Here is a 72,089-nt window from a genome sequence, read left to right as displayed (position 1 = left end):
GCTTCCCCCAGTTATTTTTCCAAGCCAACCAGCCCTCCGGACAGCTCTCCTTGCTGTATCTGAGATGCAGTCTTTTGAGATTTCCTACCTAACTTGACTTCAGTATACTTCAGTGGGAATAAGCTAAAATTTACTAGACATTAGAAGAAGTTTTTGTTATTGTTGTTATTATTCTAAAGGTAATATAAAAAAGAGGCAGGGTCTCCACCTACAGCCATGTGGCTTAGACTGCATACCACACAATACCATGCAACTCCATGGGATGACATTGATATGGACTATGATGTCACTGGTGCCTCCAAAAGTTGTAAAATTCAGTGGCTCTATCCTGTGGCCTATTACAGTATAGAGAGTTTAACAATCAGATAAAACCTGTTCGTTCTTCTCAGGCATCTTCCTAGCATTCTTCCTAAAAACTTATGTAAATCTCTTTTTTATTTTCAAGGTATACAAAGAATCTCTGTACAATACGATTTCTATATTCTTTCATGATACATTATTAAAAGAACTAAAGAGGGAGAAAATCTTAAATATCTGATTTTCTTTACCAAAGAGAACATTTCAAAAAGAAAGAAAGGTGTTTAGTTTTGTTTTTCAGCTGGTATATTCACCAGAATTCAACAAGAATATTCTTTTTTTTTAATTTTTTTTAATGTTTATTTATTTTTGAGACAATGCAAGAGACAGAGTGCAAGTGGTGGAAAGACAGACAGAGGGAGACAGAGAATCTGAAGCAGGCTCCAGGCTCTGAGCTGTCAGCACAGAGCCTGACGCAGGGCTCAAACTCACAAATTGTGAGATCATGACCTGAGCCGAAATCGGACACTTAACCGACTGAGCTACTCAGGTGCCACAAGAATATTCTTTATTTTAATGTTGTAATTGTTTAAATTGTATTTTCTGAAAAGAACATTTTAAATCTGCGCATAGTCTTCACTATGTTATTAATTCATCAAGTTAAATAATTTTAGACTTAAATTGTTCTTTTTACATCTACTACTCTTAAAAAGACAAGAAAATGATTGAATTTTTATTGGATTTAGTTTGCCTTTTTCCCAATCATTAAATGTGGAACAATTGTTTACAAGTGCTGTTGTAAATCTAAAAATGTCAATCTTGGGGCGCCTGGGTGGCTCAGTCGGTTAAGTGTCTGACTTCGGCTCAGGTCATGATCTCACGATCCGTGAGTTCGAGCCCCGTGTCGGGCTCTGTGCTGACATCTCAGAGCCTGGAGCCTGCTTCAGATTCTGTGTCTCCCTCTCTCTCTGCCCCTCCCCCACTCATGCTCTGCCTCTCTCTGTCTCAGAAATAAATAAACATTAAAAAAAAATTTAATAAAAAAATAAAAATTAATTAATTAATTAAAATGTCAATCTTTATGATTGTCCTCTATTATATTTAAAAAGTGAAGGCCCTTGGGAATGATGTATGTCCTTCTCCTATTCCCCCAAGCAACACTGAGAAGAAAAAAGTCCCAAATATATTTTTAAAAATCTCACCAATACCCTCCCCCCCCAATCTGAAGGATGTGGTCTGGCGAGGAGAAAGCGTGACAACACAGAGGATATACAATGTCCTTCTAGATTTGAAACCCTTTTCCCCACAATAGATCATAACACACCAGAAGCCAAAAGTACTCCCTAAATTACAATTTGGTTTTCTCTCACTTAAAATTAAGCAGGAAAGACTCATGTAGTGACTTACCAAAAATAATTGAACCCACTGCAAATGCTTAGCAAAACTGAATCCTAAAAGGGGAAAATCAAGAACACACTAAAAGGTTAATCAACTTGGTAAAAGAAAATTAGAAAGCCTGTGTGAAGATCACCTGCTTTTTGCAATTAAATAGCACCAGAATTACCTGGAAGACTTCTTACATTTTTACCTTTACTTTCAGCTCCACAGACAGTGGAAGCAAGGCAGAGAGGCAACTGGAAAGAGAGAGATGGATGAGAGCTGCCGGAAATGAGAGCTTAGCAGAACAGAATGTGAAATCCAAGGACGTTTTCCAAGAGGTAGGGATAAAGATCTGATAACAATGACCTCTATGAGGTACACTGGGGAGTTCCCATAGCCCAGTACACTCCCCTGACTCAGGACCCTCTGCTGTGTTTCTCTTGCCCCAACATTCAGCCCCATTGGACTGGGTCCTGAGAAAACTTAAGCCTGTCTATCTTCTTCATGTGCCCATTTGCCCTTTAGGAAGGCTCTTGAATGTTTGACTCTCACCAAATTACGGAGCACAGCTAACTGCTGGCCCCTCAATCCTTGCCTCACCAGCCGAGGAAACACACCAGCCTGACTCCTGCCTTCAGTATTTTCTGAACAGGAGGTGAGCACAAGTCTCCTCATGTTGCAAACAGCTTTGATTTAATGGATGGTTCTTTTGTGTCCCCCTCCCCCCACTTGCCTTGAGGAAGTGGGAAGGAACTACCCTCTCCTATCCTTTTCCTTCCCATGAGTGAGAGGGAAAAAAATGCCACAGTACTCCCCACTCCTAAAAATTCTCTTTAAAGAGCTCAGCTGATACATTTCTAGCCCTTTTTTTAAGTTTACTTCTATTTATTTTGAGAGAGAGATAAGAGAGAGAGAGAAGGAAGAGAACTCACACTCATGAGAGTGGGGGAGGGGCAGAGAGAGAGAGAAGAGAATCCCACTGATAGTGCAGAGCCTGCCACAGGGCTTAATCTCACAGACCAAACTCATGAACCATGAGATCAGGACCTGAGCCAAAATCAAGAGTCAGATGCTTAACCGACTGAACCACCCAACTTCTCCTCTAGCCCTTTTTAATATAGACTAGAGTTGAGTGATGTTCACAGATCTATATGATCGCATATTAAGTGTGTGCTGCAAAGATATATCTAGTCCATCGATTCAGACCATGAAGTACTTATCATCCAATGGCCTCAACTTTGAGATTTAGCCAATGTTCTGAACTATTTACTTTACTATCCTATTTACTTTATGTTACATGGTACTTGAAATATTTTGTTTATAACATTTGTTTGTGGCCCCATATTTTGGCTTAGTCTAACATTTACTAAACCAGAATGCCTTGTTGTTCTTCAAAGATTGGAAAAAAATGATCTACCTACATTTTAGTCTCACAGAGGGGCCATGATTTGATTCTTTTGGTTCAATGATTCACAGAAATGTCAAACAAGAATTTTTTTATTAGTTAAAACAACCAATTTTTGCTAAACTTTAATTTTAATGTCATGAAATTAAATATTTCCCCATAATTTCAGATTTTCTTTTAAAATATCAAAAGAGGTGAGATATGGCTAGGCCTATTAAATGTATCTTCTAAATGCTGTGCTTTTCTTTCAAAACCAAAGTGTCCACCCTTCTGTCTGGAACACAGTATGAATGCTCATATCCACAGACTTGCAGATAGCTTTGGAGGCAAAAAGTAAGAAGCATATCATTGTAGGGAGAACTTGGATTCTAAGTTGTGTGACTTTTGGCAAGGCACTCAATTTCACTAGGCTACACTTTTTAAAATATACAGTTGATGCCCCTCAAAACCCATGTTTCCCTCTTCTTTCTAGATGCACAACTGAACTACATTTCCTAGCTTCCCTTACAATTAAATGTGGCCATGTGGCTGAGTTGTAATCAATAAAATGTGAACAGAAGTGATGTGTGCCTTGGAGGTTTTATCCCATGAAAAGGTCCCAGATACACACCTCTATGTTCTCTCTTCTGGCTGGCTAGAAAGGAGATGACCCTCAGGGAGACTATGGCAGCCCTGCTTATTGGACACAAACCTTTGTGCCTTCTCAGAATGTCTGATTATCTCATTCTTTCCAAAGATAACAGTCACTGGCTGGACCACTCTGCAGCTGCCTTATACTGGTGCCATGGATAAGTTCTTCAAGCTAGCTGGAGCTCTGGGTGAATCTTTGTGCCTGCAGGGCCCTGTGGCCCAGTCATGCCCCTTATTGCTGTCACCCTCTCCACTTCTGCATGAAACACCACACTGAATCTGCAGAGGCTGGCTTCCTAAACAGTCACTGCAGGCCAGACCACACAACCTAGAAGTACTAAGGAATTAGAGCATGAAACTTGACCACTGAGAAACGTGAAATAGGAAGACCAGCCTTGGGATGGAGAAATAGCTCCACATTAAGAGAAGCCCTTTCTGCTGAGTTTCTTTTCTTCTAGCATGTGTTGAAAAAAATGTCTAAGGGGGATTTTCCACTGCTCTCCCTCTCCCAAACCCAGCTGCCTTATTATGCCTTTTTTCTACTTATCCATTGTGTTTAATGTACTTCTTTACATTTTTTTATATATGTTTCTAGATGCCTGCCTTCTTATATGGTCTACTTCTATTCCAGAGTGGTGATATTCCAATCCATGTATATTTTAGAGAGGAGGCAAGTATTATATATTATTTTTCATGAGTTGGCTCTTCCCCTATGCTTGAAGGGTCTGTTTGGTTAGCAGTAAAGTGATGGAGAATATATTTATCTTAATACTCAGACTATTTGAAGTAGGAAGAGTGTGATGACAACTCTAGGTCAATAGCTTTAAAAACATGCACTCTAAATGAACAAAAACTTCCCCTGTTGTGAGAGGGGGATGAATTTAGTAAAAAGAACAAGGACATAGATAACTGTGCTACTCATCTGATTCTGCAAAAGGAGTGCCTGAACTCCCCAAAAGTACTCGAAGCAGATTTTATTCCTCACAGGTGTTATATGTATCCTTTGCTTTCTTCCTAGGCCCTCTTTACACCAAGCTTCTAATTTTGTTTTGTGCCCAAATTTAGCAACCATCTCCACTTACTAACCATATCATTAACTTGTTTATGTTTCAAGCTCTCACCATAAAATGTGAATAGTATTTACTTCTATAGGTTGTTGGGAGGATAAGATATGATAATGTGCTTAGAATGTTCTAATATACAACCTGTCACATGGTAAATACTCAATATAGTATGTTGGGTCCATCCCTTTCTATGATCTTCATCTCTGTAGACAGATGAAACCATTAGTCCATGCTGAGCATGATCAGGAAATATAGATCATATCTGACTGTAAGTAAGAAAGTTAAACTATTCTTGCCATTTGTGTGTGAGGGTCCAGAGGGAGGAGAGTTACCTATTATATGAGTAAATGGACTGCTTACAAACATCTGCTTTGATAAGTCCAGTGCTTCTCCTAGAAAATCAAATCCTGCATTAATGGGTTTGCCTTCTTTCTAGGTCACACGGGAAAGTATAGAATCTGGCCTGAAAGTTTCTCTATTCCTTTAAATCATTGCAAATTTCTGCATTTATCTTTCAAAGACAAAACAAAGCATTAAGAGAAGTCAGGCAAGTAGAAAAGAAACTGTACCACAGGATGCTTTCTGTTCATTGACGACTGAATGGAGATTGAAATAAAACAGGGAGGTAGACAACTTAGTTAAATGATATGAGTGTGATTAATGTTTTAAGCAATTTCTAACCAAGTCAGAGCATGTATTTTTACTATTTGTTAACAGACCCTAGAGCCCTTGGTCCAGTTAGTTTTGATAGGCTCCAACCGGAATCCTTAAAAATAAACAAAACTTCACTTCCTGAACTACAAACAAAGGAGTTAGGCAAATAATAAGGTAAAGGAGTTAATCATTGTTGCTGTGTATATTTTATATCAATTTCTATTTCTGACTAAGCTCATTTCTCATAGATATGTCACCTAGTGTCTCCATATATATGTATATAAATATATATAAATATATATAAATACATATAAATATATATATACATATATATAAATACATATAAATATATATATACATATATATAAATACATATAAATACATATAAATATATATATACATATATATAAATACATATAAATATATATAAATATATATATAAATATATGTATAAATATATATATATATATATATATATTTACCTCCATCTGTAAAATGGGATCATACCGCCATATTACTGTGGGATCCTGTCTCCCAACAGGCGGAAAAATCCTAAAGCAATTAGTATCTAACCTCTTCACGTGGCTAATGCCGTTCATTGGTCACCTACTCTGGTATCTAGTTATCCAAATAGTGGTAAATAAATAAAAAGACAAATAAGGTTTGGTTTTTTTTTAAATCTATATATTGTGTCCATTTTAGTTCAGGCAATATCAACAAACACTTATTGCTTACATTTCTTACCATGTGCAGACAAAAATATTAGGTGCCACATTTAGTTTATTCAGGTTAAACATGGTGCTGGTGGGACCGCATTTGTAAAATCAAGCTTCAAATGATCCATTTAATATAAATCTATTATCTGGGCACAGAGTATTTACCGAACCCTGGCACTACAAAATTAAAGTTATCCTTTTCTTGCAGAACAGGAAAACCAAGGAAGATATTATGGCTCCATTAGACAAAAGAATGAAGGCATGAACCTACAAAAGGTGAGCTAGTACCCCTTTAGGGAAAGACACAAATCATCTACTGACTACCATACCATCAAGTTTTCCCCCTGCACACATCTGATAGAGAAATTCTGATCACTAATTAGGTACCTATAAGTCTGAGCTTTTTAAAGCTTTATTCAGATTAAAATTTTTTGACTAACTGCCACATTCTGATAGTGGTACATGTAGCGGGACCTAGGAGTTTCATTTCTAACCCTATTCACTTGTCTTACTCTTATGATGACACCATTTAAACAGAGGCTTTATTATATCCTTCCTTACAGCTTACCCTCATGAACACCACATATAAATAGTTTTAATAAAGTAAGAGTATTTCCTGTTGCTGTAAATAATTTTCATATTGGATGAATCTTGGCTGCCCAAGAGTAATAAACGGGAAGGAGAGAAAGAGAAAGAAGTACCAGAATGGTTGATAGACCCTGGTTGCCGAAGTTTTAAAAATATGATTCTTTCTCTGAAGTCAGACACCCAATACTATATTTTTTATCACTAATGTCTTTAAAATGTTTTTTTTAATGTTTATTTATTTTTGAGTGAGAGAGTGCACGTGCACAGAGAAGGGTCAGAGAGAGAGAGACAGAGACAGAGACAGAGACAGAGAGACAGAGACAGAGAATCCCAAGCAAGTCTCCTCCATGCTGTAAGCTCTTAGCACAGAGCCTTATGCTAGGCTCGAACTCGTGACCTGAGCCTAAATCAAGAGTTGGAGTCTTAACGGACTGGGCCACCCAGGAGGCTCAGTAAGTTGTTTTTGTTTTTTGTTTTTTTTTATGTGAATGTTATATTTTTGATTTAGTCAATGTGGTTTGAATTGTGGAGTTAAATACCTGTTTGACTTACTTTGACATTGAGGATGTCAGAGAGGAACCTTTAATAATTGCAAATTTTTATACATTCTGTTAGTAATGGTTGTGGTTTCATAAATGTTTCTAAGTGTTCAAATTTAAAAAGCCATTGGGACTTTGGAAATATAGAATAAAACTAATTTTAATGTATCAAATTACCTTCAAATTTTTCTACGGTTTTTACTCATTAGAAAGAACTCCTAAGTCTGTAAACTTCTGGGTTTTAAATTTTTAGGAATTTATTTCATTAATTTTCTGGAGGAAATGCACATGTTGTATGAAAGCAGAACCTCTAAAAGAAGCAGAGTTGCTGAACTCGTCCTATTTTCTCTAACCGGGTTTTAAATAGGAGTACATAATTAAAGATCATGTTCTATTTTTTTCTGTTCATTTGGAATATGAGAAACAGAACTGAAGATTTTCCTGTGGCTTCCAAGTCCTAAGCACATATTGACACCTGTCAAAATAAAAATGCAGGCAATCTTCATTATTTAGGGACTCTGTACTTGTTAATTTGAGTACTCACCAAAAGTTATTTGTAACCCCAAAATCAATACTTGCTGTGCTGTTGAGGTCACTCACAGACATGTACAGAGCAGAAAAAAAAAAAGAGTTATCTGATGGCCACATTCCTAGCTGAAGTTGAACAAGATGACCCTCTGCCTTCTTGTTTCAGGTTCTGTCCTATAAACAAGTGTTCTTTCTGTGGTCTGTTTTAGTGTCACGTGTTTCTCACATTGTTGTGCTTTCTGTTGGTCATTCCACTGTTTAAAATAGCCCCAAAGCAAAGTAATACAGTTCTGTCTAGTGTTCCTAAGCACAGGAAAGCTTGATGTGCTTCACACAAAAAGTCTATGTGTGAGAGAAACTTCTTTCAGGAGTTCGTTAGGGAGCTGGTGGCCATGAATTCAATGTTAATGTGTCAAGTCTATGTTAAATAAGGTGTCTCTAAATGGGAACACACCTAAAAGCAGGTTATGTATTGATCAGTCATAACATTGATCAACTCTGTTTTCCCTTAGTTCAGTATTCATTAATTCAGTGTTTGTGGCAACTTTAGAGAACACCTCTATCATAAATGAGAATCTTCTATAAGTACTTATGGTCAGAATTAGTGTAGGAATGATCAAATGATGGGTATGAGATGCCTTCAGTTGATCTTTAACCTCCCCCACTCAACCAAGAGTTCTTCTGCTCACTTTGCCTTCCATCCATTCCTCATTTTTTGTGATCACTTGTTAACTTGGGATCTTCTAATTAAAATCTGAAACCCTTCTTGGGATTCTATAAATACGGAAATATAGATTTAAATAAATATAAATTCTTGTTCACTTCTGGGGTTCATTCCACTGGTTCTGAAGATTTCATTCAGTCTATGGACTGCCTCAGCAGATTTCCATTAAAAATTATAAACACATAAAAATCTTGGGCACCTGGGTGGCTCAGTCCACTCAGCATCTGACTCTTGATTTCAGCTTAGGTCATGAACCCAGGGTCATGGCATGGAACCCCACATACGGCTCCATGCTGATACTGTGGTGCCTGCTTAGGATTCTCTCTTTCCTTCTCTCCTGTACCTTCCCTACTCTCTCGGGGTGGGGGGTGGGGGGAATATACACACACACACACACACATATGTGTATGTATATATATATATTCTCTCTCTCTCTCTCTCTCTTTCCTTCTGCCCCTCTCCCTCACTCATGTGCTCTCTCTCTTTCTAAAAATAAAAATTGAAAAAAATATCTCATATAAGCCATTGATGAGGTTAGTGATACCACCTGAAATTTGGGGGCTGCGAAATAGGACAGGATCATAGTTCAGGAAAACAAGCAACTTTACAGTAAGCAATATGCATTCCTTTCTTGAGATGTCCTTTAGCCACACCACCATTGAAGGACTTTCAGTGCTTAGTCCTCCTCCATCAGGCCTCAGTGTCACAACACCATACTCCATACCCATTTCCTTTCAGGAGCAAAAAAAATGAATTTTATTTTTTCCTAAAGAGAAGTTTACTACCCTATTATTTTGTCCTGGAGCAATATGATTAGTTATACCTTAAGAGTTTCATCATCTGTACCAATTGCCTATCAAAGTCTTTTTTCTGAATCAAAATTAAAAGGTTTCTCCCTAATAGGAAGTCTATTGCCAGCTTGTTGAATATGAGACTTTTCAATACCACAGAGCTAGTACACAGTGGAGCCAGGATTGTAGGCCACACACTTAGACTTCACAGTCTGTTATCTTAACCCCAAAATTATAATGTGTTCTCTTCACAAATACTATCCCTTCCTCCCCTTAGTATCCTACCTTACATATAAATACTCACTAATTCCATCTTCTTCGCCTTAATTCTAAAATCAGGAGGCCTGGCTACATACAAGTAAGACTGCATCATCTAGATTACACAAAACAATGGAAAGGAAAATTTAATGTATTTTCTGATAGACACAGAAAGGAGCGAGCAAAAGAATATAGAGAGGCATTGCTGTATGTAGTAGGCAGGATAGAAAAACTTGTCTTCATGGACAACTTGCACAGTGGGGTCCTGCTTTATGCACACCATCTACTCAAAACACGTAGCAAGTGGGTGGAATACTAAGAGAAACCAAATAAGATGCACTCAGATTCGTATAAAAGATAATATCCATACTGTCCAAAGAGTAGGTAGGGGCCGAAGTGTCAAGTGTGCCGCCACCTAGGTCAGTAGGGAGCCATTGACCAGCAGGATTTTGACTCCTGGGGAGGAGGGGATGCTGCAAGTGTTTCATGCAAGACAGGAACAGTAGCGTCACTGCTGAAAATCTGGGCCTTACGTGAGTTCTCTCACATGGACAAGGAAGCTAAGAGAAAAGGTGGCAGACCTGCTGATGGGGACTTTGGCTTCATCAGTAACAGTGAGCCTAAAGAGAAATATGATGTTGGTGCTAGGAGCACAGCTCCACTGACTACTGGGTTGTCCATACTCCTATGTATCAGTGGAGCAGATTATAATCCTGGTTTTTGACCGGGAGCCCAAAGAACTAAGTGGAGGTAACCATAAAACAGGTCAATAGTACAGGGAGATAGAGAAAACAAAAACAAACAAAAGCATTCAAAATAAGCCTGCAAATTCTAAAAAGAGAGAGAGAGAGAGAAACTGAAAAAAAAAAAAAAAAAAAAAACAAAAAAAAAAAAAAAAACCTATTGAGGAAAAGATTAACCTGGAGGTGGAATTTATTTTATAGAGCATAAAAATTAGCTTGAAATAATGTATGGAAGATTTCAAAAAGAAATGTAGGTACAATATCCATTGAGAAATAATATGACATCATGAAACCAATATAGGCAGAAAGGATATAAGAACAAGTTGATATTAAAATGATAATGTAGGTGTGTAAGTTCCTACCACAACTTACTCTCTTGCAGATAACAACTATAAACTCTGAACAAAATACAAAAAGCAACAACCTGAAGGCACCAAAGAGAGAACCAAAGCAAGGTTTGAGATCCCCATTTTTTACAGCTTTTAGCCTGAAAGCAAGTAAAAGTTGATGCTATACAATGTGGCTAAGATTCCAGTAGGAAAAACCACAATCTTTTTCACCTGAAGAACCAGAATACAGAGTTCAAATGAATCACAAACAATGGAAAGTTGGGAGAAGGATAATTCTGTGGGCAAAACAAAACAAAACAAAACCACAGACAAGGAAATCCCCAAATTTTGATATAGACTCTGTACAAATTTCTAATTCCCTAAACATGCATGCAATGCACAGACTCCACTAAAGATTAAAGAACCCAAATAAGATTTGAGCTGTTTGCCAATGCTCAGTTTGTATTTTGAATCCAACCAAAGTAATGTCTGCTAAAATACAAAAGACAACACTCTTTGGAGGAATATAACAGAGTTTCCACGACGTAACATTTCACAATATCTAGGATAAAATCCAAAATTACCAGGAAATATGATCCATTTTCAAGAGAAAAATATAATAAGCAGTGACCAATCCTTGGCGATCATAAATTGGAAGTAGCAGGCAAGGACTTTAAAGCACCTATTATAACTATGCTCAAGTACATAAAGGAAAATATGTACACAATAAATAAATTTCAGCAGAGAGCATCTGGGTGGCTCAATCGTTAAACATCTGACTTCAGCTCAGGTCGAGATCTCATGGTTCCCGAGTTTGAGACCCATATTGGGTGAGTTTGAGCCCTGCTTCTGGTAAATACGAGCCCCGCTTTGGGTGAGCCCTGCTTCTCTCTCTCTCTCTCTCTCCCTCTCTCTCTCTCTCTCTGCCCCTTGCTCACTTGTGTCCTCTCTCTATTTCTCAAAACAAAAATAAATAAAAATAAATAAATAAATTTCAGAAGAGAAATGTATTAAAAGATGATGGAAATTCTAGAACTGAAAAATATAATATCTAAAATTATTAAAAATATATTTGGATGGATTTAATAGCAGAAGGAAGATGGCAGAAGCAAGTTAATGAACTTTAAGTTAGGTCAACAGAAATAATTCAACCTGAAGAACAGAAAATACAAAATTGAAAAAAAAAAGAACTTCAGGGAACTTTTAGACAATATGAAAAGGCCTAACAGACATACACAGAAGGGGAGTCGCAGAAACACACAAGAAAAGGAAACAGAAAAAATATTTGAATAAAAATTATTGAAAATTTCCCAAGTTTGATAAAAATTTCACATTAAAGATTCAGAAATCTCAAAGATCCCCAAGCAGGGCTACTATGAAGAAAAGTATATATGAGTACATGATAGTCAAACCACAGAAAACCAAAGATGACAGGTAAATCTTGAAAGCAGCTAGAGAAAAATGATACGTATGCACAGGGCAACAACATTTAGAGCTACCGTTACCTTATTAAGGCTTCTGGCAGCCGGAAAGAGTGGAACAACATCTTTAAAATGCTGGGGAGAAAACATAACTCTCAACTCAGTATACCACATCCAGTGAAAATATCCCCATATATGAAGGCAAAATAAGGACATTTTTACATAAAAGAAACGAAAACAAAAAATACATATTGCCAGCAGGCCTGTACTACAGGAAGTACTAAAAGAAGTTCCTCAGACCGAAGAGAAATGATAGCAGATAGAAACTTAAATCTTCAGGTAAGAATGAAGAATACAAGAAATGGTAAATATCTGGGTAAATATACGTATTTCTTTTTAATTTCTTTAAAACACAGGATTATTTAAAGCCAAAATTATAGCATAGTCTTGTGGGTTTGAAAAGTATAATGAAATATATATGACAACTGTTGCATAAACAACAGGGGTAAATAGGCCTATAGTATTGAAAGCTTTCTTTATTTCATGTGAAGTGGTATAATATTAACTCTGAGGAAATTGAAAAATTAAGAATGTAATAATAGAGCACCTATTAAAAGAAGAAGTACGGATGTGTGGGTGGCTCAGTCTTTTAAGCATCTGACTTCAGCTCAGGTCATGATCTCACGGTTCCTGAGTCCAAGTCCCTCATCCAGTGAGCATGAGCCCTGCTTCGGGTAAAACATGACCCCGGAGTGAGCCCTGCTTCTCTCTCTCTCTCTCTCTCTCTCTCCTTCTCTCCCTCTCTCTCTGCCCCTCATGAGATTCTCTTTCTCTCTCTTTGTCCTTCACTCACATACTTAATCTCTCTCTCTCTCTCTCTCTCTCTCAAAAAAAAGAAGCAATGCAAAGTTATAAATGTAAAAAATAGATCAATTAAGATGGAATTCTAAAATATTCAAATGATCCCATATAAGGTGATAAAGGAGGGACAGAAACAAACAAAAAAGCAGAAGGAACCAACAAAAAAATAATAAAATGGTACACCTACATCTACCATAACAATATTTTCATTAATTATTAATATATTAAACCCTCCAATTAAAAGGCAGAGATTTTTAGAATGGATTAAAAAATAATATGCAATCTAAAGAGATGTATGTTATGCTAAAAAATGAAGATGAAAAGTAAGATGTAAACACGTAAAATGAAAGTAAATGAATGGAAAAAGATGTACCATGCAAACAGTACACCCAAGAAAGCTGAAGGGTTTATATTATCAGATAAAAGAGAAAACAAGAAAAAGACTCCTACAAGAGCTAAAGAGGAAAGTAAATTTCATGATGATAAAAGGTTTAATTCATCATAAAGACACAATAACAGTCCTTCAAAATATATAAAGCAAAAATTGACAGAATGGAAAAGAGAAATAGAATAGTGCACCATCTTAGTTGGAGATTTTAATACCTCTCTTAGTAATTGATGTACCAATTAGACAAAAAAACAAAGTATCAATTTAGAATTTTTTAAATAGTTGAAATGAATATTTAGCAGTGAAAGTAAAAAAAAAAAAAAAACAACTTTTCAGACATTCAAAGACGATGAGAGCTTACCATCCATGCACCTGCAATAAAAGAACTGTTAAAGAAATATAAACCACAGAAGTTGATAATATGTCAGCTATTTTAATAGTAATAATAAAATAAAAATGCCAAATCTGTAGAGTTAGAGTGGTAAAAATAAAAATCTAAATAATAATAATATTGCAGAAAGATCCCCAATGCACACTTAAAACATATTAATACCTTTTTATGTTTAGGAAAAGGATGGAAATACTGAATAATGGGAGCCCTGTTAAGGAAAAGTTATAATTAAAAATGTATCTTTATATTTTAAGAGTAACACTAAAATAATAAAAACAGAAGTTATAGCTTTTGAATAAGAGAAACAAAAGAAATTTCATCAATGTAAAGAAAGGAAAGAAGGTAAAAAAGAGAACAAAAAAGAGAACCACAAAACACAAACTTAAAATAGAAGAAATAAACCCAATACATGAATTGCCACAAATAAAAACTACAATAGTTCTAATTACAGCAATTATCAGTTGATTTTTTCTTTAATTCCAACTTAAACACTGCTTTCAAAAAACCTAACTAAAAGAAAAAGCCAAACTTAAAATTGAAAATAAAGGGAAAGAAGCAGAGATATTGTCAAAAATACTATTCTTGTAAAAAGCTTGAGTAACAACATTAACATCAGGCAAAATAAGGTCAAAAGTCATTAGCCAAGGTGAAGAAATCTATATAATAATAAACAATCCACCAAGAGGAAGTAATATTCATGAATTTGTATGCACCTAATAGTATAGGTATAAACATAAAGAGCAAAAACTTTTTTTTTTTTAATTTTTTTTTTTCATCGTTTTTTTTTATTTATTTTTGGGACAGAGAGACAGAGCATGAACGGGGGAGGGGCAGAGAGAGAGGGAGACACAGAATCGGAAACAGGCTCCAGGCTCCGAGCCATCAGCCCAGAGCCCGACGCGGGGCTCGAACTCACGGACCGCGAGATCGTGACCTGGCTGAAGTCGGACGCTTAACCGACTGCGCCACCCAGGCGCCCGAAAGAGCAAAAACTTTTAATTACCTTTATTAGGAACATACAACAAGAACTTTTTTGTACTACTTCCCAGGGAACTAAGTAAAAGACCTCAAATCAATCAGTTATACTCTGCTCCCTTTTTGTAAAATGGTGGTGTTCATGCTCATCTTACTAAACTCAGTGTTTTTAACTAAACAAATATATACTGATGTACATGTGTACATATATATGTACATCTGTATACATATACATATATATGTGTATGTAAGTATGCATGTGTATATGTATACATATGAGTATTAACAGACACAAGATGAGAAAAAAGAAGAAAAACAAAAGATCCACCGCAAAAATTCAGGTATCATCAGGTACAAAAGCCTCTACAAAAGGAAATGGATAAATGACGACAGAGGATAAACCATGAAAGTCATGATGGACATTAAAGAGAAAGAAAGAACTAATTACAAAGATCTAGAACCAGGGAGTTACACATAATAATTAAAATAAATAAAAAATACATTTCCTTTGGGACCTTGCATTATTTAAGTCAAATAGAAAATAAGTTAAATTCTTGACTATTTCATAAGTGAATAGGTTATCAACATTAAAACAGACAAAACCATTGGCTCTAAAGTGTCTCCTGAAGCATCTTTAAAAAAAAAAAATAAAGGTAGTTGGATTGCATCAGGAGGTATTTGCTCTGATGGAAGATTTATTTAATTTTTAAGATAAAATGAGCTGCAATACAAAAATATGTAAAATCTGACAATTAATATGACAGATTTTCTTTAAAAATTAGATACTTTTGTGCTTTAAGAACAAAGTAGTTAAATAGTAATGCAGTTCATAATGAAGGTTGTTGAATTCCTTCTCATTACTTTGATCTCTCACCAACGTGTGTGACAGTACTTAACACTAAATGGATAAACTTACTAAATTCCCAATGTTCTCTTCTCCCTTGGGAAAGTAATTTCTATTGACATACTCTTCAAAGAAAAGCAGTTGTCTGCAAAACTGAGAACTAGTACAAAACAAGCTAAAAAGAGCAGGTTCCAAAAAGCCTAGTATCTAAGGAAGACAATACTGATAAGGTCAGAAGATTAAATTATGTCAAGAAAATGCAAAAAAAATGTTTAGTTATTTATTAAAATTTTTTTTTCAACGTTTTTAATTTATTTTTGGGACAGAGAGAGACAGAGCATGAACGGGGGAGGGGCAGAGAGAGAGGGAGACACAGAATCGGAAACAGGCTCCAGGCTCCGAGCCATCAGCCCAGAGCCTGACGCGGGGCTCGAACTCACGGACCGCGAGATCGTGACCTGGCTGAAGTCGGACGCTTAACCGACTGTGCCACCCAGGCACCCCTGTTTAGTTATTTAAAGATAAGACAGATTATTTCTTGCCTATGGGCTTCTTGAAAGTAGGATCCATGTCTTTTTCAACTGTTTCTCCAGGGACCAACAGAAGGCCAGGCATCAAACAGGCATTCAGTGATTAATTGTTGAATGGACTTAAATTAAGAAGGCATTGGTGCATTTACCTGGATCTGAAATGAAAAGGGAACACAAGAAAAGCGAACATGTGTGGAGAACAATGACATCAGTAAATGACTGTTTTTACCACCCAGTGCCCATTTGTGTTTCTCCTGGTAACAGTGCCCTGAGGTAGTTCCTCTCCCTCTTAGCACATAGGTTCCAAGTGAGCCCCCAAAGATAGCTTAGGAATAGCATGTGATAAAAACCGAAGCCAGTCAGCATAGCACATTACCCTGGGCAGCATCAGTTAGTTCAGTGATGGGCGCCTGACACAATTAGAGACAAAGATACTTCTAAGAATCAGGGTAGGGGTGCCTGGGTGGCTCAGTCGATTAAGCATCAGACTTCGGCTCAGGCCATGATCTCAAAGTTCTTGACCATGGCCCCGCGTGGGGCTCCATGCTGACACTCAGAGCCTGGAGCCTGCTTTGGATTCTGTGTCTCCCTCTCTCTCTTCCCCTCCCCTGCTCACATTCTGTCTCTGTGTCTCTGTCTCTTTGTCTCTCTCTCTCAAAAATAAATAAATATTTTAAGAAATGAAAAAAAAAGAATCAGGGGACAGAATCACTATTTTGCATTTGAGATTTGAAGACCACACCGCTACGGATTAACAGCTGCTGCTGATCATGAGGGGAGAGCCCTCGCAGGGTCAAAGTCAACCAAAACAATGCAGAGATGAGAGAAACCCCAGCTCCAGATTGAGCCCCTGAATCCAGCTGCACCATGTGTGTCTGCCTCACAGGGTTATTTTGAAACACAGCTTTCAGCAAAGGGAGCCATAGTATTTCCCCCCCATATCACACAATCTTTAATTTTCTATGCTCTTGTCAGTTCTTACTGATATACCCCTTCCTCTTTTCTTCCCTTGTCCGTGCGTGATTCCTGGTCCTCACAACCATCCTCTTTATTTTCTGTGAGTTTACTCATTCTACCTTTTTCCAAATACTTGTGCTTGTGTTCCAGAATTGACTTATTTGTGTGTAGGCCTGTTTCCTTTCTGAAGTATGAGCTCTCCCAGGTAAGGGATTATGTCTTATTCATTTCATATTCATAGCGCCTACATAATTTAATTTCTGGAACATGGTAGGTACTCAGAGTAATTGTAGACATAGCATGTGTGGTGCTGCAGAGAGAGCTGGAAAGAAGTCCAACGAGCTCCCAACTGGCTACTTAACTACAGTACAGAATATCGTGGCATCTCAGTTTCCCCTGTATGTAAAATAGGAATAATAATATAACGTTCATGATTGTTCTGAAAAGTAAACAATGTTTGAAACATGTTTCTATGATGCCTAGCTTACAGAAAGTCCTCAATAATTACTGGTTTTTTAATTCCACTTCCAATAAACTTGATAATTCAAGCAAGCAATAATGAGAATGTAACCGAGGACTATAGTTACAGGGAAAAAGAAGACCGAATTTAGGAGCTAAAGTAAAATCAACAAATTTGGGCAAAGGACTAAATAGAACGAAGTACACAGATAATTAAATGTAACCTAGAAGATTTGGGGACTCAGAGGGACCACTGATGATTCATTATGGTGCAGAAAAAAAGCACAGAGCATGTTATCAGCTGGTTAAGAAAGAAATCCTCCTCCAGAGCTCTAGTAATGTAACTGGCAGTAGCAATGGTAAACTATAATTCAAGTGCTGTGTACACGTTAATTAGTCAGACTCCAGTTCTCTGTTAGGGCCTCCATCAGCCATTCCAGTAATTAATTGCCCAAATTAGTTGTAAGCATTGAGCTCATTGATAAACAATTTAATGATAACAAAGCATATGGCAACAGCAAAAAAGAAACAGCTGAATATCCAAAATGGGGTAGAGCTACCTTATAGAAATTTCCTTAATACTTAGTACCCTTCTCTCACTAATTAAAGTTTCAGGCCTTTCTATGGAATTTCTACTGAACCTTTCTGATGAAATTTGCTGACTGGAAATGGCAGATCTAACTATCAGAATGAAGTGGAGGTTGAAACATATATTTGACACATAGATACTGTACACATCAATAGTGAAATATCAGCCCACGAATCTCTTTTTCATTACTAGAAAAGAGCAAAGCTTAAGTATGATAATGCATTTTTGCTGACAGACTGGACAGTGCCAATAAGGCCAATGAGATTATATGTGGATTATCTCTAGTATTAACCATGTCTATTCAAGTAATATAGATCTATGTACACAAATTTAGACAAAGAGTGTCCCATATGGGACAAAGAGTGTCCCATAGCATCTTGGCTATGGGACCCTTAGTGAATTCTTTTTTTTGAAAGTTGATTTCTTAATTTTATATATCCAAACTCTTTTATTTAACTATTTGGGTGGGATTCTTTACAAAATAAATTTCTTATTTGCCTGACTCCTTATACAAAGAATATTAATGACTCAAGTTTATCATTATAAATAACAATTACTAAAGTGTTTTTTTGTTTTGTTTTTTTTAGTTTATTTGTATATATTTTGAGACAGAGAGTGGATAAAGGGTGGAGAGAGAGGAAGAGAGAAGGAACTCCAAACAGGCTCTGCACTGTCAGCACAGCACCGATGCAGGGCTTGAACTCATGAACTGTGAGATTATAACCTGAGCCAAAACCAAGTCGAATGTTTAACTGACTGAACCATCCAGGAGCTCCAACAATTATTAAAGTCTTTTTTTTTTTTTTTTTTTTTTTTGAGAGAGAGAGTAAGAGAGAGCACAAGCAGAGGAGGGGCAGAGGTACAGGAGAGAGAATCTTAAGCAGGCTCCATGCCCAATGGGAGCCCAGAGCCCTATGCGGAGCTGGAGCCCATCATGGGGCTGGATCTCGCAACCTTAAGATCATGAACTGAGCAGAAATCAAGAGTCAGACACTTAACCAACTGAACCACCCAGGTGCCCCTAAAGTCTTAGGTATTTAAATACCCTTTAAATTAATATTTTCATTACTAGGACTTTGTTTTTGTAGCATAGTCAGTCTTAAAGGTGCCCAACATTTTACTACAAGGATATTGATATAAGGTTGGTTTCACACATAATTATTTACAGGATGTATACTCAAACACCGTCAAAATAGTATAGGTAAATGATAAAATATGCAACATTTACATAATTTTTACAAAATAAAAATTATAAGGAACATGTCATGCTTCTTTAAAAAAGGAAAATATAAATGTTACTATGAAAATATGAATCACAATATTGTGCAATGACACAGTGGTGACCTTAAAACTCCACAGATGAGCATAGAGCTGTTTGCTCTAACACACACAAAATCAGGCTCTATTATAATCCTTTTCAGGTCTTGTCCTTGAGTTTTGAAGTGTTTTGCCTTTCTCCATGGCAGTACAGCTATGTGCTCTGTCTTCTCAATATTGACAGTACATCTTTCCATAGCAACCCCATTCCGTTTTCATTCTCTTAGAGTCATGAGAGTAAGATGTCAGTGATCATTGAAACCAATCACCTTCTCAATGCTCAAGTCACCCCATTGACACCTCTGTCAAATGCCATTCAGCTGAAACTTGTACCCATACACTTATGACAACTTCTCCCTCGTCTGTCTATTCCTTTCAATTATGCGAGTTTCTGTTAGTTCCCTTACAATGTTAACATTTTGGTTTTAGGGATAGTCCTTAAAGTCATTCAAATATAAACACCTTTCCAGTCACAATTCTTGAAATCTTTAAAAATGACTATCATAGTACCCACAGTCTTCTCTTTTCCTTCATTTTTCATTCAGTCAATATACCATTATTTACCACCACCCCCTCCCCCGCTACTTTGTGCTGGGCACTGCTCTAGATACTATTAATACAGTAATGAGTAAGACCAATAAGGTCTCTGTCCTCATCAAACTCACATTGAAATGGGGAAGATAATAAACAAGAAAATAAATAAACAAGATAATTATAGATCACAGCAGGTATCAGGAAGAACCTAAGTAGGTTTTTGTTCAAGAAAAGGTACTGAGAGGGTCTGAGTACATAGAGAAGGCAATGAATCTGAGTAGATATGGAAGTTGAAGCTCCACCCATTGCGAAAGTCAAGGGAAAAGCATTTTAGGCAAAAGGAACAGAATGTGAATTCACTCTTAAATAAGAAAACTTTCAAAATCATGAAGGAACACAGTGGAGGCAACCGTTACTGGAGAGAGTGAGAAATGGGTGGAGCAGGGAATATGAGATAAGGTGGAAGAGGTAGGAAGCACAGATCAAGTAGGGACTTGGTAAGAGGCTTAGATTTCTTTCCAAATGCAATGGCACGTGACAGGCATGAGAGTGATAACATCTGATTTGTGATTAAAAGAACATTCTGGCTGCCTAAACTTCACAAATTCCTGTAACCATTTCTCACAGGAATGATTTGCATTGCTTCTCTTGGTCCCACCCCTCTAAACAAGCTCTAGTTTTTCTACATTCTTCTCTAGAAGGGAACCCAGAGGGGAAGGCAGTGCTTTGAGAGTGATCTATCATTCAGAATAAGGTGAAATACTCTGGGATCTTCTATTAATTTAGCTGAAGATTGTTTTCCTACAAGATTGGAAATCATATAAGGAAGCTTATTAGGAAAAAAAAAAAAAAAAGTAAATAAACTCTGCTTGAGGGCTCAGAGCAGTGGTTCTTAACCTTGCCTGCCCACTAGAATTACCTGGGAAGCTTTGAAAAAAAAATCCCTGGTGTCCTGACATCATCCCAGATCAATTAAATCAGAATGTCTGAAGGTAGTCTTTTAAATATCCCCAGGTGGTTTCATTGTACATCCAAGGCTGAACATCAGGACAGAATGGCTAGCCTTGTGCTTCCTAAACTTTAAGGAACAGAGGAATCATCTGAAGATCTAGTTAAAATGTATGTTCTGATTTCATGGGTCTGAGGTCTGTATTTTTTAATAGCTGCCAATATACTTTTGCTGCTGGCTTAAGAACCACACTGTGAGTAGCAAGAGTTTAATCCCAAAATTCTCATACCATGTGCAAGAATCATTTGGAGAGTTTGTTAAGACACAGGTTCCTGGACCCAATCCTCAGAGAATCTGAGTTGGTAGGGTAAGGCCTAAGAATCCGTATTTTTAACAAGTTCCCTGTTGATGTTGATGCTGCTGGTTCAGGGACAACATTTTGAGATCTACTGGGCTCTCCAGTGAGAAGGAAACACATAAACTGTAGGCTCTGATATTCAGAGCACAGACTTTATAATTTTGATTTTCATTACCCAGAAAACTTTTCATCTTTTTTCATTCTCCCCTGAATTCCATCTGGGCACATAGTTATGTATAGTCTCAACAGGAAAATGCTAGCTAAAAGTCAATTTATTTCAGGAAGAAAAAATATGACAATGACAAGCCAGCAAATGTGCTTTGGTAAGAGGGAAATTGATCAGGAACATTGAAGCCAGCCCTGATATGTTTCATAAGAAAAGCTTATGTTAAATTTTGAATTGTCTGCTTCTCATAGATTTTAGCTATAGCATGTAACCAGTTTCTCTACTTAATAAGATCTTGAATATTCTGAATTCTTTTGTTTTCACTGTGTATCTGCCTGTTCACTTTCTTGTTTCCTTTGTTTCAGTGAGTCTTCGTGTCTCTTTCCTGTGAACATGCTGCATAATACAAACTAATAAAAATATATGCCAAAGAGTAGGGAGTTAAGTATCATAAATAGAAAATAAAGTGAATTGTTCTCCCAGCACCAAGTGTTTCTCAGTAAACATGTTTCTGAGTAATATATTTCCTTCAGGCTCATCTGCATATCAAACATTGATAGATATATCACACTTCATCTGTCATATATATATGTATATATATACTTATATATATATACATATATATGTATTTCTGATATGACACCATTCATTTCCTTTTGCTGTTTATCATCCTAGGAGTTATTATTTAAACAATTTTATTAATAAACTGTGTTTAACAAACCAGAAAGTTTGTATTTTCCTGTTATAAATAATTATTTACTCAATAAATAAAATGTTCATTGATGTCCAGGAACTACAAAATAATGATTAACTGTCTATAATGTAGATATAAAAACTACCAAGCTTAGCACTCTTCTTGAATCAGTTAAAAATTCAGGGGTACCTGAGTGGTATAGTGGGTTGAGCATCTGACTCTTGATTTTGGCTTAGGTCCTGATCCCAGGATCGTGGGACCGAGCCCTGCATCAGGCTCTGCCCTGAGTGTGGAGCCTACTTAAGATTCTCTCTCTGTCCCTCTCTCGCTCTCTCTTTCTCTCTCTCCACCCCCCGTCTTTTTTCCCTGCTGTCTCTAAAAATAAATAAATAAATAAATAAATAAATGTATGTTATGATATCATCAAAGTCTTTAAAAAACCCTAAAACAATTATGGTACAATTCACCTCAAAATAGCATGGATTCTTATAGCTGTAAATTATAGTATGAAGATTCAAAGTGCATATTGTCAAACCAGGCAGATATGGGAGGTGGATAATTAGATATCTCTAAGTGTTCTACCAATTACCTGATATTCTTCAAACACAGTAATAAAAGGTACCTATTGGAGATCCTTCTCCCACTGGATTTAAAATGTCCAATTATTTTCAACCTTCTGATTAGAAACAATCTCTGAAGAATAGAAAGAAAGAAAGAGAAAAAGAAACAGAACACTCTCTTCAAATTGTGTTTTATTATTTTTAAGAAAAGAGAAGAGAAAGATTGACTTGAGAACTTACTCATAATAAATCTATTCTGGCAGAAACCCAAACAGAAACTAGAAGTTTCAAGTTAGAATATGGCATTTGATTGACATTTTGCTTGCCATCAGTCTTAACAGTTAAAGAAAATCAGTGAGTTAACATGGAGTGTCTTGCAAAGAAGTATAGAAAAACCAGAGAATATACCAAGACTCAGATTCCTTGTAAGACATGTTAGAAAGGTAAATTTCAGGCGTGAATTCAATGACATGCTAAATTTTGAATTATCTCTTTCTCATAAATTTGAGCTATAGCGTGCAACCAGCTTCATGATTTCATTATTGAGTCACTTAGTGGATTACCCAGTGTTGACTAGCTCTAGTTGCATGGCTGGAACTGCATTGTTGAAGTCACCACGTTATGAGTATTGCAGGTATACACAGCCCGATATGTTTCTTAAGTTAGTTAGCCCTGAGTGGAAACCTCTGAAAGCAATTAGCATTTTGGCAGTGGGGAAGGCGAAATGACCGAAAGCCACTGTAGCTAAAATAGCTCTACCTATGAATTATTATTCAAGCCAATATGTGTAATTTCTTCTGTGACAGGAGATGGGATAAACTAAAATTAAACTACTGGGGAGATAACATTGCTTTAAAAAAAAAAAAAAAAAAAAAAAAGGAGCCATTTCAGAAAAAAGCCCAGAAAGTAATTATAAATGTAAGATATCCTGATTGGGAGAAAACACTACCTAGAGTTTCACACAAGTCTTTTAGAAGCTAGTATTATTTAATGCTTTCATTAAAAGCTCAGATGAAAATGTTAATAATAATCAAACTTACAAATGATTAGAAGAATTACTTTTGTTTTGAAAATTAGGATTAAAATAGAATATGAACCTGAGAAGTTGGAGAAACAGGTTAAAAATAACAGCAATAGTTCATTTGATAAAAGAAAAAAATGAAGTGGTTCACACAGACAACAGATTCCTACAAAACATTAATGAGAACAGAACGCCAAAGAGCATGAGAAAAGTGAAAAATGTCAATAATGTGTCACTAACACAAAAATTCTATGATACATTTTACCCTTCATTAAATACAGTATTTAACACAATTGAGCGAATTCTATTTGCATTGCTCTGGTTTGGCACCAAGTGAAATTCATTCTAGAAATATTACGTAATAAAAGAGACACAGATTATATCATTTCAAAGAGAACAGAAGAATTCGTAGGTTAAGAAAGAAGTACCTTCAATACGAAGATTACAGCAATTTGTTAGTCCAGAAAAAAAAAGACAAAGTGAAAATGAAAAAAAGTATTGAATAATATATAAATGGAAAATTGTACTAGTTGTGATGGTTAAGAGACTTTATAAGCAGAGACATGGACTTGAATCCTACCTCTTCAGCCCTACTATCCGCAGGAAAGAGAACATGACTTGGTAAGTTACCTCACCCTCTAAATTTCCTGATCTGTAAAATGTAGAAAATAATAATATCTAGGTTTGTAGGGTTCTTATAAGAATAAGTGAAATAATATATTCTGGAGAGTTTACATTGGTCTCATTTTTTTGTTGTTAATTAAGATAATTTAGTTACAGTAATGTTTTTCTATTTTTTTAAGTTTATTTATTTAATTTGAGAGAGAGCCCACATGAGCAGAGGAGGGGCAGAGAGTATGGAGAGAGAGAGCATCCCAAGCAGGCTCTGCACTGACAGAGTGTGGGGTTCTATTGCTATGAACCGTGAGATTATGACCTGAGCTGAAATCAAGAGTCAGACACTTAACTGACTGAGCCATCCAGGTGCCCCTACAGTAATGCTTTTCTAAAGTGAAAAACAGGAAATACTAGACTACATCCCAACTGTGGGTTATTTTAAAACCAAGTCATTTTTTCCCCAAAATAAAGGGAATGATCTAAATCAGATTCCCAAACTTGCAAACAAAGCTTGTTTAAAATATTTTATTGTATTTCACAAGCACCTTTTGTCCTTGGGGCTACAGTTTGCTCTCACTCTTTTTATCTTTTGTGCCTTAAACTTAACTTCTAAGATTTCTAAACTTAATGTGTTATTTCCTACCTAAAACCTTTATATCCTCACTCTTTTCTCATTCTTCATACATATAATTTGAAGTCTACTATTTCCAGTGTCTTTCCCAAAAGGCCTACATTTCTTGTCACTTCCCTAACCACATCGATCAAATGTTGGCTGTCCTGAATTTCATAGGAAATGTGAGGCACTCTATGAGGGGTAGGACATTTGGTGAAAATCTAAATGAATAATTTCTAACACTATAAAAAAAATTAACCATTTCATGTATTTTATTGTATATAGTTATCAGAAAGGTTTTCACGTATCTTTAGGAGATTTTACTAAAGAAAGGCATGGTTTTTCTAATTCACTGGACACCTAAGTGCCCACAGGGGAGAGAATATGATACATGGTGGGGGGGGGGGGGGGCAGTGAATATGAAATCAATTCTGATGAGCACTCAGAAGTCTTTCATGATTCACGAATCCTGTCACTGAGACCTAGAATATCTAAGGTGTCAGATGAAGAAAAACTTGGCTCCAATTTCATTAAAATAGATCATTTAGTAATATGGAAGCTGTTATGAAAATGCTTACATAAGAAAAAACAGTTCAGAGACCTCACCTGCATTCTGAAATAAAATTGATTATTCAAACACATATTTTTACATGTGACTTGAGAATTCAGGGTTAGATACAGCAAATATCTTGATGTCAGGCATGAAAATATTGAAGAGATTTTCACTAGGAAGTCTAACAAAAATCTCGAAGCTAATAAATCCAAAACTAAATCCCCCAGACAAAATTTAACTTTACCTGAGCCCTCTGCTTCCACCCTTTTGCATTCAAAAAAAATGGGTAACCACCCTGCACTCAAATATTCCAAGATAATTAGGGGTGCCTGAGTGGCCCAGTCGGTAAAGTGTCAGACTTCAGCTCAGGTCATGATCTCATGGTTCATGAGTTCTAGCCCTGCATCAGGCTTTGTGCTGACAGCTCAGAGCCTGGATCCTGCTTCAGATTCTGTCTCCCTCTCTCTCAGCCCCTCCCCCACTCGTGTGCGCGCGCACTCTCTCTCTCTCTCTCTGTCAAAAATAAATAAAAACATAAAAAAAATGTTTTTAATAAAATAAAACAAAAAAATATTCCAAGATAATCACCTCCACCCTTCCTCAAGGACTCAGGTAGCAGTCTTCTCCATCTTTGCTCATGACTCCCATAAGACAACCTGATGATTCCCTTGCCTTACCTGCCTCTCCTTCAAAGCCCCTCTCTTTTCTTTGAGATGGTCCTCATTAATAATCTTTCTCCATATTGCAACAGACTGAATAAAATCCTCTCCCTAATTGTCTGGTGCATTTTCTCTTTCACACACCAAAAACCGGTTCCAACTCTTGGCTCAGTTGATAGTAATCCATCCTGATGGTGGCTCAGGCTACAAGTCTTAGAGTCATCCCTGACTCCTCTCTTTCTCTCAAAGATCCCTGTCTGATTTATCAAGAAATCCTTTTGATTTAAACATCAAAACATATCCAGAATCTAGTCACTTCTGAATAATTTCTTCACTATCATTGATCTGAGCCACCAGCATCTCTTACATAGATTATTAAAATAACCATCCCACTGGACTTTCAGCTTCCACTTTGCCTGGCTATTGTATATTCTCAACCAAACAACATGAGTGAATTCCTGAAATTTAGATCATAGGTTCTCCAAAGGTTCTCCAAAGCTTCTTATATTCAGTCAGAATCCTTACAGTGGCCTACAAGTTCTCTGCGAACCAGGCCCCCGTAATATCTCTGACCATTCTCCCCTGCTCACTCCATTCTGACAAAACCGGCCTCTTTTCTCTTTCTTGAATAAGCCAAGCATGCTCCTGCCTCAGAATCTTTGCATTGGCCATTGCATCTGCCTTGAGCTCCCTTCCTTCAGGTAGCTACATAAGCCATTCAGTAGGCTCCTCCAAATGTTTGTGCAAATGTCACTTTCTCAGTGAAGCCCACCTTAACCACCCTTTAAAAATTGTGCAAACAGGGGCGCCTGGTGGGCTTAGTTGGTTAAGCTTCCGACTCTTGATTTTGCCTCAGGTTGTGATCCCATGGTTTGTGGGTTTGAGCCTTGTGTAGGGCTCTGTGCTGGTGGTGTGGAGGCTGCTTGGGATTCTCTGCCTCCCTCTCTCTCTCTGCTCCTCCCCTACTCACTCTGTCTCAAAAATAAACATTTTTTTTTTAAGTTTTGCGTGCAAACCAGCTTTCCACATCTCACTACCATGTTCTGTTTTTCCCAGAGCACTTTACTTCTCTTAATTCACTCTAGAATATCTTCATACCTATGTTTATTCTCTCTCTCTCTCTCTCTCTAGGAAGGAGAAACATTTTTATGTTTTATTCATTGATGTACTTCTTAGTCCCTACCTATTTTCTTTTTCATTGATATATTCCTAATACCTAGAAAAGCATTGGCACATAGTAGGCAGTTCAGTAAGTATTTGTTGAAAGATTGATTGGCCAGGTAATTAACTTCACTGATTGAATGAATAAGTGGACATAACAATACTAGCTATCTGTCTATAGTAATAATGAGTGCAGTGATGAAGCTGTGCACTGATGACCTGGATTATTTTCATTATGATTCTGTTTTAAGTTTCCACATCATTACCCCTAGTTCTCTTTCCAGGTTCTGAATGTGGTAAGAAACACTAGTATTATTGTGTATCTGGCAACATGGACACTACTTATGCATTACCATAGCCACACAGTCCTAAATAATAAGGAAATGGCGTAAGCTAAGTTGTGAATCAGGCAAGAGTATGCTCATAAGATAATTCTGTTTGTGAATTCACTAGAAACTTAGAGACCTTGGGGCACCTGGGTGGCTCAGTCAGTTAAGGGTCTGACTCTTGATTTGGGCTCAGGTCATGATCTCATAGTTTGTGAGATCAAGCCCTGAGTGGGGCTCTGGGCGGAGCCTGGAGTCTGCTTAGGATTCTCTCTCTCCCTCTCTCTCTCTCTCTGACACTCCCCCTCCCCTCATCAAAAATAAATAAATAAACATTAAAAACATAGAAAGAAACATACAGACCTCCCATTAAAGGAATGTGTATCAAAACCTGTACTTCCAAGATAAAACCATAGGCTACTGGGCATTTAATCAAGCCAAGAATGTTCATTCAAGTTTTGATAAGAGCTGTACAGAGTGGCAGGATGTGAGGTGGGGAAAAAGAGACTCCAGCTCTCTTCTCTATTTGAGGAGAGAAGGAGAGATTCTTGATTGGGCTGGAAGAGGACCACAGGTTTTATTTAAAATTTTTTAAAAATAGGGGCGCCTGGGTGGCTCAGTCGGTTGAGCGCCGACTTCGGCTCAGGTCACGATCTCGCGGTCCGTGAGTTCGAGCCCCGCATCGGGCCCCTGTGCTGACAGCTCGGAGCCCGGAGCCTGTTTCGGATTCTGTGTCTCCCTCTCTCTGACCCTCCCCCATTCATGCTCTGTCTCTGTCTAAAAAATAAATAAAACGTTAAAAAAAATTAAAATTTTTTAAAAATAATTCTTAAGGTTTTTTTCCCAGCCAGTTCATTTTCAATTCGCCTACTAACTATATTCATTTTGTCAGTGGCTCCAAAACTTTAGGATCAATCTCTGAAGACTGTCCAGTAAATAATATAGAACAATGAAATCCAATGGAAACAACTGGCTTTTAGAATCAGAAAGATTCAGTTCAAATCCTGTACCAATCATTCATTACGTATCTTTGGCCACGCTTTTAAATCTTTTAACGTAGTTCCTCATCTAGAAAATTAAAACAATGATCTGTGCTTCAGACAGAGGTTGTGACAGTGCAGTTAGAGCTCCAAATACTAGATGTCGCTCATACTAGTAATTAAATAAACACTATCTCCGGGGCTTTTTTGTTGTTGTTTTTTTGTTGTTGTTTTTGTTTTTTTCTCTTCCTGAGGTTTAGAACCAAACAAGAAATCTCCCCTCATTCAAATGCCAATTGGGAATTAAAGAATTCTGTTTAAATTTCTAAAATTCTCCCAGGTTAAGGTACTTTCTGCCATAGGTTTTTCTGTTCCTTGAACACTCCAAGATTGATCATACCTTGAAACTTTGACCTCTGCCTGGAATCCTTTGCCCCATTTCATTACAGGCCTTCATTACAGGTGTGATATCTTAGAAAGTCCCTTCCCTCAATGGTGGCTCCTTCCCACGTTTATTACTCTCTATCATAGCACCCTGTTCCTCAAACTCTACAGCATTATTAAAGCTATTTTGTTTATTAACTTATTTAACCCTTTATTCTCCCTCCACCACCAGAATGTACTTTCTAAAGAGCCTTGTCTGAATTGTTTATAGCAGTATCCAGAGGACTTAGAAGATTGCCAAGCTCATTAGTGAGTGCTCAAAAATCAGCTGCTTAATGGAAGAATTAAAAGGATTTGTATTTAGTTAGTATCCTTTCTTTAAGGAGGAGCAAGTATCCTGGGTGCTGATTGCTTACCAGGGGCTGGGGCTTGCATTCCCATCTCCCCCATGGAACCCTCCCCGAGAGGCAGGGGAAAGGGAACTTCATCTATTTCGCATAGATGCCTGTATCACTCATACATTCCTCACATTCTTTGTTGATGGACAGTCCCAACTGGGACAGCTGAAGAGCATATTAACAACTCAGCAGCAAGAGACTGACCTCTGAGAATCCTTTCCTACTCCTAAAGGATCCTCTTCTTTTGAAACAAACCCCACTCCTGAATTCAGCCAGATTTATTTCACTCAAGCTTCTGACAAACATGCAGTTTTCATCCCTGGGTTCATTCTCAGGCTTGAGTCTAGCCTTGTTTCTGGCGCAAACACGACCCGAGCCTCTTTATGTGGCTTGGACAATTTGAAATGATGGGATGATGAAATATGAGAAGAGAAGAAGGAAAAGAATACTTACTATTTTTGTACTTGTGATTATTTGAACAGATTCCTTTGGTCCCATTATTGTTCCAATCTACTAAATTGAATTAAAATGTATGCTTGGGGAATTTTCTCTAATATTGGTAAAGTATAAGCATATATCATCTATTATATTAGAACACAGCACTTAAAATTCTTAATTGGTAGTATTGACTATTAGAATACATGGTATCCAATTTCCCATATATCTTAGATTTCATGGAATTTGAAGGATTGTAGTATATTCCATTCTGTAATGTTTTCATAACCTTCTTGCCACTGTGTATACAGGTGAGTGTCTGAATAGAGATTTTGCCAATGAAAGAAACTATGAATTGCCACCATAGATCTAAACCAGTTCACAGAAGAATAACTTTGCATTTGTTTACCTTTCTAAAAAGACTATTTTCCAACTGCTGGAAGTTTATTTTTTTTATAGAGCAAATGTAATGAAAAAGAGTGAATATTTGGGGGGTATATATATTTAGCCTCTTAAAACTCATATTACAAGACCCAGAAAAGATAGCATGTGTGTATAATGACTGCAAGTGAAATAATCAACAAATACAATAGGAAAAAGGCCAGTCCCTGTAGCTTCATGTCTACTGTTTTACACTGTGCTGAATGGCTAAATGGTTCATGACAAAAGATTTTCTAATGCCAAGCCGACCAAAAAATATGGCTTTTCTCCTGGCACTTCCAGGAGATTATGGTCTATTTGTTTATCACATATTTTTTTCATGAATATTGACTTTATAAATTTAATATGCATTCATTTACCTGTTTTATTATGCACATATGTAGGAGTATTTTAGAACTGCAGGATTTTTCTAGAAAGTTAGGCTTACATTGCTGAAAGAACAAAATAGTTTTCACATTCTGATATTCTTTTATTTATTCAACAGCTATGTGTCCAGAGGTTCCATTTTTAAAATTTACAATTTACCTGAATTCTTTACCTTAACCATCATATGTGCTGATGGTTCAAGACAGCTGTCTTACATCTTTATATAGAGGGAAAAAGGCATAGCAAATTCTCACCCTTTTAAAAGTAAAAGTAGGTCTTGGATCCTTTATGTTATTACTCAATTTAAACAATGATCCTCCAAAATAAAAAAGAGATCTTGAGGAACTTCAATAATATTTAACTACAGAAGGTATTTTTATTAACCACATGTAGAAAGTAGCATTTCTCCTAGCATTATTTTATAAATATTCCGTTTCTTACCAATATTATTATAATTACTATTAATATTTAAAATAGTGTAATTTATTAGCAATAATAATAATTCTCAAACATGATGAGTACATAAAGGAATTATCAAATTGAGAATCAGTCCGAAACTAGAGAAGACTTTCAACTAAATATGCAAGAAAACCAAAACAAGAAATACTAGAAAACAGATTCATATGCTACTTGATATTTGAGATGATTCCCCCAATTTGCAAAAGGAAAAAATGAGAAATATCAAAAGTAAACAAGCTATGACCTTAACAACTGGAGAGTTGGATGTATACATTAGCTGAACATTTTAAAAGCTGAAGTTCCATCACATTTAAGTGGAAAATCAGAAGGTGGTGCAAATACACATTGCATCATCAGAAGGTTTTTTAACAGCACAGAAATGGTAAGTCAATTTTACTAAAAAGTGATTTCTTGTGCCTTTTCTATTCCCATCTTTGGTTTATTTTGGTTGGTATGAGAAAAAAAAAGGAAGATTAAAGTGAGGTAAGAGAAAAAAAAGTCGTGGAGCATTGAACAAGATAGAATTTTGGGAGAAAAAAAGCTATGTCCTTTTACTAATGGAACATCCAAGGTCCAATCAGAAATATAACCAGTTTTAGCTTGTATGAATGGGACCATGGGCAGGGGTGACTAATACATATGAAAGCAACCAAATTAGATAAGTTCAAAATATTTTTCCACCACTATTGTTTAAAGAACTTTTTTCCCCCAGTGAAGGTATACTAAAGAGTTTTCTTTAGTGGATAATTTTTTAAAGTGTGCATTGCTATGAAAGCTAAGCAATTCTGAAATTTTTATGAAATTGAAGAAGCAAGAGATTTTTAGGTCAAGAATTAATACTTCATTATGAAATTTCACCCTCTTTTGTCTTGGTTTCAGAAAAGATTCCACAGAAAACAAACAGCTAAGGTTGCCCAGAGGGAGAACTAAGGCTCCGTGTTCCAAAGTGGGTAGTGAATCGAAAATCCTGGAAAGTATCATGAAGCTAGAGAAAAGGTATTGATTTAATGAATGCATGTACATGATGATCGACAAGTTAGCATCCAGGTTCACTGCCCAATATTTATGGGAAGGAGTGGGGAGAAGGGGATTCTGGCAGCTTGTGCCTACTATTTCTGTAATGTCCAAAACAACCTTAGCAAGGGAGTGAGCAAGGACTGGGTCTGCATTAGGAAACATTCTCTGGGTTCGTGAGGCTTGCTTTGAACTCTTTTTCACCACTATGTGTCAGCTTGTCTTTGTGTTGGTGGAAGGAAAAGGAAAAAGAAAAACATAAGACTGGCCTTTAGGTTCTAAATCAAAGCTCTATGCTGCTGATTGTTGGTGTGGCTTTTCAAAGGCAAAGCGAGTGGGGGACATTAAAATTCCTTGTTTCTATGAACCAGGAGCTGAGAGGCTTTTTAGTTTTTTGGTTTGGGTTTTATTATTATTATTATTATTATTATTATTATTCTAAGTAGCAATAAAAGGATTTTTCAATGTATCTTACATTTACCTTAAAATATCCCTAATATTTATTTTTCAATTTGATTGGCACTTTGACAGGAAAAAGCAAGGTGAGAAAACTCTTTAAAAGGGAACCTAAACAGAGTGTGAGGAGGCTTCCCTTGTCACGTGATTTAAGAACCAGAGGGACCATTGCCCCTAACACAGTTTCTTGATAGTGACTCCAAGGTTCAAAGACAGATCAGTCGCCCAAGACTCCCACTCAGAAAGTCATGACAGGACCCTCCTCCTTGGATTTTCACTCTGTCCTCTTTATACTGCCCTATGCTGCCTCTAGCGTTAGATCAGGAAACTTTAAGGGATATTGAGGACAGGAGAATAGAAGAAAGCTGGAGAGGGCAAAGGTACTTAAGTGATTTACTTAAGTCAAGATGCTTGAACCTTTGCCTGGACAAGAAGAAGCAGCCTGCTCGTGCCAGGCAGTGAACGCACAGAGCGATAGCTAGCGCTGAATACCTCTGATGCTCATTTTCAACATTGGAAGATCAGCCTAGGGGAAGAAAGCTAATCGCTTCCCTCTTGCCCTCCACACCTTCTACTGGGATTCAAGTAACTGTCCTTCCTCAAACATCTTTGTGGGCTTGTTCTCTATAACACAAGTCCTCACCTGTGTCTTAGGTGCCTCTTTAAATTCTCCGTCCCCTCACAATTCGCAAATCATTATCCTGGGTATTCGTAAGCTGTAAACTTTGCCACTTTGGCACCTCAGGTGGACAGGAAAGATCTCTAGATTCCTTATTTCAGCGAAAGTCCAGAGGGCCGTTCCTGCCACTACCCCAACGCCTTACACCAACCCCCGCCCCCGCCCCCACACATACCCACTATTTATACACGCTAGGAAGACCCTCAGAGATCATTTATGGAGAAGAAGGGGTGCATTTTTGTGGCTGCTGGTGCACAGTTACCGAAAATCCTGGAAAGGCGGGCGCGGGACCGCATCCGTGCCTGTGCCGAGGCGCAGAGCGGGAACAGCCTGCACGTGTCCGCTGCCGCCCGGCCCCGAGACGGCTGGCACGATCGCCAACCGGGAATCGGTTGGTGCCGAGGGTGGGCAAAGGCAACACGACCGGGTGGAGGGCGGCGCGGAGGGTGGCGCTGGCGGCATGAAAGGCCTCTTTGTGCGGGACTTGGGGTGAGGAGGCGGTGAGAACGGCGAGAGCTGAGCCCGGGCCTGGAGGCTGGGGCTCGGGGACGCCGCCACCCGCCACTCCTCAGCCGCGCTGGAAAGATCCGGGTAGTGCCAGCAGGGGGCGGTGTGACACCGGAGGGGGTGAGGTGAAGGCCCCCGGGTTTGGTCTTCTTTGAGACCTGAGGGGGGAGAGAGACGCTTGGAGAAAGCGGGACGGAATTGAGAGATTTGTCTCCCCGCCCCCTCCCCTGGGTGGCGGAGACATCGCGCTGGCTGGAAGGGTGCATCCCCTCTCCGGGCGCTCACTCCGCAGTCTAGGAGGCAAGAGAGCGGCCCCCGAGGCGGAGCCTCCCTCCTGCCCCCGGGTATCGCTGCCCCGACCTAGGGGAGAGAGGCGGGCGCCGCGCTGCCCTCCCTCTGCGCCCCCGCCGCGTGGCTTGCGGCTTATTTTCCCAGCTGGCAAGCGTCGCGCTGCAGACAAGGGAATGCCTGTGGTGAGTTGTTTATTTTGTCGAAGTTTGCGGTGGGCCAGGGGGACGTGGGGGGCGAGCGGCAGGCAGCAGCCGGGACTATTTTGTTTAGGTCTTGCTCCACCTGTGTGGTATAAATCTGCCAGCCTCAGGGCGGCAGGGGGCCAGGGTGAGAAAACCCCAGGGCTCCAAAAGGCCTCTTTTTTGCCACTTGCAGACCCAGAACTACATTTGAATTTTCCACTCCTGGAATCGGCTAGATCCTAGCTTACACTACGCCCCATACCTCTAATCACTGCTTCACGTACCCGCTGCGGACAGGGCTTGCGCTGTAAAGGACGGTCAGCGCCCATGGCCCAGGGACAGCTGGCCGTAGAAGTTCTTCCCGGGTACCCCTCCCCATTTCTTGAGGATAGGAGAGCTGTTTAATAGGAGGGGCGCTCTTCAAACTAGTGGGAACTTGTTTGGGCTACTTATGGCACGAAGTCCGTTCAGGCGTGTCGGGTCTACTAGTACCGCAAACAGATCCAGGTTGGCCAGAGTTTCCCAGACTTGAGGCTGGGGGTCGGTAAGCGCTTGGCTCCCAGGGGAGCCCAGAGGAATCCCCCAGGGCTGATGATGACAGTCACCACCGCGGCTGCGTTTGCCTGGAAGAAAAGCCTAAATACATTAGCGAGCTGGTAAAGCTTTTAAGGCCTTCTCCGGAGTGAGTGGCTGGCTAATGAGAGGTTAATTTTGTTTGGAAGGGAAGGCTGCGCTGGTTTCCTGAGATAAATGGACAGGAAGCGCATTACCTCCGCGCGCTGGCAAGCGGCTACCAAATGCTTTTTGCACCTGCCGCTTTGAGCGGTGCGATCCGCTGCAGAGCCCGCAGGGATCGTGGGGGCCGGTTGTGTACGCTTGGGTGATGAGCCCCACTCAGGCCCCGGGCCCTCTCCTTCCGGGGGCGCAGCGCTCACGCCAGGCTTTGGGGTCTTCTCTCACACCCAGGTCCTGCGTGCTCAGGAGCTCAGGGGCCCCCTGATCCCGCCAAGCCCCCTCCAGGAGCGGAAGGGTTAAGAATGATGTAAGTACAATCCACTAGCTGCTTTCTGCTGGGCTGTGGGACTCAGGGCTATTTTAGCCCCAGCTTTGCGTCCACCCTGGACTGGGGAGCAGCGAGGGGGCCTTTACTCTAGAATGGGTTGAACAAATGGCTACCCTGGTAGCTCCTCTGTCCTAGGTGATCTGTTAAGCAGAGAGACCCTCGTGTTAGATTTATGGAAATGGAGATATATTAATGGGAATAGTTAAGACATCATGTATGGGTTCAGGTAAATAAACCTGTAATTCTTATTTAGAACCCATTAATGTTGCTGGCATGTGTTTTAATTCTATCCATTCGCACGTTCATACCATGGGACGTTTTGCTGTGACCCCTAATTGTGCTGTTCTGGTCTCATCTTTTCTTCCTGAAAAAGATGAAGGGAGAAAGACTAGAGATGGCAAGGAATAGGGTGCGTTTGTGAGTTGTGCGAGCTGTCACTTCACGATTTTTTTTCCTGATTAAAATGTAAAACTTTTATAAGTCATTGATTTTACGGGGGGGGGGGGGGGAATACCCAGATTTTTCTTTGTGTAATCTTAAAATTCTCCTAACTTGCAGCATTCGAGCTGGAGGAGTGGATGCGCTATAAGCGACCATTCACCACGCTCTTACTTTCCAAGCCAATTCGGGGGATCTTGCTAACCAGTCCGAATTAACCCTGCGAGTGTGTCAACTGACCTTAAGTCTTGAAAACAGGAACCACCTTGCGGTTTAATTGTGAAAATTAACATTTTACTCTAGTCGGCTGAACACTTATGTGGTAATAAAAAATGAATTGTTAGGCGTATAAATCTTGAGCTTGTCAAATTTTACAACAGATGAGCAATAAAGCACCTTAGAGAAAATGAAGTTTTCCCTCTAAAGAACAGTTCCATTCCGATGCCGAATTTGTGGTGACTCGAGGACGCCCTCTATTGATAAGATAGTTTAGAGCAGTGTGTGTCTAAGGAACAGGATATGGAGGTGGGGAAAGTGGAGGCTGGGGGCAGGGTGGAATCATAGCAAGTAATGACAGCGAAAAGACCCCAACTAAACTGAATTTGATCCCTAACTTTTGGTTATGTGTTCTGAAGTATGGTGAATAAATTGTCATGCTTTTTTCATAAGGGTCAAATTAAATCTTGGGTTAAGGAAAAAGAACCATCTTACTGTTAGTAGTCTTTGTTGGCAACATATTTTGCAAAACTGTTCACATTTGATTACTTTAAAAAAAAATATGTTGACCAGTATTTCATTAACTTTAGTTCTTTGATTTATGTAGTAATTGCAAGGGAGTAAATTTTTAGTCCCATAGTATTTACTCCATAATATTATCTAAAAATCGTATCAGATAACTCCTCCTGCAAAAAAAGTCATTTCTCCAGGCAACTCTGAAGCTATTATTAAGCATATTATGGATATACACAAGGCTTGGATTATATCTTGGGCAGTGAAAGGTGTGTTTACCACTTGAGTCATCATAGTATGTAATAAGTAATGAAAAGTTACGGTAAAAATAGGCATTCTTCTTTAGGGACCTAGTGGTTTGTACAGTTCATAATGTGTCTAATGAGTAAGCCGGAATGATGTAAGGTTTGCCCTCAATTATCCTAGTCCATTGATTAGCACATTGTAACATGTGGAATATTAACGTGTCCGTGGTTGATACGAAATTACCAATTAGAGATTATGAGTAGCGAGCGGGTAGAATTGCAAGCTACAATTTGACTATAAGTGAATTTAAAATGGCAGCCCTGAGCCCTTTGGAGGAAAGGCAAAGGCAAGGGCAGTCGAAGTAACTCCGAGCCTTTGAAGCCATCTTTTAGATTAGATACCACTTCACACCTACTGATAACAGATTGGAACCTATCATCAACCTCACAACATGCTTTCTTGTGTCTCCACTTGCCAACCTCTTTTGTGGCACACAGTTGGGGTTTCTTCCTCATTTATGGATACATCCAAGTGGCAAAAGTGGAAACCGATCTGCCATTAAATTAATATACTAAGACCACGAAAATGTGTGGAAAAGCCACCAAGCAACAAGAAATCATGGCATAATTACTCTACACTGCATTAAAAACTCACTATCCTCATTAATCTAATTACACTGTAACAACACATTGAAGTTCGCCCACTCTCAGACTCCTCCCCGCTGCATTCAGGAAGGGAAATGTCAGAGGAACAATAACGCCAGAGCCTCGAACAGCTGCTAGCGAATTCCACCGGGAGCTGGTGGGTACCTTCCCAGCCCATCCGATCTGTTCCGGACCGCGAGTTACAATCGGATTTTCAACGCGGTGGGGTGCTAGTTTTACCAAACGTCCGGAAAGGGCTCGGAACACGGTTCCGCAGAGGTGATTGGCTGCGAAGAGACCTGCCGCCAGGCGCCTGGTAAAAGCGCCCACTTCCTCTCAGGAGCAGGAGCTGGAGCGGGAGTGACAGACTGGGGGTGACTTAAAACACATACGCACACAACACCTTACAGGGAAGCCGAACCCAATCACATTAATTAAAAGGAAAGTCAAAGGCCGCTTCCTTTGTAACGCCGGCAAGAGAGAGTAGCCGTTGCCAATTTCTGTAGGACAGGAGGAAACAGTAAATCGCGGAAAGGGGTGAAGGGAATAGAAGAGGAGGGAGCGCGAAGGAGGTTGGGCCCGGGCGCGGCGGACAGGACTCTCAACAGGCGGACGCGGAACTCAAATTACAATGAGCAATCTGAGGGTGGGAGCAGGAGCGGGGGCGGGCGCTTTGTCCCCTGCGAGTGGCCAGCTGAGCCCAGTGGACCAGCGCTTGCAGCCAATGGGGTGAGAGGGAGGGGCTAGGTCGGGGGTGGAGAGGACGCGGATTGGCGCGCGTGAGGAGGGCGGGGCGGCAGTGCAAGGCTCAGATTGATTGACCGCGGGGTCGCGGCACAGAGATATCCGGGCTGCAGGCGGCTGCTCGCTAGGGCTGGGCGCGCCTCCAGTGGGTCCACGCCCGCTGAACCCACGCTGGCCGGGACCAGGGCGCCCGCGCTTTGGGGGCCGGGCTCGGCACTAAGCTCACCGTCTTTGTGTCTTTTCTCCCGCCCCCTCTGCCCCGCCTGCCGCCGCGATGCCGCTGCGCCCCGTTGCCGCCGCCGCCGCCGCCTCGCTCCGCCCGCGGCGCGCTTTTCGCTGCGGCGGTGGCGGCGGCCCGTATCCGACGCGGGCCTGAAGGAGGAAGAAGAGAAAGCGAGGCACGTCCCCCAGTCCATGCCGCAGCCACGGCCCCGAACCCGCCACGGCGCCCGTGCCGCCGCCCTCGCCGGAGCCCACGAGACCTGCATGGACGGGCATGGGCTTGAGAGCAGCACCTTCCTGCGCCGCCGCCGCCGCCTCCGCCGCTGCCGCCGGGGCTGAGCAGCGCCACCGCCCCCAGCTCTGCCCGCCGTCCCTGGCGTTGCTGCTGCTGCTGCTGCTCAGCCTCGGGCTGCTCCACGCAGGTATGAGGCGCGCGCGCGAGGGTAACCAGCTGCAGGTCCAAGTGCTTTGTTCCCAAACACTCCCGAAGGCACACGTTGGGGCAGAAGGGCGGCGTGGCGTGGTGAGACGGTAGAGGCCTCATGGGTTCCAGCCCTGCACCTCTGCCGGGCTCACGGCGCAGCGGCAGGAACGCACCCGCAGGTCGTGCGGCGCGCCCTGGGCGCAGAGGAGAGGCCTCCTCCCCCTCCCTCTCGCGTTTCCCCGCCTTCGGCTCGGACCGTTGATAAATCTTCCCAACAGTCGCTTATCGAAGATTTAGCGGGCGGGGGCGGCGGGGGCTGCGCCCCCGAGACAAACGTTCCGGATGCTTTATTGCTCGCTGCATTGGTGTTTACTGAAAGTCAGGCTGGGATCAGGTTTCCACCGCCGCCGCCCCCTTCGAAGCGAGACAAGGAGCCTTGTGCTGCTTCTCTGGAGTTGGGGGTGGCGACGAGGGGAAGAAATCGCACCAGATGTAAAGATTTTCACCGGAATTTGAAAACCTGGGGGGTTAATCTCGAAGTAACTTAAACGTCTTTAAACAGGGATTTCTTCGTATTTGCCAAAACTGCTTTTAGTTCAGTTTTCAACCTCTGTGGAAAAACTGGTGCTTTGTGGTTAAGCCGCGTGTTTTCGGGTTCCCGGAGGGGTTGACACATCTCCCTGCTTTCTGGAGGTCGGCGCTTCCCCTGTGGAAGCGGAGTGAGTTCTCTGTCCTTAGCCAGGTAGACCTACAGATGAGCCTTCTAGCAGGTGATAGTTATTTTTGTTGTGAAATAAGTTTCACTAATAGAGTGTTATGTCGTTTGTATCTCAAGGGAGGGGGTATCTAGGATGCTCTTTATAAATAAGTGCTACGTCTAGGAGTTTGTCTAAAAAATTTCTTTAGTGCCAAATTGAAGCTAAATTCTCTTAATTTGAGAACCAACTAGAGCATTAGATAAGTTTTCCTTTGAGATCTTTTTGTCCTGTATTTTATGACAGCAGTCTCAACGCTGTGATCTGGAGAATCGTGAACTGTAATGCCACCCAACTGTGTGGAGTAGTATTTATTTATTAAGTCATACCAGCCTTTCTAAAAATCTGGGAGGTCTTTTAAGTAATGGAAAAAAAAAAAAATGTGGCATTTGAGGAGACTTAATTTACTTTTGGTAACTTTGCATTGTGATGGAACAGCTGCATTTTAACACTCACTTGGGGAAACATAGAGTGTAATAGTAAGTTTTACAATGATTAAGGCTTTAAATGACTGACTTTAGAACCTTAGAAAATAATGTCAATCTGCTTATGGTTCCAAGAAAATTTTCATGATGTGTCAAAAGTTACATTCATAAGTGTTTTGTGTGAAGACTATATGTTCATAATGTCAAAGTGTAGGTTTCTTGAAATGGAAATTGAAGTACTGGGTAGGACTGTGTGTCCCTCTTGACTGCTTGGAATATTGTTTCCCTTAGTTGCCAGAGAGTTCTATTACAGAACTGGAATGTGGTCCTTGAAGATTTTTCTGGCCAATAATGAAAGCCCTAAGAAGTTGTTTTAATGTTTTTGAAAATTAAGGTGCCTTATTTCAAAAACTTGGAATGTGAAACTCCTCTCAGTATCTTAATGTGCCCTCACTTAAAGTCACTGCTATATTCTACCTAGAGTTTCTGTGGTGAGTGATATCTATGGACAACTTGTTGGGGTTGGGTGATTAATTTGGTTATGGAAGAAAGGGCTCCTTTTGAAAGATAGCTTTGAAGCATTTTTCTCTTGATCATACAAGGATTGTTTCTCAGAGAAGGGAGCCTAGCCGAGTGCTCTTTGCAGATGGGCTACCATATGTTTTATGCCTGGATCCATATAATTTGCCACAGCACCCCATATGTCCCTGCATTTTACTTAATTCAGCTTCAGCATATCTTATTTCTTTTATTATAAACTGGTGATTGTGTGGCAAGTTCACACGTGCAGTCCTGGCATCAAGGAAATGGGTCTTGAATGGTGAAGTCTTTGAATCATTAATCAGAGCGCTAGACCCACAAATCCTTTAGCACTTTCATTAACTGGAATGAAAATAGTACCACACCAATCATAGATGACCTGGCTCCAAAAATGAAGAGATCTGTAACTGCAGGTTTTGATTTCTGCCCTTAGGAAATGAAAAAAGAACTTTTATACTTTGCTCCCTACCCCCCCCCCCCCCCATCCCCCACTTTAAGCAAATCTCTACAATTCCTGAATGGAGATCCAATATGGGAGTTACTTGCTTACTCATACACTTCATGGCCTTGTTGGCTACATCCTTGAGATTGTTTCTGCTCTGCATTTTCTTGGCATTTTGACAGGAAGCTTACTTTACCTCCTATAACAGGCAAAGTGTGCACTGTCATTATAAATTCATGAAGCCTGGATATTTCTGGGTGTATGCTGCAAATTAGTCATTATACGGGAGCCTGCAGTGGGGCTGAAACTGCTGACCCAGATGCACTCTCTAGTTAGCCCTCCTCTTTCCCATCATCTCTATTTGAAAGGCTGTTAGAAACCTCATCCCAAACAAAAGAACCCAAGGAGTTCTGTTTTATGTGTCATTTCTCAAAAGAATCAGCACCTGCCTGCTATAAAAAAGGGAAGGAGTTGGGGGTGGGCGGCCTGGGGGAGGAAGGAAAAAGGAGGTGGGAATCTAAATTATTTTCTGAACAGTTGCATTTGCATTTCATGCTCTTACTTTGGAATATTTTATGACTATTTGAAATAATTATAAGTAAGTGTATGCTCGGATAGATTTTATAGACCATAAAAAGAACAAATAGGCACTGGAAGTTTAGCGGAAAGTTCTTGTGCTGTCATTTAAATTGTAGTCCAGGAGCTCTTCATTATTGAGTGATCTTGGCCCAGTTTTCATTTCCTTGCTTTCTGCTTGCTATGACTCTGATTTAAAAAGAAAAACGTAATTGATACAGTAGTTGCTCAAGTCTTTAAGCCATCAGCTACTGTTGTGTGAGACTCAGGAATGTGGAGGAGATGTGATATGAGGAACGAAAACGGGATTTGAGGAAAGGCATTGCGCCCTGGGCTTTGCTCTACCCATTTGTGATCCAGCCAGGACAAGGCCTGTAGTTTCCCTTTGTCCTGAATTTCCTAACTGTAAAATCGCTTTAATGCTTTTGAGTTGCTTGGGTTTTTTTGAGTAAAAACAGTTGAAAATGACTTGACTTGATCTACTTTGGAGAGAGGAAATGTATAAATACAGGAGCTGCTTTTTACCAACTCTGGAATGAGTAAACATGAAATATGCCAAACACATGAAGGTGTGCTTGTGATTTTTTTTTTTTTTTGAGTGTGATTTAGTGATAGCTGTAAGTCCATAGCTCCAAAATATTAAAATACTGTTTTGTTTTTTTTTTTTAATTCAGGTTAAAGTAAATGCCCTATCTAGACTACATTTTTCTCTTCTTGGTCTTTGAAATTTAAAAATGGTGGGGAGGTGGCTTGAGAGGTTGTCATCTTGCAGTCTTTTCTGCTGAATTCAAGCTAGAAACAGATTACAGGCTGTTTCATTCAGGCTTAAAAGTACTTTAATACTGAAAAGATTAAAGTATCTTTCTGGAACGTTACTAGGGTTAGTTTTAAGTCTTCATCAGATGAAGTCCTAAATCTTGATAGTATCCTGAAGTTTGTGTCCACGTCTTAAAATAATTATATACTTAATGATACTCTTTTTCCCCCCCACATCTAGAATAGGAATTGTAAAATATTTTATGCCTGTAAAAGATCATGAAGTTCTTTTTAGAACAGTCTCCTCATTTCTCAGCTGAGGTACCTAAGACTTGAAAGGATTGAAACTTCCTCCAGTGCAATGACCTAAAAAGAATGTGGAAGTAACACAAAATATGTCTTAGTTAGTTTCCATAAAACTTGAGGTGGATGATTTAAGAAAAGTACTTTCCTTTTCAGTAATTCTAGAGTTCCCACTTTAAGGACCAGAATATTAAACTGTTTGGCACATACAACTGACCTAGTATTGGCAATTCTTACATCTTTTTATGCTTTGAGAGGTTTTTATTTTTTTATATGAGAAGCTAGTGGCAAAACATCATTTGAAAACTGTCAAATAGTAGGGCAGTAGTAGGTGGTTTTTCATTACTTCATTTTAACTTTGCCTAAGTCATTAGGTATATTGGAACTGTCGACCTAAGGAAAAAAGTCATTTATGTATGTTCTAAGAATTCTGTGTGCTATGTTTCCTTGGTTCTGATAAAACACACTTGGTGCAGTCATCTGCCTGTGCAGCATGATTTCAGTGTGGTGTCCTTTTTGATTCAGTGTACCCTTCCTGATGAGCTGCTTGGGATCTGGGATCCAATGGTGACGGGTGTTAAGGGAGAAGTAAATCTGCAGCTTGGTTAAACGATCAACTTTATTTATTTATTTATTTATTTATTTATTTATTTATTTATTTATTTTAACATTTATTCATTTTTGAGAGACAGAGACAGCACAAGTGGGGGAGGAGCAGAGAAGAAAGGGAGACACAGAATCCAAAGCAGGCTCCAGGCTCTGAGCTGTCAGCACAGAGCCCGATGCAGGGCTCGAACTCAGGGGCTAGAACTCCCTGACCGTGAGATCATGACCTGAGCCAAAGTCGAATGCTCAACTGACTGAGTCACTCTGGTGCCCCTTGACTTTATTTTTTTTAAGAGAACATTTACACTTTGTAGCATCCAGGAGATTGTAGGTTTATATACAGTTTGTCAATAAACATCCTTAAGGAAATGCAGAATAACTTAGTACCTGGATTTTCTCTTGATATTCTTACCCTATAGCTGTACTAGAATCAAGTAAAGGTGTTTTAACTAATGCTATAAATTTAGGGATCCCTACCTAATGTGTGGAACCTTAATCATGGTTTTGTGCTTTCCAAAGCGAATGAGTTATACACTTAGCAAAATCAAAACAAAGTTCACATCTTTAACTTGGCCTTAGAGCAGAGGAATCTTTCTCAAAATCTATAAACAATAGCAAAGTGATCAAATACTCCGTTTAATTTTAACATGAGAATACTGGGCTCAGACTCATGTTCCCTAATAGTGGTTCATGATTTAAAGTTTTAAGGTAACTGATTGCGTGCAGTTTTTCTCCCGGTGGCTTAATTTGTGAGGGAAAAAGAAGCACAATGCAACCCTAGTTCTGAAGGCTTTCTTAAAATAGGAGTGTATGGAATAGAACAAACTGTTCCCAAAGGACAGTGTCATTTTCTCATGTAGCTCAGGAAGTTGTGAAGCGTTTAAAAAACGTTTGGTGTTATCTTTTTTCTCATAGGTGACTGCCAACAGCCAGCCCAATGTCGAATCCAGAAATGTACCACGGACTTTGTGTCCCTCACTTCACACCTGAACTCTGCCATTGACGGCTTTGACTCTGAGTTTTGCAAGGCCCTGCGTGCCTATGCTGGCTGCACCCAGCGAACTTCAAAAGCCTGCCGTGGTAACCTGGTGTACCATTCTGCTGTGTTGGGTATCAGTGACCTCATGAGCCAGAGGAACTGTTCTAAGGATGGACCCACATCTTCTACCAACCCTGAAGTGACCCATGACCCTTGTAACTATCACAGCCATGCAGGAGCCAGAGAACACAGGGGAGGGGACCTGAACCCTCCCAGTTACCTTTTTTGTGGCTTGTTCGGAGATCCTCACCTTAGAACTTTCAAGGATCACTTTCAGACATGCAAAGTGGAAGGAGCCTGGCCACTCATAGATAATAATTATCTTTCAGTTCAAGTGACAAATGTGCCCGTGGTCCCTGGATCCAGTGCTACTGCTACAAATAAGGCAAGTATACTTTTTTCTTTCTTATAACTTGCAGATGTTTGATTCTTCAGACAATTTTTGAAGTATGATACAAAAGACAGTTTAAAAGGAACGTTTTCTTGTTCTTGGCATGCAATTAACAGGGTGAATGAAAGATTAAATGAAAATCATTTAGTAAAGAATTTCTCTGGAATTCTAGGCTTATGTAAAATGTGGGTCTTAGTACAACTAAGCAGTGATATGCAAAAAACAAAACAAAAACAAAAAACACCGAAGTTGAGTTCTCTATAGAAAAGGCAGGCCTGTTTAATGGGAAAATGTATACTTTTTTTTTTCTGTGAAGTCTTTTGAGTGTGACTCTTGTTGAAGAAATCCATGTTCCTATTTATCAGATGACCAAAGTGGGTGTTCCAAGTAAAGAAAGCTATCAAACCTGGGGCAATAACCCATCAGGAAACATATTTTATTGGAAATTTGGAAGCTATAGTAAAATGTAATGGCTGTAAGCCAGCTTCCCAGTGGCAAAGCCACAATTGTGTTTTAGTTATTAATGTTGCCGTGACCAAGGAATTTTAGAATTGGCTATTGTGGAGCAGTGATGTATAATCCCTGTCGTAATCTCAGGATAACATTTTAATTAAGCTGAGGGGAAAACTGACAAAATTAAGTTAAGCTTACCCTGCATAGCTGCCCTTGTCTGTGTTTGTGTGTGTGTGTGTGTGTGTGTGTGTGTGTGTGTGCGCGCGCGCGTGTGTACTTGCGTTAAAGAAGCTAATGCCAAATGGAGATCATCTGAACCAACTTTAAGGCACCACTGTCAGTGCAACTAGGTAAAGGGCTATGAACTGGATTCCCAGTTGGCAGTCAGTGCTAATTCAGGCATTAGTAAGTAAATACAGAGGTCAAAAAAGGTTTTCCAGAAAAAAAGACTGTCCCAAATAACCAGCTCCTTCCCTGTCTCTCCCAACTACAGAATCACACATACAGGCTATCTCATCTTGTTCATTTTCCTTTATCTGTTCATCAGTTGGTTTGGACTGAAAGATAGTTGACAAGGATCAAGCTTTTGTAATAGTTATGACGGCTCTTTTGATTCCAGGACACCCTCCCTTGCCTCTAAACACGTGTGGCGTATATTTAAGTGAATTTAAATGATTTTACTTGGCATTTTGTGGAGGTAATTTTACAACCCCTCCAGAGATAGCTGGAGACACCCAGGGGTGTCACAAATCTAAGATTAGAAGTCATTGCTCTGAACAAAGAAGTCTGTTACATTAGTCCAAACATTTTAGGTGGACTCAAAAATGTTTATGCTTTAACTCCCAATAAAAGCCCAGGCTTGCCTTTCCAAATCCTGCAAGTAAACTTTACCTCCTCTGGTTTTTATAAGCATGCAAATAATTTTTCTTGTCTATATATTAAAATGCTGTAAGTTATGGTAGACAGGTACACAATTATGAACTTATAACACAAATCATGGCCAAAAATCCATCATTGCTGCAGAGTCATAGTGCATAAAACCTGGGGATAGTCTTTGGGAAAATATGAGGCTGAAGATTCAAGAAGGCACTTCCACTGGGAATGGAGAGAGTCATCATTGATCGTGTAGATAATTGAGGGTTTAGAGGGCCTTCACAATACCTTTGAGATTAGTAAGTGCTTTGTGCACAAGAAAATATTGGTTCTTTTCACAAGCCCTAAATTTAATTTTCCATGCCTTCCATCCAATCACGTGTCACGTCTACTTGTTACTTAGCCTTTCAAAATTCTATACTTTTTACTGATTGTGGTGAAATATTTGGGGACAATGAATTTTGTTATGAGTATTAATATTACATAAATGGAACAATTGACACTGAAGTATTTTAGGTCATTCCATTTCAGTTGTGATTGAATCTGTCATAGTTTTTAGCAAATAAATAAAAAGTACAACTTTGCTTTCTCCCTCAGTTTTGTAATGATCAGAAGTTTCACCCATTCCAAAAAGGATGTAGGAGAAAAACCATCCTCTGACTTAAATTCAAGCGGGCAATGAGAACGTGTGGTCTTTACGTGCACTGCTGGAAAGTAGTTCCCCACATCTGGTGACCATGCTTTTCAGCAGCAGATGACTCCATGGCTTTGCGACCTCTGGTAGTTCTGTTGTGTTGTTTTGTTTTGTTTCCCTTCTACTTTTTTCAACTCTCTGCAAAGCCCCCCAAAATATCTGGAAGGTTACTGCTGAAGATCTGTCTCAATACTGATATGATCTGTGCTGGTGAAACACAACGAAGGGCCTAAAATTTTGCAGCACAATTTCCTTTTACCTACCCAGGGCCAAAATAAAACCTTTAAAAATTTTTAAGCAACGAAAAAATGATGGTAATAAAAATGCTCTGAAGCAAAAAGAACGTAGGAAATAAGTTCCAAAAAAGATCTGATTGTTTTTTTTTCCTGATGTCTACTGTAATACTTTCTTAAAAAATCTTTCAGAAGATTTTTTTGCATGAGTCTCAGCTTTACTGAGACCTCAAAGAGGTACATAGACCAGCTCCTTAATAACTTAGCACTGCACATTGGAGTTACTGTATCATCCTTGGGGTCAAGCATTTTTAATGACGTATGTGCACAGTGTCACTAGATTTAACCGCTGACCAATGCTATGGTAGAGGCTAGCCAACTGTGCTGATGAAATTGTTGTATGTAAGCACTCATTCATTTCACTGTCTTCAGCTATGAACTGAAGCACTGACCCCAGTGTTATGCTCAGTGAGGGCCTAGAGATAATTTCCTCAGTCCTGGGAACCTGGCTTCTTGAGCAAGCCATCTGGTAGTCATCTTTGTGATCTCTACCTGCCCCTTAGTACCTTTCCATCCTCACAGAAAGACAAAATGTAGGGGGAAAAAATCTAAACGCAATGAAAGTGAAGTCATCTCTATTCAAGGGGTCATTTATTAGCTAAGCCTTTTTCTTTGTCCACATAGCAAGCATTGAGTTTAGGGCAGCTAGACTTGCAGTACTCAACAATGTGGCCTCATCCACCGTCATCTACTTTCTGTCCTCCTTCCCTGGGAAACTTAGCGTGGTTTTCCAGTTGATCATGATGGGCACAGATATGCCTCCTCCAGGCCACTCTTGTTAGGCCCTCCACCAGCCCGTCTCCCTCTCTTCAGAGGAGTCTTGTGCGGTCGCTACCTTGCCAGGTAGGTGTGTGTGTCGCTAAAGGGGAGGCCAGGGCTAGCTTTTTATCCCCACCCAGGGGCTTGAGGGGTTTCTGGCACAGCTGCATGCCTTGGCTGAGATCCACACCAGCTCAGAGCTGTCTTTCCCACCTTTGGCTGTGAGAGGCGGCTTCAGGCCTGCAGGCCCTGGAGAAGAGAGATGAGAGGGACAGGCTTAGAACTGGCAGAATTGGCTAAATAGGGAGGGGGGGGGGGGCGGAAAGCAGTTTTTGTTTTGGGGGAAGAGGCGGCCACACTATTTAGGCTCCAAAAAGGACACATGTGCATAGCTCTCCTGGGCCTCAGACAAATACGCCGGATCATCTGGAGAGAATTCTGTTCAGTACCATCTCTTGCCCATTCTCTTTGCCAGCTCCTTCATCTCCTGTTCACTTCACTCTGTGTATCTGTGTATCTCTGTTTAAGTGGACTTAGGCTTTGTGCCATGGTTACAGAAGGCAATTTTGGAGTAAATTTGATGAAAAGATTCTTTACTTTACAAATGTATTCCTAGTAGCCTAAACAATGGGAATACTTTTTTAAATGATTTCTTACAAGTACTTTGGATACCTTAGCTCTATTTTTCAATTTATTTTAATGTAATCTTGTCTTTGTGCATCACTCTGGCTTTGTCATCCTGTCCTTCAGTCTCAATAAAACAAAATTGTAAGTAGGAGGGGAGATTGGGGATGACGGCAAGTGCCTTTATAGACTGCTACAGAATTTTCCATGCTTCCTCCTTTAGTGAGAGAAGGCAGTTTACCTTAAGGTGTTTGCATTTGGGAAAGAGGTATGTTCTTCGTCTTGGCCAAGCCAGGTGACTGTTGGCCAGGTGGGTGAGCACCCTGAGGTGCCTTGTACGTTCCGTGGGCTTCCAGCTCCTGGTAATCCTGTTGGCAGTAGTACTTAGAGCCTATCCAAAGCATGAGAGGAAGAGGCCATGCCCAGCAGCTACTTATTTATTAAAGTCCATAATTATCCCTAATTCTCAAATTCCAGCTACTTTCTGGGAAATTCCTAAAAACTTCCACTGGTTGATGATACTAGAGATATAGGAAGACTTAGATTGTTGGGTTCATTCTTGCTTTCTGTCTCCTTCAAACTATAACCCAAGGTGCATCATTGAGGTAAAACATACTTGCTTGTGGGGCCCTAGAGCATGGTTTGGGTCCTCTCCTCCTCTCTGACGCCCATTCACATGTAGCTGTTGTTGCACAGCAGTACGTGGGCACGTAAACCAGTGTTCTGGATCATTTTCTGTTGGTTACAAAATCAAAGCGAGATGTGCCTGCATTTCAAAGGCTTTCAGCTGTCATGTTAAACATATCTCTGGATCAAGGTCAGGAAGACTGTCCTCTTTTGAACCCAGGCCTAGTACATCTTTGTAGCCAAGTTTTTGCCCCCGACCCCACCCCATTATGTTTTTAGTATCTTTACAGAGATAGTCTGAGCTAAACAATAATGATCATTCTTATTTTTATTGACTAAGGAAGATACCTCATACTCCCATAGGCAGGATTGTATTTTGAATATATGGACACTGTTCTTGCATGCTGGCTGCATTATTAGAGGGGACAGTGGCATTTTCTTTGAGAATATAGAAGCCTTTGCTTCCAGAGATCAGAAACTTCCTTGCAGGTGACTAACTTTTAAAGGCTGAAATTGCTCTTTATTTTGTTGTGATTATCTTTTATGCAGGTAATTCTTGCCATCTCTTTAAGATTGCTCCTTGTCCTAGCATTTGCAGAAATGCTGGGGGTGGGGGGGCGGAGTAAGAGTGATTGAAGCATATTGGGGAACAGATGGGAAAGAAGTTTGCAGTTGTAGCTCCCTGCTCAGTGTAATCATTTCTCTCCTAAAGTGTATGATTAACTTGGCGCTGCATTTGAACCACCGAGCTTTACGGGGCCTACCATGGGGTGGTGAGGGAGATGCAGAAGTGGTATCAGTCTCTGTCTGGGTGTAAGCACATAGCACATCAGCCGTTGGTGGAGAATTGTGGGGCTTGTGTGTAGAACTAGCCACTCAGGGTTTCTTTCTAGAACATCAGTGGCCCACATTCATAAGCTGGTTGCAGATGTTCCTACTTAGCAAGTTGTCACAGGTGTCAAGAAGGGCCAGAGAGGTGGGCTGCTCGCTGTACCCAGGGCATACCCCTTCCCCTGGTCACTGTCACAGGTCACCGGTTCTACTCCTGGTATTTGGCACAGTCTCCCTTTCCACCCACTATGGTCAACGTGGCCCCTCTCTTGAACCTGCATTTCCTTATTCCCTTATACCCTAGAAGGATCTAGAACCCTGGCTGCCACTTTTGAAGGTTGTTGGTCTTTAATAACCAAAATAACTTTCCAGAGTTTTTTTAATAACTTTCCAGAATTTGACATCAGAGTCACCAATTCTTAAATTCATTTTTCTGGGTCCCATCTCCTCTTTAAAACCCATGAAAGCATATCTTAGATAACCTTCTCCTCCCTGACTTTATTTACTACTTGTAGAAACAAGATTGAAACAATAAACAGGGTGCCTGGCTGTCAGTTAGATGTCTTATTCTTGATTTGGGCTCAGGTCATGATCTCACGGTTCATGAATTCAAGCCCTGCATCGGGCTCTGCGCTGATAGTGTGGAGCCTGCTTGGGATCCCCTCCCTCCCTCCCTCCCTCCCTCCCTCCCTCCCTCTCTCTTTCTCTCTGCCCCTGTCTTGCTCTCCATCTCAAAATAAACTTTTTTTTTTTTTTTAAGAAGATGAAAACAGTAAATAGTTTTTAGAAGAGAAGTCAGCTATAATTCCAGGTGGTTGTGTTCTTCCTTTGTCCTTTTCTGTTTCCTGCCTAGCTCCTGTTTGTACTGGATTATAAGGTCTTAGGCCCAGGAGCTACTCAACTTTGCTTCATACGGGTTCAGCGAATTTCTTGGAGAGAAACGGATTTCCAAATATATGTAAGGGGGAAAAGAAGAAGGAGAAGAAATTATTAGCTGTATGGTTTATCTTTTAGTGTAAAAGATCATTCTGTAAGATGAATGGGCCTGCCTTGGTGGTTCTTTATGCCATTCTTGCCATACAAGCTACATCATCCTATTGTTCTGTGCATTAAAATCCTCTGGGTCCTAATCTTTTACCATCTCTGTTCTGTAGAATGAAGAGACTTAGAAGATGTTAGTAGAAACCATCTAAAATTGTATAAAGTTTGTACCTGCATATCTATTAAGCCCTGTATTTTGAGTCATCCTTCTCTGTGCCCCTCCCTCTGTCCCAGCTGTGGTTTAGGAGGAGCAGACCTTCAAAATATCCTCCATTTGTAAATGAGATGAACACAAGTCCTGTGCTAGCTGGGCAGGACTCCCTGCACTGCTTATGGGCCTCTGCTCCTTTCAAACAGATCCACGATCCTCCACAACTTAAATGAGAGGCCAAGTCTGATACACAACTGACAGAACTTCTTTTACTGTCACATTTCTAGCTGCCCTGTTAAATTTTCTTTGGGTCAACATTTTGAGAGGAAGGGGCGAGAAGGAAACACCGGGTGGTTGGTACTTTTTTGTTGGCTTCAATTAATGCTACCCAAACAGTTTCTGCCTATGTGGAATGTGGCACATAAAAAGAGTTACTCTACAGTGCCGAACAATGAAAAATCTACCTTACCCATCTTGTCTTTGTTTTGACTGCAGTAGAACTTGCTCTTCCACTGTTTTGAATTTTGTGTTCTCCTGGGCGGGGTAACTTCAGGACTTTGTAAAATGCTCAACTTAAGCGATAACTAACAAGCATAGCAGCACACATCTGAGGTACAGAACTGAACTGGACAGGCTTCCAGTGAAAACACAGTGCTGTTGATTGTAGAAAGAGCTTTTGGTGAAACTGGGTCTCTGGCAAGACGAGTTCTTTGTGTCCTAGTGAGCCAGTTATTTTAAGAGTTGAAGCTAAAAGAATGGCTAATTCTGGTGGGGTTCTGTGAGTGTTAGAACGTTGCATGTGTGCTACGGTAGATTGATAATGATGGCATTTAAACACTAAATGCTCCTCAGCTCTGCATTTCCTCCTGAAATGAGGGGTCAGGGTTTAATCTTTATACCTAAAGGTACGTTCAAGTGTGCCCGCGTGTCCAAGTTTGCGCTCAGTGGTGTTGCTGACTTCCTCTCTCCTGCCTCACGCACATGAAGACCAAGGCTATTGCTTGTAGCATTTCAGTTAACTGACTTCTTGAAATACATGGTCATCACCTCCAGCCACCTCTTTCGTGAATGGGCTTTTTCTTTCTTTTTTTTAATAGCCCTGGGAACTTGAAATTGAACCTAGAAGTGGTAGAGAGTGAGTGTATTGTAAAGACCTTCAGACCCTTTTAGTTTTCAAATCATTTCTCAGAAGTGAAAAATGATCGGAAGCTGTGATTTCCTAATCCCCATAGGTTTGGGCAATAACTCTGCTGAACCAAGCCCTAGGGCATTGGCCAGAGGTTCTGCTCTAGGGCCTCAGGATCTATGGCACTGCCCCCTCCGCCTCTTTGGAGGGCAATCCCCAAAGGCAAGACCTGCTAGGGCAGATTCCTGCCCCTAGAGTTACGCCTCCAGCCCTGGCTCTCACCTTTCAGAATACTTCTGGCCTCTGGTCTGAAGCACAGTGGCAGTGGAGGCCTGTAACACTGTCCACACATGCTTAACTTCACATCTAGAAACATGACTTCTTACACTTGGTGGCCTCATCATAATGCAAAATCTGAATACAGCAACCAACAAGTGCCATGTTGAGTCCTCTGAGTGGCTAAGACTTGAGGACTAGATGCCCTCCCTCCTCATGCCCAGCCTAGCCTTGCTCTGCTCTGTACCAGGAAGCTGGCCTATTTCACTGTCTAGGAGCCTATTTATACTTAGAGCCTTCCTTGTTTTAAGTACACAGAAGTTACTCTTTGGAAGTCTACATTTTTGTGCCTCTTATGTGTCATCCCTGGGCCTGCTTCCCTTTCACTCTTGCGTATTCTTTCCAGCCACTGAGATTAACGCTTCTCCCCTGGACCACCCTAGCAGCCTCAGCTGTGGGTGTCCTTCGCCTCTGGTTTGGTTTCTTCTTTCTCCATCCGCTGCCAAGAACCCCTCCAGCAGCCAAGGCAGCCCTTGTTCCTGCATGTATTACCTGGGGCAACACTGAAGAATAAATAAGTCTGATCCATTCCATTTCTCTGGAATCCTGGAAGTGCGCCTAGAACAGAGCTCTGTGGAAAGAGATTCCGAGGGTAGAGAAACCTATTTTGATACCTCTTTTGAAGGTAAGAGACCTCATTCCAGCCCTAAAAGAGGAGTCCGCCACCCTCCTCTTACACATGTATACTGTCTTTCTGCTAGTACCTAAAAAAATACACTTTTGTAGGTCTTAGGTTCAGCTTTCTTGTATGTAGATACTTGATGTATAGGTTAAGTCGTCATTTTAGAATTACATATCAGTTACTGACCATCTCAACAGTTTCCTCTAAATACTGTATATAATACTCTACTGTGTCTTTTTTAATTCAAGTATACTTCACATACAATGTCATATTGCTTTCAGGTATACAACATAGTGATTTGACAACTCTATACATTATACAGTGCTCACCACGATAAGTATAGTCACTATCTGTAACTGTACGACGTTATTACATCCTTATTGACTGTAATCTCTTTGTTGTACTTTTCATCTCCATGAGTTACTTATTTTATAACTGGAAGTTTATACCTCTTAATCTCCTTTATATTTCACCCATCCTTCCACTGCTACCACCACCCCGCCCCCAGCAACCACCAGTTTGTTCTTTGTATTTTGAGTCTGTTTGTTTCTTATATTACAGGTATAAGTGAAGTTATCCAGTGTTTCTTTCTCTGACTTATCTGACTTAGGGTAACACCCTCTTTATCCATTCTACTGTCAGTAGACACTTGGGTCACTTCCAAATCTTGTTTATTGTAAACAATGCTGCAGTAAACATAGGGGTGCATGTATCTCTTTAAATTAGTTTCCATTTTTCTGGAGTAAATACCCAGCAGTGGAATTACCAGATGGTATAATCTTTTATTTTTAATTTTTTGAGGAACCTTTATACCGTTTTTCCACAGTGGCTGTGGCACCTGGCTCCACCAGTTTACGTTCCCACCCTTTTCTCTCCTACTCACTAATACTTGTTAGCTCTGTCTTTGTGATACTAGCCATTCTACCTGGTGTAAGGTAATCTCTGATTGTGGTTTTCATTTGCATTTGCCTGATGATTAGTGATGTTGAGCATCTTGTTATGTGTCAGTTGGCCATCTGTACGTCGTCTTTGGAAAAATGCGTATTCAGGTCGTCTGCCCATTTTTTAATAGGATTTTGTTTTTGGTATTGACTTCTATAAGTTCTTTATATGTTTTTGAAAATTATTCTCTTACTAGAAACACCGTTTGCAAATATCTTTTCCCTTACAGTAGATTGCCTTTTCATTTTGTTGGTTTCCTTCACTGTGGAAAACCTTTTTAGTTCGATGGAGTCCCAATAGTTTATTTTGGTTTTGTTTCCCTTGCCCAAGAAGACCTACGGAGAAAAATGTTGCTAAGGCCAACATTCAAGAGATTGTGGTCTATGTTTTCTTCTAGGAGCTTTAATGGTTTCCAGGCTCACATGTAGGTCTTCAATCTATTTTGATTTTATTTTTATGGTGTAAAAAGTGGTCCGCTCTTCCCAACACCATTTATTGGAGAGACTGTTTTTTCCATTGTATGTTCTTGTGCCACTTTGTTATACATTAATTGTCCATATATACATTAATTGTCCATATAAGCATGGGTTTCTTTCTGAACTTTTTTTTCTGTTCGATTTATTTGCGTGTCTGTTTTTGTGCCAGTGCCATACTGTTTTGATTACTACAGCTCTGTGTTATAGTTTGAAATCAGGGATTGTGATGCCTCCAACTTTGTTCTTTTTCAAGACTGCTTTAGCTACCCAGGGTCTTTTGTGATTTCATACAGATTTTAATCCTAATTCTGTGTAAAATGCTGTTGGTATTTTGGTAGAGATTCCATTTAATCTGTAGATTGCTTTGGGTAGTATAGACATGTTAACAGTATTCTTCTACTCCATGAGCATAGTATATCTTACTGTGTATTTACTTGTTGTCTTCAATTTCTTTCATCATTGTTTTACAGTTTTCAGAATAGAGGTGTGTCACTCGGTTAAATTTATTCCTAGGTATTTTATTAATTTTGATGCAATTACAAATGGGATAGTTTTCTTAATTTCTCATTTTGAGAGCTTCTTAGTAGTATATACAAAGGCAACGGATCTCTGTATATTAATTTTGTATCCTGCAACTTTATTGGATTTAATTATTCTAATAGGTTTTTCGTGAGATCCTTAGGGTTTTCTATACATAGTATCATTGTCATCTGCAAATAGTGACAGTTTTACTTCCACCTTACGAATTAAGAATGACTTATCTTTCTTGTCTGATTGCTGTGGCAAGAGTGGACATCCTTATTTTATTCCTGATCTGAGAGGAAATTGACCCTGAGAAATAAAGAGTAGATATTTTGGACCTAGAGATAGAGCTTGTGAATGTTTTCCTTTGAAGCATGTACCCTTATTGGAGTGGTTTATTTTTGCTCACACCAGAGGACTTAATGTAGAGGCTGTGTGCCAGTTTATCTAAGTAAGGGTAAAAGGGGATGTGAGCAGTGGTTCTCTTATCCTCCCTTATAGGTGCCTTTTTTTTTTCCAACCTATAATTGCACCCAGAGGATCTAATGAAGCAGACATATCAGCTGATGATGCAAAATAGAATTAATCTTAGCTTCCTTTAACACAAACAGAATTTTAACCAGGTACTTATCAAAATTGTGTTTCTCTGTGTTCTTTCCTAATTTCTGGGACTATTTCAGTTTCGTTTGTTGGCCCATCTTAATCCAAGAGATAGGAGTCCCTTGATCTGAGAGTCCAGTTCTGGAATTTGAAGATTCTGGTAAGGTCCTGCACTTACAGTGCTGAATAGCCTGACTAAACGCTGATGGTTGTTTCTTCCAAAATACAATAAGCACAAGTAGTTAAGTGTACAGCCTTAAGGGAATTCTGCTGTTTGAAAACCTATGCACAGCACTTCGCAAAGCTGTTGAGCCTGGTGGAGCTCTTTCTCTATCTTGGCAAAGCTGGGCCTGGGTTTTCCTTTGTTGGTTACCTCATTTTCTTTTAATGCATTTTCTTTTCGTGGTGGAAAAGAGAGGCAGGTGCCCCTAAAGTTCGATTTTTCACAGCAAACCTTAAATCCATATATCACATGTAGAAAGGTTGATTTGTAGCTGCTATCTCTGTCTTCCTAATAGACCTTGTGGGTGGTAAAGATCTTAGGGAGTGCAACATTAAAAATGAATGAGGAGTACTGGAGTAGTTTGTCTGAGGTAGGGGTTGAGAGGGACTTGGTGGGAAAGGTTTAACAAAAGGCATTGATGTTTTAAATGCACAGAAATGTCATCCATCAATAATAAATGGTGTGGCGTAGAATAGATGTGCCAAATTGAGTTATTACAGCATATGGATCAGTTCATGGATGGGGAAAAGTAAGCACTATAGCTGGTGTTTTTAAATTCTCTGTTTGAGAGCTTTAGAATACAGTTTTGAATATCCTGTTTTCACCCTCTAATAGCTGCTAGTTGGCAGTTGAAAACATTTGGAATGTCCAAAAATTCTGAGGTGTTTGGTTTTTTTTTGTTGTTTTGTTTTTTTGTTTTTTTTTTAAGAATAAGAATTGGGCGCCTGGGTGGCTCAGTCAGTTTAGTGTCCGACTTGGGCTCAGGTCATGATCTTGCAGTCCATGAGTTCGAGCCCCATATCAGGCTCTGTGCTCATAGCTCAGAGCCTGGAGCCTGCTCCAAATTCTGTGTCTCCCTGTCTCTCTCTCTGACACTTCCCTGCCCACACTCTGTCTCTCTCAAAAATAAACATTAAAAATATTTTTAAAAAATAAGAATAAAAAAATTTTGTTTTTCTAAAAACAAGATAGAATCTGAAAATTAATTTCTGGCTTCTTACAGCTGAGTGCCTTTTTTAAGAGCTTGAGTTGTAATTGTATAAGGAATGAAGTTACATTACAAAATATAAGTCACGTACAACTGTTGCCTGGTGTTTTCTTCACTCACGTTGATTATATCTCTAGGTACCTCTTCAGTACATACTCAAACTACAGGGAACCACTCAGGAAACCTCTCTAGAGAGCGAGAGAATGTGAGCTGGGGAGAGGGGAAGAAGGAGAAAGAGAATGAATCTTCAGCAGGGCCCACACTGATTATGGGTCTCAATCCCACAACCCCAGGATCATGACCTGAGCCGAAATCAAAAGTCGGATGTTCAACTGACCGAGCCACCCAGGAGTCCCAAGATTTTGATTCAAGGGCTAATTCTGTACATTTGCACTGTGAGAATTATTTTGCCCAAAAGAGAAATATCAGTTTTGCTGTCTCATAGAGAAAATGACTCCTGGAAAATTGGACAAAAATCTGTTAGAAAGACTGGGATATTTGGTAAATGTAGATCTTAGTGCAGAAGTCAAGCTTGAGTGTTATTTGATCTAGGGTTATGGGAGTTACTCTTAGTGGAGCAGGCATAGCAGAGGACAATACTGCATGAGGTGTTTGAAATGACTCCTGAGTTGGAATTGGTGTGCTTAAAGAAAACACTAGGCTTGGTAAGACATGTGGAACTATTCCACTCCTCTTAATGTTGACTCTTGCTTGCCCGTTTAGGAACTTGACTGGAATTGGGTCTCTGATTGTCTCAACAAAACTAATTCCTCTTTGTTTTTCCTAAGATGAACAAAATGGTACTTGATTCTTGCAAATAATGTTCACTTAAATTTGAGGTTGGTTAGACTAGAAAGACAAATTACTTAGCTCTTGTAGAATCATTGGTTTAGTCCTTGAGTGTGTGAATGCTCCGGGTAAAAATGAGGACAGTGATTATATGAAAAGTTTTACTCACCCTTATTGGAGCCATCTGTATTAGCTTTCAACTCTGTGAGGTGCAGAATTTACTTGAATTAATCTTTTCACCTCCAAAGGATCCTGGCTTGTGTTAAAAAAGGCACTTGTCAAACTGTCTTCAGAGCCACCAAATAAATCTATTTTATAGTCCCATTAGATATCTAGCTCAGAATCCCATTCACTCTGGAAGGTCCTATGGTTGGATGCACAACAAATTTCCTGCAGTCATCTCTGGTACACCTCCTTTGGGTTGTTAAGAAGGTGTTGAAATGTGAGAAGGCCGGTAGTGAAATTAAATTGTGGGTCAGGGTAATTAGGAAGGGAGAACACCAAGCATTTTCATAGTACATTGTCTGGCTTTTAGTTGCAGCTGCAAACAACGGATATGAGTTTAACCAGTTGCTACGGTGCAGATGGTTCAGATCTGGCTTTATAACTAACTGGCTGAAGTAAAATGAAATGGCTGGAAAATTCCAGTCAAGTAACACCAGTGGGAACGTGTGGAATTAAATAGTGTGAGTAAATGCTGGCCAGGTTGAGGAAAAAAAATTCAGACAAACTAGAGGGTGGTGGTGAGGATGTGTAGAAGAGAGGTGGGGAGGGGGGCAAGCAGGGCATTTTCTGGCCCTTGTAACAAGGGTCTGTTGTTTGCATTAGCTCCCTTGCAGGAGAGGGGAGTTTTCCTCTCTCCAGAGAAGTTTGTAGTGTGGCCGGTCTACCTTCCTCCTGGACTGAGGTCACCTGTTTTTGTTTGTGTTTTCTTCTTCAAGAAGAAAGAAAAATACGCCATTACTTCAGGTCCTGACAACAGAAATGGCAGGCTATTGTCTTTCCTTTTCTTCAGGAAGCTTTTCCTACCTTGTGTGACCCAGAAGGCCCTGTCTCTCTTGATAGTCCTCCTCTTACACCACGTGTACCAGACATGCTGAGTGTGTTGGAGGTGAAGGTTCAGTGTCTTGTAATTGTTCTAAATAAGGAAGGAAAATGGGTTTACTAAAGGAAAGCTTTTGTATTATCCATTTTGTCTGCTTAATATGGAGAATTTAGACTTGGCTCCAGAAAAAATTTCTGAGAAGTTCAAGGGCCATTGTGCTGTTTGGGGAAAACATTTGCTGTAACTAGGTTGAGGGTATTTATTCTCTGCCAGTGCCCGGGACCTGTGTTTGCCAAGTGATTTCCCAGTCCCAGGGATTAGCCAGTCATGTAAAACATTTGATTAAGAGACTTAAAGAAATCTTAGCTGAGGCACTATTGGTGGCTCTTGGCAGGATGGCCCCATCCTCAACTCTGCTTTGTCTCTTGAGTGTTTGTAAAAATGTTTGTAATGATGAGCCATGGGGGCTGGATTTATGATCCAGTGAGGAATCTTTTTAGAAATCAAAGTTCTGGTGGGTATATTATTAATTAAGCCCCATAAGTTTCTACATAACTTAGAAAGGAGTCTTTTTTTTCTCAGAGCTATACCACCAGTCAGCTGTTTGGGGAAGAAGATACCAAGTTATCAGAAAAAATTACCTGTATCCGAACAGCAACGTGGTTCTGTCTGAGGAAAGTAAAGTTTTTCTTGATGCACATTTCCTGGATTTGCATTAAATTTTTCTACTTAAGCCTAGAGGACTTTTTCTCCCCCTTAACAGTGGCACCTTTCATTTGTGAGGCAGGAGCACTTGGGCCTGAGTCTGGAGATCCTGTCTCCAGCCATTCAACTCCAGCCTAGAAGAGAACACTTCTGTTTCCCTTCCACCCTGTTTAAATTTGTATGCATTCCTCCCCACAGATAACCATCATCTTCAAAGCTCACCGTGAGTGCACAGATCAGAAAGTGTACCAAGCTGTGACAGATGACCTGCCGTCCGCCTTTGTGGATGGCAGCACCAGCGGTGGGGATGGCGACACCAAGAGCCTGCTTATCGTGGAGAGGGAGAGCGGCCGCTACGTGGAAATGCACGCCCGCTACATAGGGACCACGGTATTTGTGCGGCAGCTGGGTCGCTACCTGACCCTCGCCATCCGCATGCCTGAAGACCTGGCCATGTCCTATGAGGAAAGCCAGGACCTGCAGCTGTGTGTGAATGGCTGCCCCCTGAGCGAGCGCATTGATGATGGGCAGGGCCAGGTGTCTGCCATCCTGGGGCACAGCATGCCTCGCACCTCATTGGCGCAGGCCTGGCCTGGCTACACACTGGAGGCTGCCAATGCTCAGTGCCACGAGAAGATGCCAGTGAAGGACATCTACTTCCAGTCCTGTGTCTTCGACCTGCTCACCACTGGGGATGCCAACTTCACCGCCGCTGCTCACAGTGCCTTGGAGGACGTGGAGGCGCTGCACCCGAGGAAGGAACGCTGGCACATCTTCCCAAGCAGTAGCCACGGGACACCCCGTGGAGGCGGCCATTTGTCTGTCAGTCTGGGACTCACATGCTTGATCTTTACTGTGTTTTTGTAGGGATTGTCTTTTGTTTTTTTATTTTTTGTCTATAACAGAATTTTAAAATATATATTGTCATAATATATTGAGTAAAAGAGTATATATGTATATACCATGTATATGACAGGATGTTTGTCCCGGGGCACCCACCAGACTGTACATAATGTGCGTGACTGTTCCAAGTATGTTGGATGTAGTGTTCTTCGACTGTATTGATTTTGTTTTGCAGTTTTGTGAAATATTTTATAATGTCCCTGCCGGGGGACCTGTTAGAAAGCACTTTATTTTTTATATATTAAATATTTATGTGTGTACCTGGTTAGTACGTATAGTACATATACACAGATGCCATCGCAGCGTTCCCGCTGAAGAGGACCAGTGATGGTGCTCGTGGCTGTCCCTGGCTGTCCGTCCCTGCCTTCTCCCTTTGCTACTGATCTGCCACATTGGGTGCGCAGCTTTCACTGGCCTCCTGCTGGCGGAGCTGCGTCCCTTGAGCGAGGAGGTCCTTACTCTCACTCCGTGTGGAAGGACAGCTAACTAACTCCCCGACAGGCACTTTGGCTCTTGTGAAACATGCATCTCTAAGAAACCCTCGCCCTCCTTCACAACTGTCACTTTTTCAAAGGGCAGGGAGTGTATTACTACAGGTTTCATTAATTAGGATTGTTCTGAGCACTTAGGGAATGTGAGGTTGAGCCATATGAAACTGCTGTTTCTATTAGGTCAGAAGGGGCTGGTGATGGCAATTTCATAGATAAATACCAGGCATTTTACTAGACGCCAGGAGCTCTCAGACATTTCCTCCTCCCGTGTTCCTGTTTAAACCGTATCACGCCTTGCTCTTCTCTGTATCATTTGTGCAAGCCCAAGTTCTAAGCCTTCTTTCCTTGGCTGTTTATGCCCAGAGACACACTGCTCCCTGTCTCCACCCCCCGTAAACCCTCCTCAACCTCACCTGATGAACCCAGAGACTAGGCCTTGTTAGATTCTCTCTTCATGTCGAGGCCCAGATCCCATCACAAGGTGTGCCACTCTTCCTTGCCGCCCACACCGTGGCCTTCACAGTCGCTGGCGCTGACGTGTCTGTATGCATGAGGGAAAGGATAGGGTGTTAAATGACAGGAAAACTTTGAGGGCCTGAGCCAGTAAGTGGCAAAATGGGCTCTGGTGAACCCAGACCTTCTCACTGAGCAACGTTGCTTCCCAGGTGGTCTCTCTTTCTTTAATTAGATATGCTCCTTTGTAACATCTATAGTGATAATATACTAGTGAGTGCTCATGTAACTTGGTAAAATTCCTATAAAGTAAAATACCTCCTTCCATTTCACCTGTTGGCACGCCCTTGCAAAAGGAAAGCACCACCCACAAAATGCAAGAACAATGAGGAAGTGAGTTCTACCTAGGGCAGGTGGATTTCTATTGTATCTATGTAAATGTTTGGTTCCAAGGAGAAACGAAATAATTTGTACCTTACCTTACTCAGATTTACATAAATGCAAGAAGAAAGTTAATTTTATATACCACAGCAATTAGGATCCAACTTGTGCTGAATTTTAGATAGCCAGGTATCTAAACCTGGGGCCTGCCTTTTGCCATGCCCCATTGATTAGGGTCACGGCCAGAGGCCCAAACTGGCAGGAGAAGAGGATTTTGGTTCGTGAAATTCTATTTCTTAGTGAACTGATGATCCAATTACAGCATGGAGCTGTGGGTTCATCTAGAGGTGGGAAACCGCTCTTTTTCTGATCTAGGAGAGGATAGTCTTGGGAAGTCTGGGAAAATCACAAAGGCACCCTACTTCTTACTTGATAAAAAGACGCAATACCAGAGAAGTGAAACTGAACTTGTTACCCTTCTATAAAGACGCGGGGGCCTACCTACCATGAGCTCTGAACTGTGGCTATTTCTGTTCACCTACAGAACATGTACCAGTTCAGAAGCTATAGTTAGCTAGTAATTTTGTTAGGTAATTGAGTAGAACAAAGGAGGAAAAATATTTAGAGTATAACCACTATTCTTGTGTGAACAGTATAAAAGTGAGGTAAAAGCAATAGAAGTTTCTACAGTGTCTGGCTTTAGAGTGTATATGGTTCATATTACCTTTGTCCTCTTTAGGGAAAGCAAAATCACCACCTCTACTAATAGTTGGGGAAAGAAACAGGTTGCTCTGCCATATCCTAGCTGGGAAGGATGCCTCTAAGCATTCTGTTTCACTAGCATTTGTGCCAGTGTGTTTGGCTATTTTCCCTTTATAATCAGTGTCCTCCTACAACATTTACAGTCCCCACAGATGACTCAGAAATACAGATGCTTCTCTAGAGAAGGGCCAGCTTATTTTCCATTTCTTTTCTAGGACTTTTAGAGAAAATAGTACTTGTACATTTTGGTTCTTGGAATCTTCCTTAACCAAGAGTTTCAGGTGATCCCACCACATGGATAAGATGTAGCTATTCAAAGGTCTCCTGGGGGAGGTTAAAACTTGAGGGAAAACACTGGTTTTCACAGATGCTCCACATGGCTGTCTTTAAAAGACTCAAAACATTTTTTTGTCCTTTTCTTCCCTTTGTTAATGCTTGGAAATTCCCAGTGTGTCGAGTCTTTGCAAAGAAACCTTTAGATGTGGTTCATAGGTATATGGATAAGTATCTGTGTAAAACAGTGAGTGTGCAGTGTGTAAATACTTTAAATTATTATGCTAGAAAAATAAAGTTACATACCATGCTGTGGAATGTTTGTTCTGTGATTATAGTGACACCTGCTGGAAGAGCTGCAGAACACAGGAGGGGAAGAAAGGGAGTGAGGGGGTGTTTGTGCAAAATCCTCTGATTACTGACAATCCAAAACTGTCCACAAACTTGCGTGTTTTCTAAACTACATCTTTACTGTAGCTTTTCATTTTTCAATTTTAAGCAATTTCAAGTAAGAATCTGTAAAACTAGGCCACTGGTATGATCCTAAAGGTCTGTCTTTAGTAATAGTTTTGGTCCCTTGGCAGACATGGGACCTGCCCTGTGGTGCTTTTAAGATAGCATGGATGGGAACTTCTGGTGGGAAGGACTTGGGGGCAGGATTTTTTGGCTTTGGGAACTTGTAAATCCCTATTTCTTGGATGTTCTAAAAAGAGATCACAAGATCTCAACTTGTTCTTTGTTCAAGAAACATGCCGAAGGGTAGAAAAACTTGAAAAAGAAATTAAACCCAAACTGAAAGCAAAGGAAATCAATTACTAAGTCAAATACTAAATGGGACAAATTCCAACTCAGGGAAACCTACATAATCATTTCTTAAATAGAAGACTCAATCCTTATACATAGTGTTTAAGTGTAGTTCAGAACAACAACAAAAATCCTCTGAAACACAAAATAAGATGACTGTGATACAGCCACTGAGAACCTAATACATAAGCCTACACTAAATGAACACTAAGAAATAAACCACATCACAATGAAGTCTATACTTACAAGTCAAAATTTCTCTTTCTGTATACTCTAAATCCAGACCCCCAGCTTTTCAGGAATTGAAATTTAAGGAACTGTCCAAAAACCTAACAAGGAGGTCTTTATTGTTTTACACAGGAAACCGTGACTTTAACAAACATTAAGCATCCTGTTAGTTACTGGAATTTTGTTGTCTTTTGGGGGTTTGTTTGTTTTTGTAGCCACATTTAGTATTCTATTGCCTGAGATCAGCTGGAATACCAGAGTCTTGGATTGCTGCGGTCCTTTCTGAGCAAATATACTTTAGGGGAACAGCAAGAAAAAATCTAGCAGTTTCTTTGTATGTGTCTTAAGGACTATCTCCCTGCCTCAGAGAATCTAAGACATTAAAAAAAAAGAGGAAGCAGTTCACAGTTCGTTATTACTTGACTGCCTAAGCTCACCATATTTTTCTCCTTCCATTCCCTTTCTGTCTTCCAAACGGATAAGCCATATCACAATATTATTATTTCAAGAATATTTGTCTCTGAACTTATTACTCTACCTTCACCAAATAAGCAAATGTTTGACACTATCAACTAAATAACATCAACTAAATAGTATCAACTAAATATTTAGTCCTTTGTACCCAAAATATGAAGTATGTGCTGGGAGTGCAGAAGTTTGTGTTTCCTCTCTCTTGTGAGCAGTGTGTATATTTATAAACAGAGTGGGGCAGCCACAGCCTAGGAAATACTCTAACAGATCCAACACAGATGGAATGTGCACCCTGCCTGGTTACAGTGTTGTTCAAACCAAGTGAACCCACCAGGCTGGTCAGCTAAAATATATTACAGTCAGTATACCAAACTCCAGCAAGAAGAAAGCAACAGGGCCAAGTTTTCTAACTGACAGCTCATCATGGATGACAGTTCTATGACACTTATTATTATTATTACAGTAATGAAAAGTCCAACTACAGAAAAAGAAAAAAAAGTAAGCACTGCTACCAAATGGAATACACAAGACCGAACCATACACAAATTAATCAAGTAGGAATTGCACTTGCCATAAATGACATAATTTTTAAAACATGATTATCTCAATCACTAATGTAGCCCTTGCACTTAAATATATAAAGCAAATATTAACAGATGTCAATGGAAACTTGACAGTAGTATAGTAATATTAGGGGACTTTAATACCCACTTACATCAATGGATAAATCACCCAGACAGGAAATTAGTAAGGAAATATTGGCCTTAAATGACACATTTGACCAGATGAATTTAACTGATACATATAGAACATTGCATCCCAAACTGCAGAATAGACGGTACTTTTCAAGTGCATGTGGAACACGCCATGAAAAGATTACATGTTAGGCCACAAAACAAGTCTCAATGCATTCAAGAAGATTGAAATCATGTCAAGAATCTTTTCTGACCGTAACAGTATGAAACCAGAAATCAATTACAAGATAGAAACTGGCAAAAAACACAAATACATGGATATTGAACGTGTAACTGAACAACCAAAGTGTCAGTGAAGAAATCAAAGAGGAAATTGATACCTTGAGATAAATGAAAATGGAAACAACTTACCAAAATCTATGGAATGTAGTAAAAGCAATTCTAAGTTCATAGTAATACAGGCCCACCCAACAATCAAGAAAAATCTCAAATTATCTAACTTTATACCTAAAGGAACTAGGAAAAGAGTAAAGCTCAAAGTTAGTAAAAGGAAGGAAATCATAGGGGCGCCTGGGTGGCTCAGTCGGTTAAGCGTTCGACTTCTGCTCAGGCCATGACCTCACAGTTTGTGGGTTTGAGCCCCACGTTGAGCTCTGTGCTAACAGCTCAGAGCGTGGAGCCTACAACCTGCTTTGGATTCTGTGTCTCCCTCTCTCTCTGTCCCTCCACTACTCGCTCTCTGTCTCTCTCTCAAAATAAATAAACATTAATTTAAAAAAAAAAAAAAACTTTAAAAAAAGGAAGTCATAAAGATCAGAGTGGAAATAAATAAAATATAGATTTAAAAAATAGAAATATCAATGAAACTAAAAGCTCGTTCATTGAAAAGATAAACAAAATTGATAAACCTCTAGCCAGACTCATCAAGAAAAAAAGAGAGGGCCCAAATAAATAAAATAAAAATGAAAGAAGTTACAACTGATACAGAGGATCAAGAAAGATTACTACAATTATTAATTACATGCCAGAAAACTGGAAAATCTAGAAACAAATGGTTCATTTCTACAAAACTTCCAAGAATGAATCACAAAAAAATAGGAATAAACTCATGCAAGAAATGAAATTAAATCACTACTTTTAAAACTTCTGGGGCACCTGGATGGCTCAGTCAGTTGAGAAATCTGACTCTTAATTTCAGCTTAGGTCATGATCTCATGGTCATGAGGTCAAACCACATGTCAGGCTCTGCAATGGGTATGGAGCCTGCTTAGGATTCTCTGTCTCTGTCTCTGTCTCTCTCTCTCTCTCTCTCTCTCTCTCTTTTTATCTCTCTCTCTGCCTCCTACCTCATGCCCCTCTCCCCCACTCATGCTTTCTCTGCTTCTAAAAAAAAATAGAAATAAAACTCCTAAAAAATAACATTTTAGGACCAGACAGCTTCACAGGTGAATTCTACCAAATATTTAAGTAAGTGTTAGTACCTATCATTCTCAAATTATTCCCAAAAAAAAAGTGAATAGGGAAAAATGCTCCCAAACTCATTTTGCAAGACTAGCATTATCCTGATACCAAAACCAGGCAAAGACACCACAAAATAGAAAACTGTAGGACAATATTCCTGATGAACATAGATGTAAAATACCGAACAAAATATTACTAAACCAAATTCAACGATACATTAAAAGAGTCATATACCATGATCAAGTGGGATTTATCTCAGGGATGCAAGGATGGTTCAACATCTGCAAATCAACATGATACTCCACAATAACAAAAAGAATAAAAATTCTATGACCATCTCAATAGATGCAGAAAAAAATGTTTCAAAATTCAACATTCATTTGTGATAAATACTCTCAACAAAGTTGTTATAAAAGTAATGTACCTCAAGAAAATGAAGGCCATTTATGAGAAACCCATAGCTAACATCATACTAAATAATAAAAAGCTGAAATCTTTTCCTCTAAGATCAGGAACTTTCATTCTAGCCATAGCAATTAATCAAGAAAAAGAAATAAAAGGAAAATTGGCAAGGAAAAAGAAAAAGTACCACTATTTACAGATGACATGATAATATATACAGGAAACACTAAAGACCCCACCAAAAAAAAAAAAAAAAAAACTATTAGAAAAAACAAATCCAGTAAAGTCACAGGAAAAAAATGGACAAACAGAAATTGGCTGCATTTCTATACACTAATAATGAGCTATCAGAAAAAAAAAAAAAAATTAAGAAAATCCCATTTACAATTCCACCAAAAAGAATAAAAAATCTAGGAATAAACTTAACCAAGGAAGTGAAAGACCTGTAATCTGAAAACTATAAAACAACAATGAAAGATATTGAAGATGACACACAAAATAATGGAAAGATATTCCATGCTCCTGGATAGGAAGACTATTGTTAAAATGTGCATGCCATCTAAAGCAATCTATGGAGTCAATGCACTCACTATCAAAATACCAACGCACGTTTCACAGAACTAGAACACATGATTCTGAAATGTGTATGAAACCACAAAAGATCCTGAATAGCCAAAGCAATCTTGAGGAAGAAAAACAAATCTAGAGGTCTCACCATCCCTGATTTCAAGATATACTGCAAAGCTAGTAATCAAAACTGTATGGCACTGTCACAAAAAGAGACACATAGGGGGCGCCGGGGTGGCTCAGCTGTTAAGTGTCTGGCTTCGGCTTAGATCATGATCTCACGGCTCCTGAGTATAAGCCCCGTGTGGGGCTCTGGGCTGTTGGCTCAGAGCCTGGAACCTGCTTCAGATTCTGTCTTTGTCTCTCTGCCCCTCCCCTGCTCACGCACTGCCTTTCTCTCTCTCTCTCTCTCTCTCTCTCTCTCTCTCTCTCTCTCTCTCTCATGTAAATAAACATTAAAAAAAATTTTTTTAGGGGCGCCTGGGTGGCTCAGTTGGTTAGGCATCTGACTTCAGCTCAGGTCATGATCTCGCGGTCTGTGAGTTTGAGCCCCGCGTCGGGCTCTGTGCTGACAGCTCAGAGCCTGGAGCCTGCTTCAGATTCCGTGTCTCCCTCTCTCTCTGACCTTTCCCCGTTCATGCTCTGTCTCTCTCTGTTTCAAAAATAAATAAACGTTAAAAAATTAAAAAAAAAAATTTTTTTAATGGACACACAGAACCAAAGAACAGAATACAAAGCCTTAATAAGAAATCCACACTTAATGTGGTCAATTAATCTACAACAAAGGAGGCAGCAATATACAATAGGACAAAGGCTCTTCAACAAATGGTGCCAGAAAAACTGTAGAGCTGCATGCAAAAGAATGAAACTGGACCACTGTCTTACACCATGCACAAAAATAAATTCAAAATGGACTAAAGAGCTAAATGTGAAACTGGAAACTATAAAACTCCTAGAAGAAAACACTTCTTTGACATTGGCCATAACAATATTTTTCTAGATATCCCTCCTCAGGCAAAGGAAACAAAAGGAAAAATAAACTACTGGGACTATACCATAATAAAAAGGTTTTGCATAACGATGTGAACAATTGAAAAAATGTAAAGGCAACTTACCAAATGGGAGAAGATAGGTGCAGATGATATATTCAATAAGAGATTAATATCCAAAATATGTAAAGAACTAATACAGCTCAACACACACACAAAAAAACAAATAATCCAATTAAAAATCCCACAACTGATAACATCTGCTACTTACTGGAACCAACGCGATTTGTTTGACTAAATAAATGTGTGACCGCAGGGAAATCCACCCTGGCAATTTACTGATATTGCCATGGTGTTTCAGTAATAAACCTGGAGACCAACTTATCTTAAAATATTGGTGGCTGCCACAGGATTAAGCCACAGTAGGCTCTAGGGCAAAAGAAAACAGGCAGAGGACCTGAATAGATGTTTTTCTAAAGAAGGCACCCAGATGGCCAACAGATTCATGAAAAGATGCTTAACATCACTAACCATGAAAGAAAAGCAAATCAAAATCACAGAGATATCACATTACACCTATCTTAATGACTAAACTCAAAAGACAAGAAATTATAAGTTTTGGTAAGGTAGTAAAGAAAAAGGAACTCTCATGCACCACTGGTAAGAATGTAAGTTGATTAAGCCTCTATGGAAAACAGTATGGAGGTTTCTCAAAAATTTTTAAATGGGAAAAAAAAATTAAAAACGGAAATACCACATGATCCGATAATTCCACTACTGAGTATTTACCTAAAGATAGAAACAACACTAATTCAAAAATATAGATGCACTGCTAGGTTTATTGCAGCATTATTTATTTACAATAGCCACAATATGGAAGTGACCCAAGTGTTCATCCACAGATGAATAAAGAATATGTGGTATATATACACAATAGAGTATTACTCAGCTGTAAAAAAGAATGAGATCTTCACATTTCACAACAACATGGATGAACCTAGCAGCTATTATTCTAAATGAAATAAGTCAGAGAAAGACAAATACCATATGGCTTCACTCACACATGGAATATATGAAACAAAACAAAGAAGAAAGAGGCAAACAAAACAAAATAAAAAAACACCAGACTCTTAAATAAAAGAAAAAAACTGGTTGTCACAGGAGGGGAGACAGGTGGCAGGATGGGTGAAATAAAGAGGTTTCAGAGGTGCAAACTTCCAGTTATCAAATAAGGAGATCACAGAGATGAAAAGTACAGCATCAAGAATATAGTCAATGATATTGTAATAACATTGTATGGTGACAGATGTCAACACCCTTATTGTGGTGAGAACTAATGTATAGAATTATTGATTCATTATGCTGTACACATGAAACTGATATAAAACTGTTAATTGTACTTAAACAAAATAAAACATGAGCTACCAAAAAATAAAGATGAACCTCGTAACAAATTAAACCACAAACTTGAAAGTCTTATATGCTAAAAACTGTAAGACATTGATGAGAGCAGTTGAAGGACAACACAGATAAATGGAAAGATATTCTGTGTTCATGGACTGAAAGGATATTGTTAAACATTCATCCTAACCAAAGCAATCTACAGATTCAATGCATTTTAAAGCAATTTATCAGTGGCAATTTTCACAAAACTAGAACAAATAATCTTAAAACATGTACGGAACCACACAACACCCCAAATATCCAAAGCAATCTTGGAGAAGAAGAACAAACCTGGAGATATCACAATCCCTGATTTCAAACTATAATACAAAACTATAGTGATCAAAACAGTGTGGTATTGGCATAAAAGTAGACCCACGGATCAATGGAACAAATTAGAGAGCCCCAAAACAAACCCATGCATGTAGGGTCAATTAATCTGTGAGAAGTGAAGCAAAAATATACAATGGGGGAGAAAGAGTCTCTCCAATAAATGATGTTGAGAAAACTGAACACCTATATGCCAAAAAAAAAAAAAAAAAAAGAATTAGGACACTATCTTAAAGCATAGAGAAAAATAATACCAAAATAGATTAAAGACTACTAATTTAACACCTGAAACCATAACACTCCTAGAAGAAAACCTAGGCAGTAAGTTCTGTGAGGAGAGCTTTTTTTTTTTTCCTCCCAAATTTTTATTTAAATTCTACTTAGTTAACATATAATATTATTTTAGTTTCAGGAGAATTTAGTGATTCATCACTTACATATACACCCAGTGCTCATCATAATAAGTGCCCTCCTTAATACCCTTCAGCCATTTAGCCTATCTCCCACCCACCTCCCTCCATCAACCCTCAGTTTGTTCTCTACAGTTGAGTCTCATGGTTTGCTTCCCTCTCTCTTTGTCCCCCTTCCCTTATATTCATCTGTTTTGTTTTTTAAATTCTACATATGAGTGAAATTATATGGTATTTATCATCTGACTTATTTGGTTTAGCACCTCTAGCTCCATCCACATCATTGCAAATGGCAAGATTTCGTTCTTTTTGATGACTGAGTAATATTCCATTGTGTGTGTGTGTGTATATATATGTACTTACACCACATCTTCTTTATCCATTCATCAGTTCATGTACATTTGGGCTCTTTCCATAGTTTGGCTATTGTTGATAATGCTGCTATAAACATCAGGTGCATGTACCCCTTCAAATCTGTATTTCTGTATCCTTTGGGTAAATACCTAATAGTGCAATTGCTGGATCTTAGAGTATCTCTATTTTTAACTTTTTGAGGAATCTCCATAATGTTTTCCAGAGTGGCTGCACCAGTTTGCATTCCACTAACAGTGTAAGAGGTTCCCCCTTTCTCTTTGACATCTGTCTTAGCAGTATTTTTTTGGACAAGTATCCTCAGTCAAAGACAACCAACGCTAAAATGAAGAAATGGAAGTACATCAAATTAAAAAATTTTTGCATAGCAAAAGACACCATGAATAAAACAAAAAGGCAACCCACTAAATAGGAGAAGACTTTTGCAAATAATACACCTGATAAAGAGTTAATATCCAAAATACAGAAATAACTCACTCATCTTAATATTTAATTTTTTTAAATTGTTTTAAGTTTATTTTTTTGAGAGAGATAAAGAGTGAGTGGAAGAGGAGCAGAGAGAGAGGGAGAGAGAGACAGAATCCCAAGAAAGCCCCACACTGTCAGCGCAGAGCCAGATACGGGGGCTTAAACTCACAAACCTTGGTATCATGACCTGAGCTGAAACCAAGAGTCTGATGCCCAACCGAGTCACCCAGGACCCCCTAAAAAAAAATCAAAATGAACAGAAAACTTTTTCAAAGAAGACATATAGATGACCAAGAGGTACATGAAAAGTGCTCAACATCACTGACCATCATAAAAATGTAAATGAAAACCACCACGAGATACAGCATTGCACCTATCAAACTGGCTGTTGCAAAAAAAAAAAAAAAAAAAAAAAAAGTGTTGACCAAGATGTGCAGAAAAGGGAACCTTTATACACTATTGGTGGGAATATAAATTGGTGCAGCCACTATGGAAAACAATATAGAAGTTCCTCAAAAAAATTAAAGTGGTTTCTGAGTGGCTCAGTCAGTTAAGTGTCTGACACTTAGTTTTGGCTCAGGTCATAATCCCATAGTAGTAGGATGAGCCCTACGTCAGGTGCCATATTGAGCATGGATCCTGTTTAAGATCCTCTCTCTCTCTCTCTCTGCCCTTCTCCTCCAAATCTATCTTTCTCTAAAATAAATAAAATGAAAAAAAATAATTGAAAATAGAACCACCACAAGATCCAGAAATTCCACTTCTATTTATCTGAACAAAAACAAAAACAACAATTCAAAGAGATATATGCACCCCTATGTTCAGTGCACCATTATTTACAATAGCAATGACGTGGAAGCAACCCAAGTGCTCATCAATAAATGAGCAGATCAAGTAGAATGTGGTATATACATACATACAAGGGAGCATTACTTAGTCAT

General features: G+C 39.7%; 1 protein-coding gene across 3 annotated transcripts; it reads left to right on the top strand.

Moving 5' to 3' along the window:
- Positions 1-33,561: 33,561 nt before the first annotated feature.
- RGMB (repulsive guidance molecule BMP co-receptor b) lies at positions 33,562-62,826 on the top strand. 3 transcript variants are annotated; one of them, XM_060635305.3, is made up of 5 exons: positions 33,562-34,182; positions 35,149-35,224; positions 38,425-38,690; positions 44,011-44,519; positions 59,444-62,826. In XM_060635305.3, exons 2-5 carry the CDS (start codon positions 35,220-35,222, stop codon positions 60,110-60,112), a joined length of 1,449 nt encoding a protein of 482 aa, XP_060491288.2. In that variant the 5' UTR covers positions 33,562-34,182; positions 35,149-35,219; the 3' UTR covers positions 60,113-62,826. The 3 variants fall into 3 exon arrangements, with proteins under 3 accessions (XP_060491288.2, XP_060491289.2, XP_060491287.2); XM_060635306.3 differs by lacking the exon at positions 35,149-35,224 and having other exon boundaries at positions 34,016-34,182; XM_060635304.3 differs by lacking the exons at positions 33,562-34,182; positions 35,149-35,224 and adding an exon at positions 37,442-37,459.
- Positions 62,827-72,089: the final 9,263 nt, after the last annotated feature.

This window comes from Panthera onca, chromosome A1, assembly GCF_046562875.1.
Source record: "Panthera onca isolate mPanOnc1 chromosome A1, mPanOnc1 haplotype 2, whole genome shotgun sequence".
In the NCBI taxonomy this organism is placed as follows: Eukaryota; Metazoa; Chordata; class Mammalia; order Carnivora; family Felidae; genus Panthera; species Panthera onca.
The sequence above is the reverse complement of the archived record's forward strand: the minus strand, read 5'-3'. Positions and strand labels throughout refer to the sequence as shown.

Coding starts and splice junctions, on each gene's coding strand:
- RGMB (XM_060635305.3), top strand. Junction 38,691..44,010: donor CCTCGGGCTGCTCCACGCAG/GTATGAGGCGCG, acceptor TTTTTCTCATAG/GTGACTGCCAACAGCCAGCC. Junction 44,520..59,443: donor GTGCTACTGCTACAAATAAG/GCAAGTATACTT, acceptor TCCTCCCCACAG/ATAACCATCATCTTCAAAGC.